The sequence below is a fragment of the Notolepis coatsorum genome (assembly GCF_963971535.1).
Source record: "Notolepis coatsorum genome assembly, chromosome: 14".
NCBI lineage: Eukaryota > Metazoa > Chordata > Actinopteri > Aulopiformes > Paralepididae > Notolepis > Notolepis coatsorum.
Genome location: NC_140178.1, coordinates 85,825,626 through 85,897,714, shown reverse-complemented (window position 1 = coordinate 85,897,714; position 72,089 = coordinate 85,825,626). Strand labels below are relative to the sequence as shown.

Below are 72,089 nucleotides of genomic sequence, written 5' to 3'. Positions count from 1 at the left end.
CCACGGCCGACTTGTTGGGCACCACTGGTCTAATAGAAATAAATGCATTCGAACAATGTTATAGACATAGCAATGGCAAACAAAATGTATGACGTTATGTCAGCACCAGGCGCCACGCCCGTGAAAAGGTACAAGCTCGCAAAGCCACACCCCCCGTTCTCCCGGGACCGACCCCGAGACCACCTCTGCCAGCTGGTCCCGTTCAGCGGGGGGTGAAACGATTCAGCGCCGACTCGCACCCCAAAAGTGGTGAGTGAGAACACTGCCCCCCGTGCTCCGGGACGGTGATTCGATACAAAAGGCTGAGTGTGAAAGCCCCCTTAGTCATGTACCAGCCCACTCTCAGTCATGTACCAGCCAGCCCCCTCTCAGTCATGTACCAGCCAGCCCCCTCTCACCCTTCTTAAAAATATTCAATTTTAAAAACAATCTTAAATTGTATTTAACACTGTATTTTGTATTTTGTTTTGTTTTTTGTTTTCTGTTTCTTTGCTTGCATGTAATTTTAGCCATCTTAATTGTTAGTTTCATTGTGTATTGTATGTTGAGTACTGGCTTTTAATAATTAGTAACATTGATGAGCATTCTAAAAGCAATTCTAAAAAATACTCAATTTTAAAAACAATCTTAAATTGTATTCAACACTGTATTTTGTATTTTGTGTTGTTTTGTTTTTTTTGTTTTCTGTTTCTTTGCTTGCATGTAATTTTAGCCATCTTAATTGTTAGTTTTATTGTGTATTGTATGTTGAGTACTGGCTTTTGATAATTCTGTTTTGCAATAATTGTTTTGTATGTTTTTTTGTGTGGACCCCAGGAAGATTAGCTGGTTGCCATGGCACCAGCTAATGGGGATCCGTAATAAAATCAAAATTGTCTCAGTCATGTACCAGCCCACTCTCAGTCATGTACCAGCCCACTCTCAGTCATGTACCAGCCAGCCCTCTCTCAGTCATGTACCAGCCCCCTCTCAGTCATGTACCACAGCCCCATCTGTCATGTACCAGCCCCCCTCTCAGTCATGTACCACAGCCCCCTCTCAGTCATGTACTACAGCCCCATCTCAGTCATGTACCAGCCCCCCTCTCTCAGTCATGTACCACACGACTGGCGGGGGGGGGGGGGGGGGGGGGGCTTAGTGAGAGATGTGATTGGGCCAGCCCAGTGTCAGTCAGTACCAATGGGCCATATGTCCCAGCATAGTAGTGGGCCGGTCGTTGACCAAACTCAGTCCTGTATACCAGCCCCCTCTCAGTCATGTATACCAGCCCCCTCTCAGTCATGTACCAGCCCCCTCTCAGTCCTGTATACCAGCCCCCTCTCAGTCATGTATACCAGCCCCCTCTCAGTCATGTACCAGCCCCCTCTCAGTCATGTAACCACAGCCCCCTCTCAGTCATGTATACCAGTCCCCTCTCAGTCATGTACCAGCTAGGGATGGGTATCATTAGGATTTTATCGATACTACTACTCTTATCGATACTGCTTAGCGGTTCTGTACTTTATCGATACTCTTATCGGTTATTTTTCATTATTTTGCAAGAAAAAAATACAATTAATTAAGAACATAATCAACATTGCTTTATTATTCTTTTATATAACTATATAAATATAAATAAATATTATTTCTTCAGCAGCAAGTAACAGCAGCAGCAATGTTTTAAATGTGTCTGAATTATAGACTTTTATAATTAACAACAAATAAGATAAAATAAATACAGTTTTTCACTGTTTTACAGCAAAAGTTCAAACAAACAGTTGCATGGCAACAAATAAAATAATGATAATAAAATGAATAAATAAAATATTAAATAAATAAATAGGCTACACGTCTCTCTTTTTGTGTTACAAATTGTGCTCACTGATATGAACATAGGCCTCTTTACTTACTTAAAAAAAGGAAATATCAAGAAATATGTTTATGGTATTCCACCATGCCATGTGTTTTATTCTATGATGCTGAAGTCGGTGTCATACAATACTATTTTAATTGACAGTCGATTCTGCCAATTACGTCACACCGCTTGCACCCACCTCTGCTGTTCTTACTACCAATCGGAAGCTCTTATTCGTTTTTTTACTTCCGGAATTTCGGCCATTACTCTACTCGAGAGACTCAACTACCGGAGCTCAGGCTAATAACGTTAGCTCCCCGACGGCCACATTGACGGTACTGGCAAATGTCTTGTTGCACTTGTGGCAACAAGCGTTATCAGCATCGACTTTAGTAAAATAGACCCAGACTTTTGAACGTTTCGTTCTGTCTGCCATGATGAGAGCAGAGCTGTCTATTAGGGGTGGGGGGAAATCGATCGCGATACTTTGCGTGGCGATACTGTATCGATACAGGGACGCCAAGTATCGATATTTAATTATTAATTCGAAAAATTTAAACATTTAAAAAAAAATTATAAGGAAGTTGCATTGTTCATTTCAATACCTGTAATAGTACAGTAGTCCACACACACACATGTGCATTCAGTTAAGTTGGAATATGACTGTAATACAAACAGTTCAGTTTGTCAGGTACATGCAACACAGATTACAGTGTTTACATCTGTCTGCTTGAGAAAATACCATGTTCTGCAATAAAAATGATTGAAGTGAGATGAACAGACTTGCAGTTGAAAAAGGTAATAAATTATAAAAAAAAAAAAATGCAATATTAATATCGCAATACTCAGCGTATCGCGATATATTTAGTATCGCGATGCTATCGTATCGTGACGCAAGTATCGCGATATTATCGTATCGTGAGGTCTCTGGCGATTCCCACCCCTACTGTATATAGCCTACAACTTGAGAAATGTTCTGAAGCACCCGAGTGTGTGTGTGTGTGTGTGTGTGTGTGTGTGTGTGTGTGTGAGTGAGTGAGTGAGTGAGTGAGTGAGTGAGTGAGTGAGTGAGTGAGTGAGTGAGTGAGTGAGTGTGTGTAAGAGCACAGCACAGCCCACAGCAGAGAGAGACCGAGGGAGGAGAGATATAGAAAACGGCCAACAAGATTAGTTTGCGATGTTTAAATTCCTCGGAAAACCGATAACGTCGGAGCTTATCAATACTCAGTTTTTTTTCTAATTTAGTACCGGTTCCCGTTTAGAACCGGGTTTCGGGGGGGGGCATCCCTAGTACCAGCCCCCTCTCAGTCATGTATACCAGTCCTCTCTCAGTCATGTACCAGCCCCCTGTCAGTCATGTACCACAGCCCCCTCTCAGTCATGTATACCAGCCCCCCTCTCAGTCATGTACCAGCCCCCCTCTCAGTCACGTACCAGCCCCATCTCAGTCATGTACCAGCCCCATCTCAGTCATGTACCAGCCCGCCTCTCAGTCACGTACCAGCCCCATCTCAGTCATGTACCAGCCCCCCTCTCAGTCATGTACCACACGACTGGCGGGGGGGGGGGGGGGCTTAGTAAGAGATGTGATTGGGCCAGCCCAGTGTCAGTCAGTACCAATGGGCCGCTCTCCCAGCATAGTAGTGGGCCGGTCATTGACCAAACATTAAAAAAATATATAATAATAAATAATAAAATAATAAATATATATATTTTTTTTTAATCAAACAGCCCAAATATGTATCGGGCCACCGGGAAAATGCCCGGTATGCCAGATGGCCAGTCCAGGCCTGCCTATAAACACATGAAGGGTGCCATGACTGAAAAAAAGGTTGAGAAACGCTGGTATGGTGTGGCTCTTTGTGGTACCACAGTAATTTTTGTGGCTCTTAGTCTCTGACTGGTTGGCCATCCCTGATGTAGATTGTGAAGAGGAGTGGACCAAGAACGGAACCCTGTGGCACACCTTGTTTGAGTGGGGCATGGGTGGAGGTGGAGTTGCAGATGGAGATGGACTGTTTTCGGTCAGTGAGGTAGGACTCGAACCAGATGAGAGCGGTCCCAGTGACACCCAGATGGTCAGAGAGGCGGTTGAGGATAATGGAGTGGGAGACCGTGTCAAAGGCAGCAGATAGATCCAGGAGGATGAGGAAGCTGATGTGACCGGAATCGGTGGCAATGAGGTAGTGTTGTCACGATACTGGAATTTCGACTTCGATACGATACCTTGAAAAGTATCGATACTTCGATACCATTTCGATACCAATTTTTTTTTTTTTTTTTTTTTTTTTTTTTTTTTAAACAAATTTAGCTTTTGTTGCTGGTTGATTCTCCTCAGCTTCGAGTCTGGTACTAAGAGAAGATACATATAACACTTTTAAAACCCTTTGTTTATCTTTAGATCACACATTTAAAAATAACTGTTCATCTCACTTCAATTATTTTTATTGCAAATGCAGAACATGGTATTTTCTCAAGCAGACAGATGTAAACACTGTAATCTGTGTTGCATGTACCTCACAAACTGAACAGTTAGTAACAGTTTTTATTTAAAGATAACGAGAGCAAGCGAGAGAGAGAGAGAGGTATCGGTAGATAGAGAGAGAGAGAGAGAGGTAGCGGTAGATAGAGAGAGAGAGAGAGAGAGAGAGAGCGAGAGAGAGAGAGAGGTAGCGGTAGATAGAGAGAGAGAGAGAGAGAGAGCGAGAGAGGTAGCGGTAGATAGAGAGAGAGAGAGAGAGAGCGAGAGCGAGAGCGAGAGGTAGCGATAGATGGAGAGAGACAGAGAGAGAGGCTATGCTCGGAGAATTTTAGTAATGTTACATTTTCAACAAGATTGCTGCTATTTAAACACTTGGTGGAAACGGGGTAACGTTAACCTTATGTCGACTGTAGTATTGTATGACCTCGACATAACGTTTACACGTTAACGTTACTCCGTTTCCAAGCAGTATTTATAACGGTGGCAAGCTAAGCTAAGGGGGCTAACTTTAGCTGGTAGCTGTAACGTTACAACGAAGCAGCTGTTGATATTATGCGCCATCAGTAGACAACGTATCATGTATTAAACTAGAGTTAATGGTTTAATGCTTCAGTCACAGTGACGTTGAAAGAGCAGCTGTCACGAACCTCTTTCATTTCTTTATGGAGATCGGCGCTGGCACTGCTATTAACACCGCTTGCAAATAGCATTGGGGCATTTGTAGCTTGTCCTTCGTTGTTTACTTGAAACCCGAAGTACCTCCAAACCAGGCCTGTACATTGCGACATATATGTCGCACGTGCGACACTGACGTCAGTCTGTGCGATGAATGAATTGACTTCAGTAGCACTGGTGCGATGGCCCGTGGAGCAAGCAAAAAAAAATAAAGTGTGACGGTAAATTGAATGGACCACAGCGCCACGCTATCCACTTGGTACTTGTAGTCTCGTGCGATTAAAAACAATGTCCCGTCTCGCGTAGAGTCCATAATCAAACACCAAATCCCATAATCCCTAGCGAACAATATCCCCGCGACTAAGTTGCGAGCTCAATGTACACTGACTGGGTGACTTCGACAAGATGAAGCGCTTTTTTAAGGTATTAAATCCAACAAAAGAAGTACAAGATCAAAACCCCAAACGAGCCCGAGAGGGACCACCGTTAATAGAAACGAGACAAAAGGAGAAGATTAACAAGATGTACAGATATAACGCAGAGTGGGAAAATGATTTTCCGTGGATATTTTTTAATGAGGAAGCACAGCTATTATTATTCTGTCACTGGTGCCGGGAGACTCCGGAAAAGATCCGATCAGAGAATCCCTTGACTCGCGGGTAACAATATCCTAAAAAGGGATAACATTAATAAACACAATACGTCCCATCGACACATTCTTGCCCGGGATGCCTTCAACGCTAAACAAACTCCTGAGCGCGGGCCGGTGTTCTGCAAAATCCTACTCCCGCACCCTCTTGCACTCGCTGAGTAAACAGACGACCAGAGCGGATGATGCTGATCTCCGTGAGGTAAAGTTTAAGATGAATGTGGCATATTGCATCGCCAAGGAAGAAATGCTGTTCACTAAATTTAAGCCGCTAATTTTACTCTGTAAAAAGAACTCCATCGTATGGCTACTTAAATTCCCCTCCGGGATCAATAAAGTATTAATTATCTATCAATCAATCTATCTATCTATCTAATAACGAGACAATATGCAAATAAGGTAATAATAATAATAATTCATTTTATTTATAAAGCCCTTTTCATTCATGCAGAGTTCCTTGTACTTAGTTCTGATTAATGCAATAGTGTGTGTGTGTGTGTGTGTGTGTGTGTGTGTGTGTGTGTGTGTGTGTGTGTGTGTGTGTGTGTGGATCTGAAAAAGTGGCCAGCAGACATGATGCTGGAACTGTGACACGTGTGCAGTGCACACACACACACACACACGCACGCACACACACACACACGAATAATTATAATAATAATAATAATAATAATAATAATAATAATAATAATACATTTATTTATTTGGTTCCACAAATATGTACAGGTGTTTGTATGCATTATATCTATTTGTTATGTTGGTTTCTAGGTGTTTCTAGGTTGGTTTCTAGCTTTCCCTGTAATCTGAGTCCACACCAGCGCTGCCTGGTCTCGGACTGCTTCATATCGGTTATATGGTTATGTCCTTGTTCTTTTTGTTTTACATTATGGGCAAATAAAGAAAGAATTTGTCTAAAAGCATTTCTTGTTAAAGTTTGGATTTTGTGTGCCCTGTATGCAAGATTCATGTCCCTTGCCAGTCACATACCTATTTAAGTAATGAACTGCACTACTTGTGGTTGTTTTTAGAGATTTTAGAGACGTTTTATACTCGTGCTACAAGATTTTGGCCTGTGCTACAAAACTATCAACCTCTGTAGCACCAGTGCTATGTGCAAAAAAAGTTAACGTACAGCCCTGCTCCAAACAGCACTTCTGCTGCTTTCTTTATCCACAAGCACAAGTTGCGGAGGCTCTGCATTTACCATCTTCAGCTAAAATGTTTGTTTACTAACTGAAGAAGACGGCTCTCTGTGACTCTGTGAGGGGGAGGGCTGGACTCGGAGGAGCCGGGGGGCAAGCGCGCTGAGCGCTCTGAACAGCGCGTCAACAACTTGCGGTAGAACACTCGCCAGCAGTGGTACCGATACTGCAGAAAGTATCGGTACTTCGGGAAATGAGTATCGAAGCCTTTTTAAATATTCAGTATCGATATGTATCGATACTTCGATATTTTTGACAACACTACAATGAGGAGGTCGTTGGTAACCTTGGTGAGGGCAGTCTCGGTGCTGTGGTGTTTCCTGAAGCCAGATTGAAAGGGTTCATAGAGCTCATGGTTGGACAGAAGTTGGTTCAGTAGGGCGGCCACTGCTCTTTTGCTCTTTCCAGGATCTTGCTTAGGAAAGGAAGGTTGGAGATCGGCCGGTAATTCCCAAGGTCATCTGGGTCCAGACCAGGCTTATTCAGGATGGGCGTGACTGATGCTGTCTTGAAGCTAGAGGGTACCCTGCCTGATTCCAGGGAGGAATTAATTATTCCCACGATGGTAGGGCACACGGCAGGTAGGCTGGCTTTGACCAGGACTGTGGGTAAGGGGTCAAGGGAGCAGGTGGAGGCCTTGGCCTTGGTGACCAGCTTAGCCACCTGGAGATCGTCGACAGGTGCAAAGGAGGCACTCATACAGAGTGCCTTACTATAGAATAACTTTAAATTCATGTCTGTCATGGACATTGCACATCAGCTTCACGTACTACTGTATAGGTCTGTCGGTTGTTCCTGAGAATACAATTTGAATATGAATATAGGCTGAAATTAGGCACATTCAAATGAAATATTAATATTAATCATGTACACATTATTACCACATTGAATCAAGAGTAAAATGCTTACAATTAACAAGTCTGTTGTATTTGATATTATGGGTAGTACTAATAATAGACATGCATTTTCAGTCCACCTCATAAATACTTTTTTTTCTATTTATTTATTTATTTATTTACATTCGACTGGCAGTTTGGTATTCAAATTCATATTTTTTTTTAAATTGAAATAACATTTTAACATTGAAATTCAATTAGACAGCCATACTATACTACTGTACATAAAGACTGAATCAATTAAATATCCTCTCTCTATGAAATATGAGCTCCGGCAGTATGTACTAGGACAGGTAATGTTGTTCATAATGAACGTCGTGAATACAGCCCTCTCTCTACACTGAGAGAGATAGTCAAACTGCTACTTTTCATACCTGCTTTACTTCCTGTTTAACAGGAGGCACCTGGGGATTTCCATCCCACTGTAGGGACAAAAGAAGAAGGGAGCGGAGTGGACACTACAGAAGATTACAGGAGGAATGGGGAGAGATAAATATATATAGAGATAGAGAGAGTGCGATGAGATAGATAAAGAGATATAGAGAGGTGAGAGAAAGAGAGAGATGGAAAGAGGCCGAGATAGAGAGAGAAAGAGGCCGAGAGATGGAAAGAGACCGATAGAGAGAGAGATGGAAAGAGACCCGTCTCTGGGAAACACTGCATATAGACAGCAGGCCTCACATTAAGGGCTGCTGCCAAAATAAAGGTCACAGATCCAATAGGGAATTGAGGAAGATGAATTCAGACAGTCTGGCGGTCAGAACGTGTTTTTTCTTGGTTATTATTATACAAGACATCCACTTTCTACTGCAGGCTTTATTAATGCTTTATTATGGAAAGGGAGAGTTGATTGATTGATTGATTGATTGATTGATTGATTGATTGATTGAAAATGTTATTAACAGATTGCAGAATGGGTACAATACAGTACGGCTCAATACACACAATTGTTAAGGGGATGCAGACCAGAGAAAGACTTTCGTCTTGTTTACATCAGGGTCCCCCATTTTCAATTTATCTTATATGACATACAGACAGTACTGCTACATCTAGACATTTATGACATACCAGATTTACAAATACAGTACTGTTTGTGATACAAAAATAGTCTAAAAAAGAGAGTATATACATTTGACGAAGAAACTGTACATTGGAGAAGGTGGGGTAAGTGGGGGTAGGCTGGGGGGGACTGTACATTGGAGGTGGGGGGGGGGGGGCTATATGGAGTGCTCTCAGTCTCCATATAGCTCCATCTGCCACTTTCGCACAAACACCAGCCCTCCTTATAATGTAATATCTATTACATAAACAAATCCATGGACAGCTCTACTTCCAGAACTTAGATGGAAGTTGGTGTCAGGACACACCTCCTCCCGAGTCCGCACACAGACAGACACAATCTGTCGAAAGCGACATAAAACACAAACACAGACTGACACACGCACACCCCAAAGACAACCAATATTTCTGAGCAGAATGTCTGTACAACTACGTCTACGTCACATAAGACCAGTCACAGTCTCTGAATATGAAACCACTACAGCGTGGTGCGCCGCGCGCGCAGTACAGTAGTAGCTGTCAAAACTTGGCACTGCGCAGTGGCGCACTGCACATTATGGAGCCGAACCTAACGTTACAACCAGGTGTGGTGTGGGAGAGTGTAATGCACGGCTACTTTACTTACCTTGGTCTCTTAACTCGATGGATTTGAGGTGTCCGAAGCATTGTCCATGACTAGATAACGTTACTCTGAAAAGTCAAGTGAGGGTATGAGCTTGTATAGCTAAGCTAAGTGACAGCTCTAGCAGCCTGGCTCCCCGACACTACAGACAGCGCGGTCACGCCTCCTCCTCGTCCACAAAGGTTACGGAGACAGAAGAATGCACTCACTGAACTTGCCTTGCAAGCTGCAAGCGGATTGGCAGAGAAGCTTAATTTAAAAAAAGAATAAAGTTATTTCAAGTCTTCAATTAGCTAAATAGTCAATACTTTTTCAACCGCGGTTAAAGTTGGCAGGCTGCAGGCGGCACGTCACGCTGTCGGCACGTCTCCGTGTTGTTGCTGATGCTGCTTGAAGTCTGCCTCCAGAGGTGCGCGGCTTTTACTTCACGGGATGTCCCGGCGTGGCGGCGCTTAGGCGTGGAGACCGAGATGCTTCCAGCTGCAGCGGGGACGGTTCGACTAGCAACGTCTCCGACCGTTTGGTAGAATCCGACAGGCAAAACGTGTCAGACCATCAACAGGCGACCATGACGCTCTAATGATAGACAGCGCTGCTCGCTTGAGATGATGATGGGAACAGTGTTGATTGATTGATTGATTGAAAAGTTTATTAACAGATTGCAGAATGGGTACAGTACAGTACAGCTCAATACATACAATTGTTAAGGGGATGCAGACCAGAGAAAGACTTTCGTCTTGTTTACATCAGTGTCCCCCATTTTCAATTCATCATAACATATATGACATACATGACATACAGATAGACAGTACTGCTACATCTATACATTTATGACATATCAGATTTGCAAATACAGTACTGTTTGTGATACAAAAGTGTCCAGCAAAGGAGTGTATATACATTTGGCATAGAAACTGTACATTGGAGGAGGTTGGTTGGGTGGGTTGGGTGAGGGCTGTACATTAGAGGTGGGGGGGGGGGGGGGGGGGGTTGGGAAGGGGACACACACACATTTTACACTGTACATTGGAATATTGACAAAGCCTTACTTGGTCATTTACTGTACAACTAGGTTAGGACATTTGTAGGGGCCAGTTTCGAATTGCAGTCTCACGTAGGTGTTTTTTGAGAGTGTTTTTGAAGGTGGGTAGTGATTCACATTCCTTTACAGCTTTAGGCAGGGCGTTCCACATTGATGTGGCATAATTGCGAAACGTGTTTAGTCCCTTGTTTGAGCCGAATCTGGGTTTTACATGATTTGTGGAGCTCCCTCTGGTGTTGTGATCGTGGTATTCACTGACCTTTGGGAAGTATTTTGACATGTACATGGGTACCTTGGTCGCGTAGTGTATCTTGTAGACCAGGCCCATTGCAAGTTGCTGTACTCTGTCGTCTACTCTAAGCCATCCTAGGTTGTCAAAGTGGGCAGGGGTGAGGTGGGTTCTAGGAGTCAGGTCAAGTAGTAGTCTGACTAGCTTGTTTTGAGATGTTTGTAATTTGTTTTTTAGTGCCTTTGAGGTGCTTTGGTACCATGAGGTGCAAGCATAGTCGTAGTACCCTTGAATGAGTGCTCCTGCTAGAGTCTTCATGGTATTCTTGTTTACCAGAGAGGAGATCAGTACAGTTACTGGTACTGTAACTGTACAGTTACAGTTACTGGTACAGTTACTACAGTAGCTTGCACTGCAGGCCTCTACAAATACCATCACATGAATTTCATCTCTGGAACTGGAATGGACTTGGTAGTTGCCTTTTGATGTTTCACATTCTTTTTTCTTTTTAGTCATACATGTACACTACCGACCTCTTCTCATTTCGAAGATATATTATTTTGGATGTTTGGGTTTAACCTAATAGTCAGCTACAATAGCATTAAAGGTGCACTGTGTAGTTTTGTGATAGTCAGTGAATCATTAAAGGTATATGTTCACAACCGAATAAACAAACTGTCCTCAGAGGATATCCCTGGAACAGTGTTTGAAGATATTAAAGCTACCTAAAAAGTTACTATTTAATTGCTGTTATTTTGCACAATCAATGCGGACATGACCACCCGCATTTCACTGTATGCCCTGGTATGTGTATGTGACAAATAAACCTCTTGATTCTACAAAGTCAGGACCCACAATTATAGTCTAAGCTTAAACACAGTGCCTAAAATATATATACCTTTTTTAATAACACAAGAATGACAGAAAATGTCTTTTGCAGGCTCTGCAAACAAATCCCCCTCCTACAAAACTGCATAGTGCAGCTTTAATTATAATTCATAATTAGCAGACAAGGCAAGACCAGCCATAGGCTACATTTGAATGACCCTGTGTCCTAGGGAAAGAGACTGAATTTCTCATTTGGCCTATGGCAGAAAAAAAAAACACTATCCACGAAGACCCTTCGTGTGGGTTGACAGCTAAAATATGCTACATTTCAGAGACGGAATGCGTCCATACAGGGCAAGGAGTGTGTGCGAGTGCTACGCCATCTGCTGGTCAAAAGGACAAACACATAGTCAAGTGAGGAGAAGTGGAGTATCAGTATTTTCGTTTTTATTACATCCTCATTTTTGAGGAATCTTGTGTTTGGACAGTTGGACATTTATATCATCTCATAAATTGCACCCCTCATGACGTCTTTACAAGCTCCAGACAGGAGAAAAGCAGACTTGAGGGTATGAACGCCAACAGCAGGAATGGGCAGTCCATCATTGTAATAGGCTATTCCTGTGACACACCGTTGGTTTGAGAGCTGTCCGAAATTGGACTGTACAGCACGGGAGACCAGACTCAATGTCATAAACTGAAACAAGATACAGTTCTGTGGAATACAGTGAAAAAAAAAATTGTATTACACTTTTCTCCTCTTTTTCTCCCATCCCAATTCCACTGTGCCAATTATCCCCTCCTCTGTCTTGAACGTTGCTCGCATATGCCCCCCACTGGCCGGTTGTAGGGAGGATAGACGCCTTGCATCACGTGTCCCCTCCGATACACGAGGAGGCAGCCTGTCACACCTTTTCACCTGCCAGCGCGGACTCTCATTGGCGAGGTGTAACGTGTGGGAGGCTCACACTACCCCCGCCATTTCCTGTCTCTGCTGTGCAGGCGTCCCCAACCGACCTGTAGGAGTCGCTGTCCACAACGTCCAGATTACCACCCATCGACTTCCACCCGCTGACTCTGCCAATTGAGTTAGTATGATGGCTGGCCCAAGCCGGAGGCAACGCCGACAGCCGGAGTCGAATTCTATGTCAACATACCTTCTGAAAAGATTGAAAAACACGATTTCCATTGTACTAAATGTTTAAACACAGAATACATTCCAAGTCATCCTCATTGTACTGAATGTTTAACACTAGAACAGCCATGGAGAAAATGTCACTGATTCCCGCCGGAACGGGTCAGATGACCCGACAGCTTATGAGAAATATGAGAGAAATAAACAGTGTAAACTATATAATTACCTCTTAATATAAAAATATGAGGTTTACCACAGGTTTGAGTGACAAACATTTATATAAAAAAAAAAGTATAATTTTATTTTTATTGGATGGAAGAGCCACATGCGGCTCGCGAGCCACGGGTTGGCCACCCCTGCGCTAGACGCTCGGAAAGTGCCGTGACTTATATGTGGAATAACGTTCTAATTACATTTTCCTGAAGTCATTTGGAAATTTCAGAAACCGTGCCAGATAAAACTGGTACTTTTAGGAAATGACAGAGCTGGAGCTCGACCGAGTGACAAGGATACATTTATTGAAAATGCCTAGGGAATATTCGTCTTCATTGTACTGAATGTTTAAACACAGAATACATTCCAAGTCATCCTCATTGTACTGAATGTTTAAACACAGAATACATTCGTCTTGTACTGCAAAACGAGCATTCTGTGCAGCAGCAAGTTGACCTTGTACAGGGTTCCAAAAATCTGAACTATACCTTTAAATAGAGTGCATCTTTTTGATGGGTATCTTTCCCCATTTTAAGAGGAGATGATGGTGGTAAACTAAAATTATATATGCAAAATAAATACATTAAGAAACACATTCTAAGAGGCCACTTCCTGTATTGACCCAAGGAAATTATAAAAGAAGGAATAGTCATTAAGCCAGAACACCAGTGTTCTATGCTCTGCTTGGTGCCAGTTCTAGTATTGAAACCTATGGGAGATGCATGGAGAAGCAAAATATACAAGTATATACGGTACATCAAAATCTAAAATCAAATGTTAGCTAGTTACGGTAACAATGCAACAAATTGCAGATGATTCTGACATCCGAGGTGAAAACCTGTTTAAATAAACGAGGAGATGGCGATACCATTCAACTCAATGTCGGTAGAACTGAACACTTTCACACTTCACGTGCTACACAGTGATGTAATGACCCTTCCTTCTTTTATAGTTTCCTTGTATTGACCATATTCACATGGTGGCCATTTTGCTCTTATGTCACGCTTAGGTTGGGATTCCTTTCCACCCTGTTCAGGTTCAAGATAAGAGCAAAATGGCCACCATATGAATAGGTCAATGGCAGGGCTAAGGACCCCCCTTGGGACATGCATCGTTACCAGTGTATGCCGGTTACAGCTAATCACATTACTTTATCCTATAACAAAGTAATGTAAAGGCATTAGAGTTCCAGTTTCAGTCATCACATTACAGTCACTGATCTAACTTACATTACATGTTATCATTCTCTCTGCATTGTTGTAGATTCACAAAAATATTGTCATATGCGATTAAAGGGCGAATCACGTCAATCACATTAACACTTTCAGTGCCGGCCATTAACATGGGAAACATGGTTAAATGCCAGGACCCACTTCAATGATAGCGTTGTGAATGCATAATCTCTGTCTTAAATTATGGCTATGTGTCTAATCTGCCTGTCGCTTATCAATGACTTGTTAACACTTTGGCTGCCATGGGTTAAATTAATGATATACCATAGATTGCCAGCGCTATTTGTCTATGGAGAACGTCCCCTTCTTTGCAGGGCTATAACTTTTTAAATTCTATTGCTACATTGCCATTATTAGGGCCCATTCAAAGTCCTATATGTATTGTTCATTGTGTAGCAACGTTAAACTTTTTCATTCACATATTCATAGTAAAGTATGGTCTAATGTATAAGTATGTTTTCATCTCTTTCTGCAACTTTCTCCAGAACGTGATATATAGCCCCAAATGCATTATATTGATGATGAAATACAGTTTGATGGCAATCAGCGCGATATAAAAAATTCCAACTAGACGTACTTCTAGAAGTTACTACACGTCATCTGATGTTGACCGGATGGGCGAGGGGGCGTTTATAATTCCGTGGGCAGCGTTATACCAATCATCTAATGTGGGTCAAATGTTGATAAAAGCAGTTAGTATCGAAGATGGTAACGTTACACGCTGAAACTCACCCCAGTCTCCGCGCGCCGTTGGGCGATCATCGTCGAGTAGAAATTTTATCATTATGGGATATATTATTACCCGGTCCATCTCCAGCTTGTATAATGGTATATACGTCCAAATCATGTTGTTTATCGAGTTATTGGCAATCGATCGCTATGTAGAGTGACGAGCTAGAGTGCCGGAACCTATCCCGAGTGGCCGGAAGCAATAGGGCCGACCAGCAAAACCTCTACTGCGCTTCCTGTTAAGCAGTTGCGCCGATCGGCCACCAGATGGCGCTCCTGAACCGCCAGAGAGCTCAGTGGGTCCTGCTGGTGAATCTCAGGCCAGCGGAGGGGGAATATGAATCCGATTCCAGATTTTTGAAATATTGATATAAGGACGCTGTACAGCGTCCCCCGGCAACTTTAGCATCGCCAGCAAAGACGTTGTAAATCGTTTTTAGGCAGTCAAAGTGTTAACAGTCAACATTGTCGAAACAGATTTTTTATTTATTTTTTTTATAAATCGGTTCATTTTCGTTTTATAGAATTTTGAAAAGCCCTCGTTTTTCAGGAAAATATATAGATTCCGTGATAAAAGGCATTTACTGGAATATTATAGCATAGACAAAAACGTCATTTTTCGGCCTATTTATGAATAGTTTTCAAATAAACGCTAGATTATCAATAGTATATGTGTACTTATGCACGCCATAGAGGCGGGCTGAAAAATCGATTCTCTCATTTCCTCATCAGCGATCACAGCCACACACACATATAGGGCAAACGCTTATATCTCTGTGAAAACAGCTCTGATTATCCTAAGACTGGTAAAATAAATTCCTTACCTGAGATCAGATGTTATCCAAAAAGATTATTCCAATTCCCGATCGCCATTCCAAATATCGATCACGCTTATTGATTACAGTGTTGGGTCCTGTAAATACATAATCCACGCGTTTTCCGGGCCGGCGAGCACAATCGATCCTTCAGTTGGCTTGAGGGAAAAGTAAAATGAGCAAACTGGCCACCCCCCCTTCAGCAGTGTAAAGTAATGGGGTGCAGTTACACAGGGAGACGATTGATTGATTGAAAACTTTATTAACAGATTGCAGAATGGGTACAGTACAGTACAGCTCAATACATACAATTGTTAAGGGGATGCAGACCAGAGAAAGACTTTCGTCTTGTTTACATCAGGGTCCCCCATTTTCAATTCATCATAATGAACGATAGGGGGCGGTATCTTCACAATTGAGCTCAGAGAGACTCTGCAGCACTAACCCGAAGATCGATTTATGAAATATGAATTCAAATAGCCAATAGATAAAAAAAAAAAAAAAAAGACAAACAAACGCTATATAGCGTCGGGGGCACTCAAAGGTCGGCATGAACTAACGACAAAACGTGTCCGTGGCACTCAATGTGATAATGGGCGAATAAAAAATAATTACAGAAGCTCACAGCTTATTTCCATCCCGCTGCCCGGTTCCCAAGGTGATGTCGCTGAGATTTAAAGTGCAATGGCCCACATGGTGAAAACATGGAAAACAACGGGCCGCGCAAATGACCTCCGCCATCTAGAACACTGAACAAATTGAAGATATGTTAAAGGAACATGCGAACATTATGGCAGACAAGAAGACAGAAGTCAGACAAGAAGATAGATACAGATTTCCTCTGTGTGTTCAGTGGAAAGCTATCCAGCTGCTATTGCAGAGAGGAAATCGGTATCTATCTTCTCCTCTGACTCTGGAGACGATGGTAAATGCATTTCCCATAACGTCGGCGTGCTCCTTTAGGATGTAGCGCAAAAGTAATGTAACAAGTGGCGTAACAAATTACTTTCCACGAGGAGTAGTAAGTAATTTGTTACTGTCAAGACGATTAACGAGGAATTTGTAATTGAACAGGAACATGAATGAACATTTAACATCTAATCTTTCATTATATTTATTTATAAAAACGATTGTATTGTATCTACTTGTCTAGTTTAATATACTCTTGTTTGTGTTTTTTGATTAAGCACTTAGTGTATCCGTAATTGAAATTGCCCCAAGAGGGTTAATAAAGTGTCATCATATTATACCATATGACTTTTTCTGAGTAAAAAAACCCACCACTGTTAATGACATGATGCTGTAGCATAATAAAGAGTCCACGGTGTTCAACGTCAGTGTGGCTGCTAGCTTAGCGTCTTCTGGACAAAGGCTTGGTCAGACCCATGACTCTGAAGGTGCTGCTGGTGATCTTCTCATACAACAGGAACATGAGGGCAGCGGTCAGGACCGTCTGCAGAAGTTTGGCCTCCAGACCCTTAAACAACCCCAGCACACCATACTTCCTACAGTTTGGCACAAGGGTCAAAAACACATACACGCAAGAAGAAGAAAAAGCTGTTAATGATTTTAAGGCGAGACAGTACCCCAGAAATCACCCTTTTCCTTTTGTTCGACATTTCTTCCCATCCCATATCCTGCTTCTAATTACAGAAGGGTTTGTTGATATATCATTCATAGCCGGGTTTATAGTACATTTTAGGACTGACCCCTATTAAGTCGATTAGTCGACGAATCGGTCGAAAGGAGCCGTAGTCGACTGCCAACCTCTTATTCGAATACAAAAAAATATAAAGCATGGCTAACGCTAATGGCACGCATACCAGAGGCTAACTGCCTAAGAAAACAGGCACAGAGGCACTGAAAGAGGATTTCACCCATCTAATGAACACACTAGACTAGACAAATATCAAGATGTATCCATCAGTGGACCAATTGCATGCTTTTGCAGAGGACAAGAAGCCTTCAGTCGACTCCTTCAGACATTAAGCACCCCCACAGCCCAAATGGAATGATAAAATTATACTTTTCTAACGGAAAATTTTGGCCAATCATAGTCGACTATCCAAATCCTTAGTCGGGGACAGCCCTAGTACATTTTATACCAAAACTAGGCGAACATCTATTTAATTCTGTGACAGTAGACAGTATTTCCTGATGTATGGGCTGATAAGAGGACATAGCCACAATCCCTTCTGGAAAAAGTTTAGTTTTGAATGTATCAACAAAATTAAACCAAGTTTTTGAATCTGGCATCGATTGCCTCATTTGCAATTTGCAACAATAATAAACAAGCCACAATTTTCTTTAAAAAAAACAGGAGCAGGGAACCAGGGTCTGCCCACTAGCAGTGCGTTTATCCAATCAGGTGCATTCCATGTGGGAAAATGGGAAGTGGATACATACACGCAACGTTCACATAACGTGCATCCGCCCAAAGGTTGATGCCCAAAAACAGAGCACAGCAAAAAGACGTCATAAAGACACCACCACACACTTCTAGTGGCTCATAAAGACACCACCACACACTTCTAGTGGCTCATAAAGACACCACCACACACTTCTAGTGGCTCATAAAGACACCACCACACACTTCTAGTGGCTCATAAAGACACCACCGGCACACACCCTGCTCATCGGCTCCAAATCCACCCTCACCAAATCACAAAACACCCCAGTTCAAAAAATCACCATCGTCGGCTTCCCTGTACCCTTCTCCCCCCCAAGTTAAAAGCCTCTGTCATCCTAGACGGTTCCCTCTCCTTTGCACCACACATCAAAAACATCACCCGGTCTGCCTTCTTTCACCTCCGTAATATCTCCAGACTCCGCCCATCCCTGTCCCAATCAAATACGGAAACCCTGGTCCACTCATTTGTCACATCCCGGATCGACTACTGCAACGCTCTCCTCACCGGCCTTTCCACCAAATTCCTCAACAGACTCCAAATCATCCAAAACTCTGCTGCCAGGATCATCACCCGCAAAAACTCATCCGACCACATCACCCCCGTCCTCATTCAACTACACTGGCTCCCTGTGCACTACCGGATCGATTTAAAAAACCTCCTACTCACCTTCAAAGCCCTCCACAATCTAGCCCCCATCTACATCACTGACCTCCTCCAGGAATACACCCCCTCCCGCACCCTCCGCTCATCATCTACTGGACTCCTCTCCATCCCCAGCTCATGCCACAGCACCATGGGTGCCAGAGCGTTCAGCTGCTCGGCTCCCAGACTCTGGAACTCCCTGCCCCCACATATCCGACAGTCTGACTCACTATCATCATTCAAATCATAACTGAAAACTAGGGATGCCCCGATCACGTTTTTTGCCACGATACCGATCACCGATCGTCATGAGTCATATCGGCCGATACCGATAGTTTTTGGTTTAAAAAAATATATATTATATATATATATATATATATATATATATCATTTTTTTTTATAAAATATATATATTATATAATTATACTTGTAGTTGTAGTTGTATTATCTGCGAGACATCGCCACCACGCAACAAGTCAAAATGCTCGCTATCTGCAAACAGCTCCACTGTCTGTGTGTATACTCTGCTTTGGTCAAATCACATTCAGCATGCCCTCAGCAGGGTATATCTGCGGCTCTGCAGATATACCATACTCCCTCAGCTAGCCCCTTTCGATACTATTGGACTGCAATGCAAGCCAGGGGCTCGAATACGCATCGAATCAATGTTATAAGACATTGATATCAGGAGCTATCTGTAGCTACTGCTAGCCGGCTAGATAACGTTAAGACAACGCCTCAGTGAACTATTTAGTTTACTGGGACATTCCGTGTAAACAGGGAGCTAACGTGAGCTAACGTGAGCTAACGGAGGTATCATGCACTACTAGACTATTGCTGGAGCATTTGTTGATATCAGGAGCTATCAGTAGCTCGCCAGCTAGATACCGTTAGACAATGCCTCATGTATTAAACTAAAAGTGAATAGTTGACTGGGTTGTTTTGTTTAAACAGTAACGATAGCTAGGTAGCTAACGTTAGCTCACGGTCGCATACACCAGAGTAGAGCAGATTGCCGAAGGCATTAGGAGCCTCTTGTTGACACACGGGTGCGGGAGGGGCAGGAGGAGGAGGAGGAGGAGGGGCCGTGCGCTGCAGCAGCTGTGTGCTTGAGAGAGAAGTCAGTGAGTGAGATCTCCGCTAAGAAATGGATCATGTTTTTCGATCGGTTTTCACGATCGGCGAAAATAAAGCATTATCGGAATTTACCGATCTCATATTTATACTGAATATCGGCCGATACCGATCGCTGGCCAATCGATCGGGGCATCCCTACTGAAAACCCATCTGTTCAAACTTGCATATTCACTATAACCTTCACTGTCCTATACCCCCTGCCGTTTGTTTGTTTGTTATTTTAACTTCACTGTTTTTTATACTTCCTGTTTGTTTTATTTTTTAACCTCGACTTTTAACTGCCTTGCTGTGTTTTTTTTTCTATCCGTAAGGTGACCTTGGGTGTCGTGAAAGGCGCCACCAAATATAATGTATTATTATTATTACTTCTAGTGGCTCATAAAGACACCACCACACACTTCTAGTGGCTCATAAAGACACCAACACACACTTCTAATGGTGTGTGTGTGTGTGTGTGTGTGTGTGTGTGTGTGTGTGTGTGTCCACCTTATTCTGTTGAGTAACAGGCATTTGATAGTCCTCAGACTGCTTAGTAGCCGTGATTTGTCTGTTGACGCTTTAAGTTGACCAAACTGAGGAGGCGGAGGGGGGACACAAAAAACAAGCTTGAGGTATTACTTCGAAATATAGAAACAATCACAGACGACCACCACTCTGTAGACACAGCTTAATGGATTTATCTGAAATCACACATACTAAAGACTTGTTTGATATATTTAGTTATATCAATCAAATACATTATGGGCTAGATCCACAAAGAATGGATTGCACGGAGCAAGTTGCACCCTTACTTACAATTCATTATGAATTGAAAATGGGGGACCCCGATGTAAACAAGACGAAAGTCTTTCTCCGGTCTGCATCCCTTAACAATTGTGTGTATTGAGCCGTACTGTATTGTACCCATTCTGCAATCTGTTAATAAAACGTTCATTCAATCAATCAATCTGCATGGTGATTGATTGAATGAACATTTTATTAACAGATTGCAGAATGGGTACAATACAGTACGGCTCAATACACACAATTGTTAAGGGGATGCAGACCAGGGAAAGACTTTTGTCTTGTTTTTTTTTATCCACTTTTTCTCCCATTTTTCCATATTTTCTCCCATCCCAATTTCGTATCATCCAATTCAACCCTCTCCTGTCACGAACGCTGTTTCTTGCCTCCCACAAGCCGGCTGCAATGTGGACTAAGTCATACATAGCACAAGTCCCCTCCGGTACTTGAGGTAACAGCAGTCGCATCTTTTCACCTGCGCAGCTCGATCTCTCAGTGTCGAGGAGTAACGCGTGGGAGGCTCACGCTGCCCCCGACACTTCCTGATTCTACTGCGCAGGCGCACCAACCGACTTGTAGGAGTCGCTTGTTCACAACGTTCGATCCCCACCCTTCAGTTTTCCCTCCCCGTAATACGGCCAATGTGTATTACTGCGGACGACCAGCCAAACTGAAAAACAATGTGGAGAGCTGGATTCGAACACGCGAATCCTAGCGTCTCGACACTGGTGGCGAGTGCCTTGCCCACTACACCACCTAGCCGCCTGACTTTTGTCTTGTTTACATCAGGGTCCCCCATTTTCAATTCATAATGAATTGTAAGTAAGGGTGCAACTTGCTCCATGCAATCCATTCTTTGTGGATCTAGCCCATTGTGTACACAGACAGGAGACATGAACATTGTGAATGCATTGAGATATTCAGAAACCTTTCAGTTACATATGCGCTTGATTGACAGGTTGATGTATACAGCACAATTAGGTAGACAGACACACACGCGCGCACACACACACACACACACACACACTCGGCCTACCCTGAGGATGGACTGTATGGTCTGGAGTGGGTATGTGACAGTAGTGGCCACTGCTTTAGCTATGGCACCGGTCAGGAAGGCCTCTACAGATGACAGCTTGAAAAACAAAGAAGCAAAAAATAAATATTCTGTCAAGGCAATAAGTACGCACAAAAATGCGTTCACAACTTTCACTCGACTCGTCGTCCGTATTTAAGTTTAAGCACAAATTTAAGCATAACAAAAAACGAGAAGTGCAAAACCAAAATACAAGCCCTGTACCAATTGGTGGGCGTTTGCTTGAGCTGTGGAACCAAATGGTCCCGACTGGAAGGATGAGACATTTCGTTGTGCTTCAGAAGGAAACTGTCCTTCTGTAAACTGCAAGTTACATTGTTCATTTAGTTTGTATTCACTTTTCTAGTTTAAGTTAATTCAATTAAAGAAATTGTAACTACAATATTGTATCTACAGTTACATTTAAAACATTGTTGTTTTTCAACCATATCTGTTGACAATATAATTTCTTTATATATTGAAGGCTACATCCTGCTACCTTTTTCAGCTTCTCTATTTCAAGGCAATATTTACCTAAACTAAACTAAAACTAGTAATTTCCTATACAAACATGTTTCCTACTATTTATGCATAATCATTATCTGTTATGTGCGCACGCGAGGGAACATGTATGCGCGGGAGCATGCGTGCACGTGGCGTCATTTAAATAGCGTACAGGCACTTCTGATATTACGACTGCACCCCAGGTGGCAGCCATTGAGCCCACGGCGTAGCCCTTGGTTGGGGTGCTGCACATTGGTGGTGGAGGCAGCAATTTAGCTTTTGAGTGTCTAGAAATTCACTATATAAATGCAAAGATTAATTAATTAATTAATTAATTCATTCATGAGGAGATGGGTCCCCGACAGAAAATCAGACGAGGGACAGAGTACCGCCGTAGGGTTGGACTAGTTTTAAGTTCGTTTGTTTGTTTATTATTTGTCACAACAAAAGACAGAATAGTTTATAGACTAGCAGAGCAACGATGAGCAACAAGTCTCTAAGGCAAACAAACATGTGAAATGAACAAGTCATTAGAATAATATAAGCCTACTGTTCATTCATTATGCATGTAGGCTATACAGTGTGCGCGCACTGAGGCTGGTGGCTGCAAGTTCTTCCATCACCACGCGGTCCTCTCCTGGCTGTCCAGCGCTGCCCCCTGTCCACCAACGGTGCCCCTCAGCAACACGGTGCAGGCGAGAGAGAGCGAGAGGGGGGGGGGACTCAGCCCGCCTTCCCTCACTATTGGATGCCTCTGAGCGTTCCCAGGGGTAGCTTAGTTAGCGTTAGCTAAGCTATTACTCGCACAGTGTACTCTTAAATAATTTTTCCAGTTCGCACATATCTATTTTTAGGGGCAAATGCAAATTAAATAGTTGCACTGTAGAGCCTTGTGTGTGCGTGCGCGCTGCGGCATGTGGCCAGGAGCGTGCAACAAGACGGTATAAATATGGAATATAGTCTATTCCACTATAGCTATAGTGTGCATATGATGACAATACATTGATCCATCGCAAAGCGCTTCCACGTTACCTGTTGAATACAGGGATCAGCACATGCAATGCTGACCCTTGTTTTGTACACGGCCCTCGCATTATAATGAGCTGGAGGGGCGTGTCTGTATGAAAATCGGGTCGTACGCTCCCAGGGGTTCGCAGCTGTGATCATTTGGCAAGTTAAGACAACCTCTCCACATGTTGGTGAATCCTGGGGTAATTGTTGTCGGCTTTCTCTTACGACCTTCCAAGGAGGAGACTCCTCTCCTCCTCTCCTCCTCCCCCCCCCCCCCACCCACCCCATTGCATTATAGTTGATTCCTAATTTTTTAAAGCACACCCAAATCATGTGGATAGGCTTACCAAGTCTCTACATAGTGGATACCTACTCATCCAGATGATAGGATGATCTGACCAAATAATCCCCTTCCACTACCTCTGTTGACAACTTTCCCCTCTCTTCCGCTCGCCTCCCTACCTCCCTCCCTCCCTCCCTCCCTCCCTCCCTGCCTGCGTGTTGCTTTCTAACAGCGGAGGAGTGCAAGAATGTGACAATTTGACCATGTGACCGCGGCAACGCGGGAGAGCGGCAGTGCGGAAATAGGCTGTCTATTGCCATTCTCTAAGACAAACGCTAACCTTAACCAGCTCCTTAACAGCGCCTAAACTTAACCGTTCTAACCTTAACCAACTCCGAAACAATGCCTAACCTTAACCTTAACCTTAACCATGCCTAACCTTAACCTTAACCATAGAAAGAATATTGCCATTCTCTAAGACAAACTCTAACCTTAACCAGCTCCTTAACAGCGCCTAAACTTAACCGTTCTAACCTTAACCAACTCCGAAACAATGCCTAACCTTAACCTTAACCTTAACCATGCCTAACCTTAACCGGCGAAAGAATACACGTTAAAAAAAAAATTTGATGGGATTCGAACTTGTCAACAACGGACCGCAGGACCGCTGCGTTGCCAGGTGAGCTGAGCTTCGAATGAAAATCATGGCGGATTAGGGCGGTTACATAATGCCGCAAGCTCTGCCGCTCCGCTCCGCGGTTGCCGCGCCTGCCGCGGGGCGTGTCGCAGCCAATCAGGGAAAACGTGGAAGCAACGGCAGCACTGCTCCGCTGTTATTAAGCAATAGGCTGCCTGCCTGCCTGCCTGCCTGCCTCCCTCCCTCCATCCCTCTCTCCCTCCCTCACCTCTTGGTGGACTCCTCTCCTCAGCTGTCTCTTCAGGCCTTCGTAGATCATGAACTGGATAGCAGGGTTGAGGACCAGCAGCAGGGAGGGGAAGGTCCCGTTCCACAGAGCCTCCGTCCCCTCGTCATGGACGATCTGCACAAAGGCATCTGGGGGACAGGAAGAAGAGATGAGATTACAGAAAGGTGAAGGTGAAAGAGAGAGATAAAGAGATTACAGAAAGGTGGAAGAGAGTAGAGATGTTCCGATACCATTTTTTCCTTTCCGATCCGATTCCGATACCTAAGCTTTGGGTATCGGCCGATACCGATACTTATCCGATACCAGTGCATACATATATAAAAAAAAAAAAAAAAAAAACGATATTATATAAATTTTGTAAATATAATTTTTTTTTTTTTTTTTTTTTTACAAATACTGTTTTATATATACTGTTTTTTAGTAATAACTAGAGAGTAATGGTATTTATTCAACAACAGGTGATTGTATAGATTTGTATTAGTATCATTAATCAATGAGTATGGGGCTTCAGCACTGCAGATATACCCTACTCCAATGATCCACACGGACATTATACGTTGCTGCACTCGCTACCCACTGGCTCTGCAGATATACCCTACTCAGTCTGTCTACAAGGCTCCGTTTCAGTAGCAGTCGGATCTGTTGTGATTTTTGCACAATAAATATTCAACATTCTCTTTTGAGACTCCGCCTCAGACTCTTATCATTTGGCACTAAAAGCTAAACATTGTCACCGATATGGCTGTCCGCAACATGTCATTAATTGTGTACGCGAGGTGGTCTCAATGACGACGTCAACGTGAGCTAAGTTAGCATAGCATGAGCTGCCGGTATATGAAAAGACTGTAACGTTACTGGTGACATTGTGATTTAACGAATACTCCTTTGCCAACTTGCTGTACTTTGCTTGCAGGTCTGCAGCCATTATTGCTGGATTATATGAATAGCCCCAACTTTAGCCAAGGTAATGTTAAAGCTAGCTTTCGGTTAGCTGTTCAATGCTAATAACACCAGCCACCAAGCGAACCCATGAGCTCCCCGTCAACACCGCTCTGTCGGGACGATGACATTTAAGAAAGTATCTGCTGTTAAAATGACAAATGGCATTGACACTTTAATCGATTAAGCACCCGTTTGTTTTATAATGCTTACTCAACAGACCACAGTGTTGTTGATAAATTACGTCATATGGTATCGGAGCGCAGCATTAGAGGGTACTCGCCGATACCGATACCAGCATTTTAGCCAGTATCGGCGGCTTTTCCGATACTGGTATCGGTATCGGAACAACTCTAGAAGAGAGACAAGATATTACAGAAAGGTGGAAGAGAGATAAAGAGATTACAGAAAGGTGGAAGAGATAGATAAGAGATTACAGAAAGGTGGAAGAGAGAGATAAAGAAATTACAGAAAGGTGGAAGAGATAGATAAGAGATTACAGAAAGGTGGAAGAGGGAGATAAAGAGATTACAGAAAGGTGGAAGAGAGAGATAAGAGATTACAGAAAGGTGGAAGATGGAGATAAAGAGATTACAGAAAGGTGGAAGAGGGAGATAAAGAGATTACAGAAAGGTGGAAGAGAGAGATAAAGAGAGAGATAAAGAGATTACAGAAAGGTGGAAGAGGGACAGTGAAATGGAGTGTGTGTGTGTGTGTGTGTGTGTGTATCTCTAATGCATGTACACGACAGTTAACTCTCAACTCAGATAAAGACTACTTACCCAGAATGCCTGAGTAGTTAGTAGGACGGATGTCTGCATTGCGGAAGTTTGCACCCTGCAGCTTCAGCCTGGTGTTGACCACCCATAACGGAGTGGTAACTAGCACATTCACAATACCTAGAGAGAGAGAGAGAGAGAGATCACAAGATCAAATACTGCTGTTTGACTAATGCAAATTGACATGTAATAGGCTATAGAACATGACATTTAATAGGCCATAGCACATGACATGTGATAGAACATGACATGTAATAGGCCATAGAATTATCTATGGCGTGTTCCCACCCAACCCGAGCATGAAAGAAGAGAAAAATGGGCGCTGTGTGAATATGATCGATGCAGACTTGAGATATATATAGTTTATGTCTAGAAAAGACAGTGTCCTTTTATTGTTTTCTAATTGTCAACATACATAGCATGTGAAAAGACCAACACCTACACAATGCATCTATTCTACTCTCAATACTCTACTCCTACTCTGTAATCTGTATCTGCTATCTACACTGGGATTCTAGAGCCAGATGAAAACGGGGCGTCTCACCGGTGTTTCTTGTCTTGACACACTTACAAAGACAGAATTTGGATGCATCTGTTATCTGCATTGGGATTGTCATTCCAGGTGGCTGTCAGACGCTGGCCATCTCACCTGCGGCAATGCCTATGATCAAGTCACTGCCGGGGGTGGACTTCTGTCCCCTCAGCCAGCTGGCCTTCAGGCTGTGGAAGCAGTAGAAGTAGACAAAGTTGGAGCAGCACAGGCTGCAGATGACTGGGAACCAACCTCTGTAAGGAGCTAGTCTGCAGGGAGGGAGATGGGAAACAGAGGAAGGTATGATCATAGCGCCGTCTTAAGAGCCACATCAGCAGAGGTAGCCGTACTGGGAACACAACCCTGTATGTGCTTGGTTGTAAGTTGGTCATGGCAACTTCCAAGAACTTAAAGGAACACGCCAAATTTTGGGGAGATTTGCTTATTTGCCATCTACCCTGGAGTTAGACAAGCAGATACATACCCTTTTCTTCTCTGTGCATGCATTAGGCTTAGGGAACAGCCACACTGTTAGCATAGCTTAGCGTCATTCACTGGAAGTAGGTGTGCCAAAAAGTGTTTTTTGAAAAACAGGGCTTTTGAGGTGATGAAATCACAGCGGCCAGGTTTACCGGCTGTGCAAAAAATAGTTCAGAGTATATTAGAAAACGAAAACGTCCAAAAAAAATTCTCCATGTGGTAAATATACATGTTTACAGAACAGTTTTGGAGTTGTATTTGGAGTGTATTTTGTGACTGTTGGGAACTAGGCGACACTGGCACACCTACTTCCAGTGAATGACACTAAGCTAGTAATGGTGCGGCTGTTCCCTAAGCCTAATGCATGCACAGAGAAGAAAATGGTATGCATCTGCTTGTCTAACTCCAGGGTAGATGGCAAATAAGCTAATTTCCCAAAAAGTTGGCGTGTTCCTTTAATCTATTCCAATTGTTTTCAGTCCATAATGAATGGACACCTGCCCCCGACACCTGGCAAAACGGTCGCTCTCTGCCCTCGCTGAACCACCCACGCAACCAGGTTGTTGGGAAGGATGTCGTTGAAGTGCGCATGCTCCAGGTTGAGTCACGAAAACACTGAGCTGGTCAACAAACAATGATGACTCAAAATGCTACTATTTTTTTGGGGGGGGGGGGGGGGGGCGAGTTTTGGGGTAAAACTGTAATAGATGAATTGCTTGCAGTCATGTCTTGAAGTTCAAGTGCCACGGATGATTGCCAACCAACCGCCTCATGACTCTAGTCTGTACAGTCCCACTGTGTGTTCACATAACGACAGTGGATACAGTGAGGAAACCTCGTACACTAAGTGGCTGGGCAAGGCTCTCACCACTAACGCAGGAGATGCTGGGTTCGAGCCCAGCTCTCGGCGTTGCTTCCGGCTTGGCTGGTCGTTCATACTAATACAATTGGCAGTATTAGGGGGTGGGAAAGCCGGTGGGTGGGGATCGGACGTTGTGGACAGCGACTCCTACATGTCGGTTGGTGCGCCTGTACAGCAGAATCAGGAAGCACTCCTCGCCGCTGAGAGATTGCGCTGTACAGGTGAAAAGATGCGACGGCTGCCTCCTCGTGTACCGGAGGGGACACGTGATGCAAGGCTTCGTCCACATTGCAGCCGACCAGTGGGAGGCATGGTCTAACAACGTTCGAGACAGGGGAAGGTAGAATTGGACAATACGAAATTGGGATGGCAGAAAAATAGAAAATGGGGAGAAAAAGTAGATAAAAAAAGGAAACCTCGTACTGCTAGCTTGTGTACTCCAGATCAGAAACCATTTTATGGAGTCTTTGGAACTTGATGAGATCACTGGGGCGTAGGGAGCGCTTTATCACAGTGGGACAGAGACTGCTCAGCGATGGTATAGATGTAGTATATTTACAGCCAAGCCTATAGGCGTTGTTCATACTTGCAGCCGGTAATGCTCTTCGACTCCCTGCCCAGGTGACAATCTGGTAGTGTCTCAATTCCAGAGCCGGGAAAGACGTTTGTACATTTGTAATTTTTAGGTTGTGGACATTGTTAGGATAGGTTTATAAAAAAAATTATGTTTTCTGTGAAAATCATGGCCACTAGGCCAAAAAGTGACGATTCCCATGACAAAATCCTTCCAGGCTATGGGATCAAATCTGATCTGTTGATGTCAACTAACTACTTACAGTCCTTCCTCCTTGATAATCTCAGCCAGAATGGCTGGAGTTGATGTGGAATTCCTCGTGTCATCAACTAAACAGAGCAGGAAGGGGAGAGGCCAACAAACACGGTTAGACCTGATCCCCCTGTTTGGGATTTCTGACAGGTGTACATCACATCAACGTTGTTATTATTATTATTATTATTATTATTATTATTATTATTATTATTATTATTATTATTGTTATCATCATTAATGTTATGATCATTGTATTGCTGTTGGGCCACATTGGTGCAATAGTGGTGGTAGCAGTAGCAGTCGTTTATGTTTACCTTGAAGTCTAAGTCTCGCAGTGTCAAGGGGGAAGAACACAGTCATTGCAGTAACACTTCCCTGAAATACAGTAGTGAATGTTTTTCATTCAACCATGTCATCCCACTGATATTTCCTAACGTACACAATAAAAAAAAACAGCTGGAGTCGGAAAACGATGAAAAATAATCGCCCACCACTGTTTACAAATAGGTATAGTCTTTAGTATTGTATGTCTACAATAATAAAGACACAACCATATCAAAGCCATTTTACTCGAGACTAAAACAAAGTTGAACGTACCACTGCACCAGCAACCGCATGCACCAAGCTTTCGTACGAGAACACCTCGGTGAATCGGAAATGTTCAGAAGTCATTTTGATCTGGCTACCAATTGTATTCGTCCTTATAGATATCTATGCCGACAGCGACCCTAGTTTTAATTTAAATCAGTGTATCGCAACGTCCCTTCCTGTTTGCGTGCAACCGTGCGTCATTCTCCTTAGCTGCAGGCCTGAAGAATCCTCTCGCTTCTTCTTCTTCTTCTTCTTCTTCTTCTTCTTCTTCTTCTTCTTCTTCTTCTTCTTCTTCTTCTTCTTCTTCTTCTTCTTCTTCTTCTTCTTCTTCTTCTTATGTTTATTGGCGGTTGGCACTAACGTGTTGGTGCATTACCGCCACCTACTGAAATTGATTTTAGAGCTAGATGGATTATGCACATGCCAATCCCTATTCTACACTACTCTATATATCCTACCACTCAAACCTGTACTATTTAGAAAATTTAAAATTGCCCCATATACCCCACATTCCCTGAACTCAGTCGCAACACTTCTCTTACCTCCAGCTTGATGTGGTCTCTCTCTAACCTTTCTTTTAGGATCTGTCTCTCTTCCCTATACTTACTACACTCCACTAACACATGCTCCACTGTTTCCTGCCTACCGCAATACTCACACCTACCCGTCTCATGCTTGCCCATTAACCTAATTGTACTATTTAGCCCTGTGTGCCCTAATCTCATTCTTGATACAATCACTTCTTCCCTCGTACTCCTACCCCCACTTCTCATCTTCCCTACTGCCCTCTGGATATTATAAAACTGCCTACCTTTACTTCCTCTATCCCACTCCTCCTGCCACTTCTTTTTCATTTCATACTTAACTACACTCTTAACTTCTGCCTTGCTGTACCTCACTTCCCTACTTACTTCTACTCTACTAAGAATCCTCTCACTGGCAAGCTTGTGGCAGCCCTATGTCCAAAGAGGAAGTCAACTGACCGGTGCTATTATTATTTAATAAATAATATTATATTATATATTATTATAACTTTTTATATTATAACTTTTTTCCAAATAATTTACGGTGAGTTTATAAAAGAGACTAAACGTATGGTTATAGGCTACTATAAACTGAACTCACAGATTTTTTTTTGGAAAAAAGTTATAATAAATTATGTATTAAATATATGTTAAGGCCAGGGAACATAATACCAGTAGCCTATAGGTAGTAAGTAAGTAGAACATAGACATATTATTTAACCTAAACATAAAATCCGGACCACTTACTGTATTTGTCAAACAATCATGTTGTTGTTGAAATGGTCCAATTTGTCAAAACTTCAACAAGCGATTCTGTCTGCTCTCTGGATGCTGTAAACTTGATTTAGCTGTAACTTTTTTAAATTTTCACTCAGTCGTATTCGATTAAAAATGGCAGCGTCCAGAAAGCAGAAAAATTGTGTTTTGTTTTGGTAATATAGAATGTGTCTGAATAAGTCAAATTAAATGACATGACATACCATCGTCCAAGAGTAAATTCATTTGAATGTAGCCACCAGTGATGTCAACGGGGACCCCCCCCCCCCCCCAGCTCAATCGCCATAGATCTCGTGGACGTGTGTATTATGTGCAGAATAAATCAGGAGTCTTTAGGTGAAGTGCCCCTTTAAGTTCATCTCACTATATGTTAATTTGCCTGACTGTGATATGGCACAGTGTAGTGATACATAACAAACACCTGCATCAGCAGGTTAAAACAGACTGGATAGCCAATTATCACTTGGCTAATAGTAGTTACAACTGAATAAATGTCAGAGTGAGGACCATTTAGACTCAATCATTCAATTGCATGCTTATTCCTGTAATTGTTGATTTTGCGGACACATTGTCCGCAAAAGCTTTTTTTTTTTTTTCTCCTTTTTTTCCTCCGATTTTCTCCCATCCCAATGTTAGTCGTTATGCCAATTCCCAATCCCCTTCCTGGTCGCTGCGCACTTACCCCCCACAGTCGGTCTGGGAGAGTGGAGGCTACCACGTGCTTCCTCCGACACACGTCCAGCCAAACAACCGCTTCTTTTCACCTGGCAGCGCGGATTCTCACTGAGAGGGCGTAGCGTGTGGAAGGATCACACTATCCCACTTAGATCCTATCCGCGCTTAGCAGGCGCCCCGACCGAACTGTAGGAGTCGCTGTTTACAACGACCCGGACCCACCCCGCCAGCTTCTTCCACCCTCTAATACTGCCAATTGTATTAGTGTGAACGGCCAGCCAAGCTGGTGACAACCCCGGAGCTGTGAGCTGGATTCGAACAGGCGAATCCAGCCACTCCGGGGTTGGCGACGAACGCAATCTCCGTTACGCCACCTGACCGCCCTCGCAAAAGCTGTTTTATTGTATTTGTATTATTTATTTCTATATTTATAAGTAAAATCACATGCACTAAGAGTTTTGATCATTTGTAATGAGGACCATGTACTCTCAATCTCAAAGTACAATTACGTAGAGTAATCTTACACCACAGTGCATCTTCAAGGTAGGCCATCGCATTCAAAGCTCATGCGTGCATATCAATCAAAGCCAATTTACTGAATACATTTTATGATTTTATGTTTTACACTTTTTATGCATGCATGTGGAATGTATCAGGCTATATGTGTGTGTGTGTGTGTGATGGACAATGCAGATAGTGCTGATAGTACTGAACCATGAAGCACTGAAGAGTATAGGTAAAATGTGGAATGAACATAAGGACAACATTCTCTACTTTAATATAAAAAAAACACTTGTTTTATTTTTAGATGTGATATGATCTCATAGACAGACAATCTCAGTAACTCATTCATTTCCAGATGTGGTCAGTATAAATGGTGCACACTCAAATGGTGCAGCACAGATGATATATAAACAGGTGGTAATTTACAGAGTAGGGCTTTATAAATATACAGATACCAATGATTACTGCGCCTGTCAACCAGAGGAGCCCAACCATCATATATAATACAGTGGTGAGTGCTGTAGCCAGTGGAGGCTGGTCCATAGAGGGCGCTAGGGCGCCTCCACCCCCCTGGTAGAAAGTGGTTTTGGATTGTTCCAATATAGTAGATTTCGACCGGTAAAAATATAATAAACATTTTTTTTATTATCCCCCCCCCCCTTTTTCCGATTTTTCTCCCATCCCACTGTTAGTCGTTATGCCAATTCCCAACCCGCTTCCTGGTTGTTGCGCACTCCCCCCTACTGTATGTCCGGGAGGCCGGGGAGACTGTCACATGCTTTCCTCCGACGCATGTGCAGCCATCCGGCAGCCAGCCTGGCAGCGCAGATTCTCACCGGGAGAGTGTAACGTGTGGAAGGTCACACTACCTCCCTCCAGATCCTACCCTCGCTGTGCAGGCGCCCCGACTGTAGGGGTCGCTGTCCACAACGCCCAGGACCCACCCATCAGCTTTCCCACCCCTAACACTGCCAATCGTGTTAGTGTGAATGACCAGCCAAGCTGATAGCAACGCCGAGAGCTGGATTCGAACCCAGCGTCTCCAGCGTTGATGGCGAGCGCCTTGCCCACTACACCACCTAGCCGCCCAATAAACATTTAAAAAATAAGCTGCGGCTGGGTGGCGCAGCGGACTAAGCGCTCGTCACCAACGCGAGAGACACTGGTATCGAATCCGGCTGTCAGCATTGCCTCCGGCTTGGCCGGCCGTCATACTGGCTCAATTGGCAAGAGTCAGCGGGAGGGAAGCCGTGGGTGGTATTCTGGTCATTGTAATAGTGTAGTTAGTGTGACCTCCCACATGTTACACCTCACCAATGAGAGTCCGTGCTGGCAGGTGAAAAGATGCTGCTGGCTTTCTCCTATGTCTCGGAGGAAACATCTGATAGATGTCCTAACCCAGTTGTACAATAAAGACCAAGCATGGCTTTGTCAGTATTCCAATGTACAGCCCCACCCAACCCCACCCCACCTACCCAACCTCCTCCAATGTACAGTTTCCATGTCAAATGTATGTCAGTATTCCAATGTACAGTGTCGTCCCCCCCCACCTCCAATGTACAGCCCCACCCCACCTACCCAACCTCCCCCAATGCACAGTTTCTATGTCAAATGTATATGCTCTTCTTCTGGATTTTTTTTTTAGTATCACAAACAGTACTGTATTTGAAAATCTGGTATGTCATAAATGTATAGATGTAGCAGTACTGTCTATCTGTATGTCATGTGTGTCATATGATGAATTGAAAATGGGGGACCCTGATGGAAACAAGACGAAAGTCTTTCTCAGGTCTGCATCCTCTTAACAATTGTATGTATTGAGCTGTACTGTACTGTACCCATTCTGCAATCTGTTAATAAACTTTTCAATCAATCAATCAATAGACTTCAGGGCTCCCTAGACCGACCAGTGGGGGGGCACATGCGAGCAACGACCAGGAAGGGGAGGGGGGAATTGGCATAACGACTAAATTGGTGTGGGTCGCCACTTGGGTGCCCCTAACTGATCCGATCTGTTTATTCACCCACTTGCTCACTCACCCACCCTATAGATGTTCATTTCGCTCAGCCAGCCTCTGCAGCAGTTCTATAACCGTGTCTTGCTTGGAACAGAGCTTCTCCAGAGCACTGAAGATCTTGCTCTGGGTGCCAGAGATCCTTCTCAGGGTGTCGACCACAGCCGCCTCCCTCCTCTCGCGCTTCCTCTCCCGGGCCTCGGCTCTGCTGCGTCGGCCCCGGCTGGGGTTCCCCTTTCCGGTGAAACCGTTGTTCTTCTGTTCGGGGCTACGGGGCAGAGGAGGAGAGCAGCGGAGGGATGTAGAGGGCGTAGCGTTCGGGGTCGAGGAGGAGGGGGGGTGCGGTACGCGTGGTGGCACAGCGGGGCGCCGAGCCGACGGATTCTCCTCTGCGTGTCCACGGTTGACAGGCGGGATGTCGTCCTCGGATTCGTCAAGGACAAGGAGAACGTTGTCACTGCTGAGAGGACCGTCTTCACCGCTGAGAGGACCGTCTTCACCGCTGAGAGGACCATCTTCACCGCTGAGAGGACCGTCTTCACCGCTGAGAGGACCGTATTCACCGCTGAGAGGACCGTCTTCACCGCTGAGAGGACCGTCTTCACCGCTGAGAGGACCGTCTTCACCGCTGAGAGGACCGTCTTCACTGCTGAGCGGACCGTCTTCACCACTGAGAGGACAGTCTTCACAGCGAGCGCCACACGCTTCAGAGGCTCCTCCCTCTGCTTCACGCCACTCCTCTCCTTTCTTGCCGCGTGCGCTCTCAGCGTCTCTGCGGTCCGTCTCCCCAACGTCTTCGCCGCCATCCGGTTTGACCCCGTCATCTTGGTGTTCCACGGATCTCGCTGAAAATAAAGACACGTTGATGTCAATTGAAACACAATAAAATTCCTCTTAATTTTTGTGATTATTAAATAACCAGTCTCTCAAATCAAAGTACATAAAAGCGGTATTTTTGAGTCATTATGAATATATAAACCTTTGTGTGCGTTTCTAGGCAACACAGAACTTGCATCCTCAGGCCAGTTGAGTGACAGAAGGGGAGAGGGAGTATGGCCCGGCTGCCGACTGCAGATTGATCCTGTGTGGAGGATGGGCATGATATCTGGTGAGTCTGTGGTTTGCGCTGAAGCGGTAGGCATGGACAGCAGCATTTCACCAACAACACCTCCGTTGGAGACGAGGACGGGCAGATCTGGGGTTGATGAGTTGCTGGCATCAGTAGACGAGGTCTCTTCTGCCCCGTCCTCGCCTCCTCTCTCGTCCTCACTACGTGGAACGGCCCGCATTCCATCCGCTTCCTCCTTGTCCACTGGCTTACGCCGTTTCTCTGCTATTAAACCGACACCAAGGTACACGTTTAGGAGAACAGAAAACAAACAAACAAATACAAAACGTTACTGTACCATATTATTTTCACATGCAATGACATCTAAATCAATTCATGTGTTTTGCCATTTAGACCTGAAACGCCTGCTAATAATGCATTATATAGCCTGCATATACACACAGATGTGTTTCCCGGTTTCAATGGGTTAATTAATAACCATTGGGATAATCAGGGGTCATAATATTGTACAAACCTTTTTCTGGACAATCTGGATGGTTGGATGGGAATAGTTTTCTCCTGGCCTGAGATGAAAGAACAGATTTGACTTTCAACACAAAGCAAGCTAAAGGAAGAAAACATGAACATTGTAAAAAGACAGGATATTAAAAAAGAATCCCCCATCCCATATTTCACACAGCTCATGAACCACAACCTTTAACCATTTCACTACCACAATACAGAAGGTTAACCCTTTCACTACCACACTACAGAAGGTTAACCATTTCACTACCACACTACAGAAGGTTAACCTTTCACTACCACACTACATGTTAACCTTTCACTACCACTACAGAAGGTTAACCCCTTCACTACCACACTACAGACGGTTAACCGGTTAGCATTATGGGAAATAATAGCTGCTTACCGTCTTCTCCAGAGTCAGACAAGAATATGGATATTCATTTCCTCTCTGTACGTTCGGTAGAAAGCTATCTGGCTGCAAGCTAGCCTAGCTTAGCATAAATGAGTGGAAGTGGATATGGACCACTAGCCTAGCTTAAAACCTGGGGAAAGGTGTTTTTGGCCAACAGCTACCCTAGCTGGTCCGTATCCGCTTCCATTAATTTGTGCTAAGCTAGGGTAGCTTGCAACCGGATAGCTTTCTACTGAACGCATAGAGGAAATCGATATCCATCTTCCTGTCTGACTCAGGAGAAGACGGTAAGTGCATTTCACATAATGTTGCTGTGTTCCTTTAATCCGTGAACAATGGTGAGTCAGTGAGTCAGCCAGTCATGGATATTTGATATTGTAGGCTTTTTTTTTTTTTTTTTTTAATATATATATTTATATTTTTATATCATGTAATATATTATATTACATGTTTCATTATTATATCAACATTTTTATATTAAAAATAAATCCCCAAATATATAATGCAAAAAATGAATCCTCACATCAAACTCACTGTAATCGTTGCTTCTCCAGCTTACCTCTGACGATCTCTCGATGGGGATTTTCAAGAGTCTCGTCTGTAGTTTAGCTCCACTTTTCTCCCCAAGCTCTTTATAACCTTGGATTACAAACCAGTCTGTGTCCTTTCCTGAAACTGAGAAAACTCACAGCCCCACAAGTTTGAAAGAAACATTTAAAGACTTGATTAACCATCAAAGTCATTCAAAATACAAGGGTCGTATAGAATTTAGACTCCCCTTCTATTCATTCAAGTGGTAACAGAAGTGCTCCAAAACATGTCATGACATCATCATTCTAAACCAAAAAACACTGTATACACTGTACTGTACGCTCTTCCTTCCATATATGAACTACTGTGCGGAGGTGTGGGGTAATACATACAAAAGCACTCTACAGCCAATATGCACCATGCAAAAAAAGCAATAAGAATAGTCAACAATGTAGGATATTAAGAACACACAAATAACTTATTTATAAAGCTACAAACATTGAAATGTATGGACCTAGTTGATTTCAAAACTGCTCTCATTGTATACAAAGCCAGATATAAATGAATCCCAGGCAACATTCAAAGATGGTTCAGAGACAGGGAAGGAGAATATAACTTAAGAGGGAGAGGGAATCTTAAACAACCAATGGTACACACTACGCTGAAAAACATGTGCATATCCGTTTGTGGAGTGAAGTTGTGGAATGACTTACCTGAATACATCAACATGAGTAAACATATTGCACAATTTAAAAAGCAGCTTAAAAAATACACATTAGAGAAATATAGAAATGAGTAATGCGGATAAACAAAGTTATGTTATATTGTGTTATGTAGTGTTGTATTGTATTTACTGCTGTCAAGCGACTCAAGATTTTTCTTTTTGTACTATAAGTAAAAGTATATTATATAATGTATTATACTAAATTATGTTATATCAAGTAAAATGTAATGGAAGAAAAAAAAATTATGTAAGGGGGTAGGGATCAATAAGCTTAGCTTCCCTCTACTCCTTTTTTGAACATGTCAACTAACTAACCACATTGCTCTTGACTTTTTGTTTATACATTTCTTTTTCATTATGATTGTTTTGGTTGACGGAGCTTGATATTGTGATTTGTTTGGAGGAATATGGAGAATACATGTTCAAAAATAAACTCTCATTCATTCATTCATTCATTCATTCATTCATTCATTCATTCATCATCATCAACCCCATCATTCTCACCTTCCTCTTTTTCCCTTTTTGCATTATCTTCCTCTTCGTTCCCACTCTCATCTCCTGAATTTTCCTTCTCCCCTCCATCTTGCTCTGCTCCAGTTTCTTCTTCTTGCTCCTCTGTTTCCAATGATTCCTCTGCTGCACGTCTGCCAAATGCACTACAGTCTTCATCTTTCTCATTGTCTTCTTTCACGTCTGCCTCTGACATATATATGGGGGGGATTAATCCATGGATCAATCAATCAATCAAATTAAATTAAATCTCTGGAAATCCTTGAGGGTGGAATCCCTCAAAATGCTGTTGAGATTACAGGCATATCAAAACAGGTAAAAAAGATAGATAATTAGACAGACATTGAATAAATAAGACAAACAGATGAAGAAAAAAATACCAAAATGTAAAACTGAAGTAGATATTTATATTTACATTTCACATTTAGTCATTTAGCTGACACTTTTAGCGATTTAGAAGTTCTGTAAAACAAGTACAACACGATAATCATGTTTTTAAGTTGTCCATAAGACAGTGGGGTATTCATTGTTAGCATGAGTTGAAGATCACAAAACATCAATGGCTTTCACCGTACACTGTATGGTTAGTCTAATGACAAATGCACAAATGAAACAGATTAGTACAAGATTAATTTCTGCATTAAGTTACAAACCTTCAGAGGAGCTCTCCGATTCATTGTTTAGGGTATTCCTTTTCTAGGAGAAAGAAATATAAAAGATCATTATAATTGTTAATAATAATAACTAGAAGGGCACTCAGAGAGATGCCTCCCCATCTGGTTACTGCTAGTGATGGTGTGTGCGGAGACGTTTCTTTTACCCAGATAATACATTATAGTAATCTAAAGTAAGACAATATTATAGTAATCTAAAGTAAGACAATAGTATAGTAATCTAAAGTAAGACAATAGTATAGTAATCTAAAGTAAGACAACATTATAATAATCTAAAGTAAGACAATGTTATAGTAATCTAAGACGAACGTTATAGTAATCTAAAGTAAGAAAACATAGTAATCTAAAGTAAGACAATATTATAGTAATCTAAAGTAAGACAACATTATAGTAATCTAAAGTAAGACAACATTATAATAATCTAAAGTAAGACAATGTTATAGTAATCTAAAGTAAGACGAACGTTATAGTTATCTAAAGTAAGACAATATTATAGTAATCTAAAGTAAGACAACATTATAGTAATCTAAAGTAAGACAACATTGTAATTATCTAAAGTAAGACAACGTTATAGTAATCTAAAGTAAGACAACATAGTAATCTAAAGTAAGACAATATTATAGTAATCTAAAGTAAGACAATATTATAGTAATCTAAAGTAAGACAATATTATAGTAATCTAAAGACAATATTATAGTAATCTAAAGTAAGACAACATAGTAATCTAAAGTAAAACAATAGTATAGTAATCTAAAGTAAGACAACATAGTAATCTAAAGTAAGACATTATAGCAATCTAAAGTAAGACATTATAGTAATCTAAAGTAAGACAACATTATAGTAATCTAAAGTAAGGCGTTATAGTAATCTAAAGTAAGACAACATTATAGTAATCTAAAGTAAGACGTTATAGTAATCTAAAGTAAGACATTATAGTAATCTAAAGTAAGACAACATTATAGTAATCTAAAGTAAGGCGTTATAGTAATCTAAAGTAAAACGTTATAGTAATCTAAAGTGAGACGTTATAGTTATCTAAAGTAAGATGTTATAGTAATCTAAAGTGAGACGTTATAGTAATCTAAAGTGAGATGTTATAGTAATCTAAAGCGAGACGTTATAGTAATCTAAAGTAAAACATTATAGTAATCTAAAGTGAGACGTTATAGTTATCTAAAGTAAGATGTTATAGTAATCTAAAGTGAGATGTTATAGTAATCTAAAGTGAGATGTTATAGTAATCTAAAGTGAGACGTTATAGTAATCTAAAGTAAGACAACATTATAGTAATCTAAAGTAAGACGTTATAGTAATCTAAAGTAAAACGTTATAGTAATCTAAAGTGAGACGTTATAGTTATCTAAAGTAAGATGTTATAGTAATCTAAAGTGAGATGTTATAGTTATCTAAAGTAAGATGTTATAGTAATCTAAAGTGAGATGTTATAGTAATCTAAAGTAAGATGTTATAGTAATCTAAAGTGAGATGTTATAGTAATCTAAAGTAAGACAACATTATAGTAATCTAAAGTAAGACAACATTATAGTAATCTAAAGTAAGGCGTTATAGTAATCTAAAGTAAGACAACATTATAGTAATCTAAAGTGAGATGTTATTGTAATCTAAAGTAAAACGTTATAGTAATCTAAAGTGAGACGTTATAGTAATCTAAAGTGAGATGTTATAGTAATCTAAAGTGAGACGTTATAGTAATCTAAAGTGAGATGTTATAGTAATCTAAAGTGAGACACATCCCCCACCTTTGTCCTCGATGACTTTCTCTTTTGAAACCCACGACTGCTCAAATAGCCCTGCTGCAATAGATGGAAAAAAACAGATTGTGAGAAAGTGAAGGGAGAGGGACATAATACAGACTCAAGAGGTGAACATACAGTATAACGAAGCATGGTGCACTAAACAGTATAATACCGTGTGAGCCAGCCCCCTGAATTAGCCCATTTCTGTCACTTTTTCAAATGACGATGATGATCGTGTACAGTAGATTAGATTAAAATGTATTGTTATTAAACAGCACAAGTACAATGAAAATAAGTTTGGCATCCAACCAGAGTGTAAAATGCAATAGTAATATACAATGTACAGGTGATTAAACTGAATATAAAATATATAAATGAGTACTACCGAGTAATAGATAGAGCTAATCAGTTGTACGTATTTACAGAGTTGTAGTATTTATATGTACAGTGATACAGGTTTAAAGACACTATGCTAGTAAACAGTGGCGTGTCTATAATGTAAAATGTTGGTGGGGCAATGATTTTTTCTGGTGGGGGGTGAAAGCGGACGTTTTTAGTGTAAAAAAACACTATTTATTACATTCTGGTGATTTTATTTTGCACTTTGATGGATTAAATTAACTGCTTTTATAGAGATCAACACCACTGAAGGCCACACAGACAACCTTTAGGGATTCTATGACAACCACATTATGACAACAACCTTGTCTTTAACACTTTCAGCGCCAGCCGTTTTATCCATCCTTGTAGTAAATGGGCCACGCTTTAAAAGATTTTCACTGTGCGTCACGATGTTTGTAGGGTGTAATGACATAAATATTAAACAGCAATGTACAAACTCATCTGAATACATTGACCTTTTGACATGAAACTGTACGACCCGACACCTTTGCATGAAACATCCTGACTCTGTACTAATTCATCGCAACACTTTGACCTACTTAAACTGTTCATGGAAACATAGAACATCTTGTCTGTACCCTGAGCCCTGAGTTGAAAACCACACACCTATTCTATTCTCAAGAAAGCGAGGCGCCCCAGTCGCAAACCTCAGGAAACTGGCTACATCCGGCTTCTGTTTGCAACAGCTCTCTCGACTCAGCAGTTTCATCAGCTCGGGACTCTGCATATAAGCCCTGATGTTCAATGCTCTCGTGGCACATCTCTTTCAGCAGATCACCTGTTCTGTCAGACTGTGTTCAGCTGTTTTGCTCCAGCTGCTAAAATAAAACCAACAACGGAACGTCCATTTGTTTCCTTTTAATCTGTATTTCATCAGCTCTATCGAATCTCTCATCATAGAAATATTTCCATTACACCTTGGCGTCAACAATGGAATGAACAGTGGAATGAACTACCCACCCCAGTTAGGACAGCCGAAACACGTCCAATCTTTCGCCGTCGACTAAAGACGCACTTCTTCAACCATTATCTGAATTAAAAAAAGAAAAAGAAATATCTAACCCTAACTAACCGTACTGTCATGCACTTGTCCTAATAAACTAACCTACACTGTAGCACTCAACACTTTGATGAACATTGTTGCTCAGCTGATAGAGTTGTGCCCTTCCTGATGGCTTGTCGTACAGAACTTGTAAGTCGCTTTGGATAAAAGCGTCAGCTAAATGACTAAATGTAAATGTAAACAAACAGGGTACTTTATCAATCCTCGGACGGCCCGCAACGGGACGGCGTGCAAGCAGGCCTGCATTTCTTTCATTCCCCACCTCAACCCGAAGACGTCAGAGACGAGAGGAAAACACACCGGCCGAACCCGGACCGTCTGACGACGCACTCGTACCCCGAACAGGGAACATCTTTACCCTCGCAACGTGAGCTGTTGAAATTCTGATTCACTAATTATTAAAAATATTTTCGATTTGTTTTCCCTCTTCATCACTCGCACTATCGTCTGTGGCCATCTTCTGTAGCTTGTCACTCTGACTGTCTATTCTTCTGATAGCAGGTGTTTAATCAAAGATCCACGGTTTCTAGTCTTGCACAAGGACCAATCAGCATGGGTATGGACGGGTTAATTTTCCATTGATGGGGATTTGATTGGCTGTTTTTAAATAAAGTGCCGCCGCAGGATTAATAACGTTAACGTTTGTTCGGCCAGAGAAACAAATATACTAATTAAAATTGTTGTACCTGCGAGATTTGTACTTTGTAGGTCTGCATTTTAAATGTAAGGAATAAAAAGTATGTTTTTTCCCCTGAAATGTAATCGAGTAAAAGCACAAGTATACAAACCTAATAATACTCGAGTAAAGTACAAATCCCCAAAAACAGTACTTAAGTATTGTAACAAAGTACAATTACTCAAGTACTTTACACCCCTGGTAGTTAGAGACCATTGACGGGAGCCGTTCCCTTCACTGCGCGATATAGCAGGTCGAGGACCTTGAAGCGAATTTGTGCGGCGATGGGGAGCCAGTGCAGGTCCCCAAGAAACGGGGTAACATGGGCTGACTTTGGTAGGTTGGAGATCAGACAGACGGGCAGCTGCGTTCTGGATGAATTGAAGGGGCTTGGTGGCGGTGGTCGGTAGACATACGCGGTATATACAGCATTATTACATGGCGTTTTCACATTCGCCGAAATGCTTGATTGTGATTGGTCAATAGAGCTCGGCAGAGGTCCGTTATGTAAGGGATAATGTATAGCTACGAGGTCATTGTCGCAAAATAATTGACCGACAGAGTTTAAAATACCGAGCCGCCTCGGCGAGGTGTTTTAAACGTCAGTGAAGGTCAATTATTTTGCGACAATGATCGAGTATAGCTATACATTATCCCGCTTATTACATGGCTAACTTACTAACAATATACCTAATTCATTTTACATCGACTCGCAACACTGGTTCTGGCTGCGTTCTGGCTCCGCCCCCTGTCATCGCCGGCAGCAGAACACCGGCAGTGTCTAATTGCACTGAAACAGTGTGTGTCAGTGGGCTTGATTGCGAACAGCTGCGCACAGCGGTCATTATTGTCCCACAGCGGTCATTATTGTCTGATAATGACCGCTGTCGGGGGGCTATTGACCAATCACAAGCAAGCATTTCGGCGAATGTGAAAACGCCATGTAATAATACTCGATAACGGACCTCTGCCGAGCAATAATGACCGCTGTTCGCAGCTGCAGCAATCAAGCCCACTGACACACACTGCAATCAGACACACCTGCCGGCGATAATAATGACAGCGGAGCCACACAACAACTGCGTCTGCATTTGATCTCGTCTTGTCGATGGTGTAAAATGAATTAGGTATATTGTTAGTAAGTTAGCCATGTAATAAGCGGGATAATGTATAGCCTATACTCGGTCATTGTCACAAAATAATTGACCTTCACTGCGTTTAGAACACCTCGGCGAGGCGCCTCGGTGTTCTAAACTCTGTGTCGGTCAATTATTTAGCGACAATGACCTCGTAGCTAATCTATACATTATCCCTTACTTATTAATGTACATGAGTTGTATGGCTTATATGCAGGTGTATAAGTAGGTATATAGAAGGATATTTAAGCAGTAAATATAAATATGGGGTATATAGCATTATTGTACATGCTATCATACAGAGTTATATGGGTAGACTATTAGTATGAGATAGGTGTGATAGTTGTGATTATTATGATGATTACTATGATTACAGTGTAGGCCAGTTGTAGGTATAAATTGAGTGAGTTCAAAGTTCGTACAGTATGGGTAACAGAGCCTATTATACTGTATACATTTAGAAAAAGGGCAGAAAAGGGCTGTTTGGAGAGCTGGATCCTGGCTACAGTATGTGAAATGCAGTACAAATATACAGGTACACTAGGTCCTTGGTTGGTCACACAGGCACAATACATTCACCTATATTTTCCTGCTTTCTGTAGTGTAATTGTGCTGGTAGTATTTATATTCTGGCCTTTCCAACTATTAGCTAAGAAAATATGTGTCCCTTGCCCAAACGTAGGCTAGTTGCAAAACCGCTGCTATAGTGTCTGCCGCTCAGGTGGGTATTTGGCTACTCCAAGAATAGAAAATTCAATAAAAAAGGTATTCACAAATAAATGATATTATGAAGCATAAAATTGATGTTTTACTTCAAACAACACCAGCAGGGGCTTGTCGTCATAGAGGATGGTGTGTTTCCATTTTTTACTGGCGCGTCTCCCTCCAAAGTCTTCAAAGGCAGGAGGCGCGAACCAGCAGCCCGCTGACTCAATGCAGGCCTCGCCTACACATGTTGCAACAGGTGAGGAGGGACCAGGGTTAGAAATAAAAAAAAAAAATTCAAGGGCTTTTTTTGCCCCCCTTAATTGATTTTTGGGGGCTTTTTATTTTATTTCAGGGGCACTGAATTTTTATGATGAAAATGGTTATTAAACATCCTTACATCCACATTTTTTTACAGTCTTCGTCCCGCGGACAAAAAGATCCACACAAGCTCCTCGAACACTAGCCGTGTTTGCAGCCGGAGTCTCACAACAAGCTTTGCAATAAATGATATGTTGACCGGTAGCATCCTCCTCAACCCCTACCCAGTCTAATCCCCACGACTCCATCGTACTCCGCTTTAAAAAAATTTATTTGAGGACCTGGGGAATCTGCTTCTCAGACTCTTTTTCCTTCGTGTTTTTATAGTTTGATAAAAAACGCTCCATCTTGTCTGTCTTCAAAATGCCATCAAATGCTGGTGAGCTGCTCACCTGCTAATGTGAGAGGGTGGGGAGAGTGACGTTGACATCGGCGTCTGATCAAAACAGATTTAACCTGTTCCACCCCAGGTGAAAATCTGCATAAAATGTATACCTAGGTAAATGGAATATTGCTCCACTTCTACAAGGGCTATTTGCATATTCTTGGTATCTAGGTACATCTATGGACCTCAGGGAATGTATTCACAGTGTCAGAAATATTGTGTCTATTACTAGGCTTGCTTAAATTGTGATGAAACAAAGGAGAATATGAATTATGATTTTTCTTTGCATCTTTGACAGTGAATAACACCATGATAATAATGACCAAACTTAAGAAACTGCCACTGACCTCGTTCAGTACCCTCTTGAGATCATGTGTACAAAGAATCGAAGGAAATTAATAAAGGGAAGATGATAAAACCAAAGGTTCTGTAGATACAGTACTGAATTCTCCCATCCGGACCAATGCAATTTGAAATATTATTATAGAATATAGAATAGATGCTTATACATTACTTTATTATAGCCAATTCGCACATTTATATATATATAATATACATATAGTATCTTTCAAATGCCTGAGTTCAATTTGGATTTAGTATCACCAGGCGTGCATAATAACAGATAATGATATCTACTGTAATCGACTGTACTTTTTTATTTCCCCCACAGTGCAACCGTTTTGAAACTAATTTCAGATCTAATTGTTCCTACATGCTAACAATAGGGAGGAGAAACTAACTGCGTTTCAATATTTGTCAAAAACGTTACCTTTTGTGGCTTATTATCGCGAATAATACCAGTTATTGACATATTCATAATTCAACTCTGAACTTTGAACCCCCATAGAACTTGAAGGGAAATGTAGTTCGGAAAAATTCCAACGCTGATCCGTATAGACCACCGCAACACTTCCGGGATTCTGAAATCGGGGAGGAGATAGCGGGGGGAGCATATGAATGAATGTGGATGAGAGCCGTAATGTAAGTGGTTGCAGATACGGCTGTGGGGGTGCTAGAGACATGATCGAATAGACGTTTATGCGCCTCAATCTCCTGAACACGGCGTGACCCATTCCTAATCGATCAGAACTAAATCGGCAGAGAAAAAGCCCATTTTAAAGCACCCATTCCGCATGCACATGCGCACAGTGCCCATGGAGTCTGGACGACGCGAGATGACGCACGAATGAATGTGGACTGTTCCATCAGAGGGGGGAGCTTCGGTGGCCAGTGTCCTTTCAGCCGAACAGGATAATGAAAAAATTATCCCACCAGTAAACTGTCGGGGGCATTTTGTGCCCCCCTTAAATGATTTTCGAGGGCATTTTGTCCATTTTCACAGGCATTTTGCCCCGAGCCCCCGTTAATTTCGCACCCTGGGAGGGACTTAAAGAAGGAGGTCAGAATGTTTGGAACCCTAGCCCCCGTCTCCTATACTTGCCAATAGGGGTGTAACGGTACACAAAAACCACGGTACGGTACGTATCCACTCAGGGGTGATGTAGTGTGCAGTAACTAATTGTACTTGTAGGGCTGTCAACGAATATTCTATATTGAAATTAATAATCGACTTGTAAAAAAACTAAAAAAAAATAATAATTATATTAGATTGCGGTCGTTAGTGGTTAACATACCATTGTATTAGTTTGGTACACTACACTACACAGCCGTTCGGTACGGTACGGTACACACTGAAACGGTTCGTTTCGGTACGGATACGTGTACCTTTACACCCCTACTTGCCAATGATGTTGTGGATCTAGAGTAGTGATGGGTTTCAGGGCTTGTACAGACTGCATTATAGCCTTGAAAATCTCACATTTACCAACTTGATGTGGGAATGTGCGACAGGAAACATGCAAGGATCCTTAAATGTCCTCCCATGCACGTGTCCATGGCATGGCGAGTGACTATTTACAATCGTTTTTGATGAATAATTTAAACAGATTCGGATATCAACCACCAAATGTTTTCTGTATTTCAGCAAATTACATCTATTTTAGACATCAAAATCAAATAAAACCCCAAGGCACTTTTAGGAATCTTTGGTGGTGTGGCCTAGAGAGGGTGTGGGTATATAAAAGCTCCAGCAGATGGCGACATTTTGGCCCAAACTATTCACCAACCAATTAAAGAGCAACATAGTAAATACAAACAAGGCATCAGTTTGTTTTTAAAGGTTTAATATGACCGTGCCACGATAATAAAGGTATTTTAATTGTTAAAAATTTGTGTCTTGGAGTTTTCTTTTGATTTTGATACATATCCCACCCAAAGAGCAGCCTGATCAAACTCAATGAGTCCAGGAAGCACTCTACCCAAACATGTTCTATTTAGGCGTGACACCTCCAGTGAAGTTAAGATTTTAAGGTAAGGGTTTGGTGTATAAACAAATGCGTGTTAAAAAAGATGTGGAGGATCATTTAATCAGATTAGGATATAAACCATCACTGTTCACTGTATTATATATAGCCTTATTAACAGATTATTGGCCTCGAAAATCTCACATTTACCAACTTGACGGGGAAATGCGCATATCCTGGGAAACACATCCAAGTCCACATCTGGGACAATTTGGTTGAAAATGAACCAATAATAGATAGGAACCTCTCCATATCAGCAGGGCTGTACGCTAAGCTTTTTCACTAGGGGCATATTTTTAAATAAAAATTTTACCATTATAGTGCAAACAAATATGTTCCTCCTGCCTCATTACTGTGGTCCTTTTATTTAACATTTAAGTGCGTTTGTTTTCAGGTTTGTATCTTTTATAATGAACCAACTGAGAAAGTGTGTAAATCACTAATAGAACAAAAACAACAAACTGTGTGTGTGTGTGCGCACGCTTGTAGTGCTCCTTGAATGAGATCACCACAACACACACACACACACACACACCATTGCATTAATCAGGAGGACAATAAACTCTGCATACCTTTGTTTCACAATGAAAAGTGCTTTATAAATAAAATGAATTATTATTGTTGTAAATAACCCCATGAAAGGTTTATTATTTTTATGGGTAATTACCCGCTTCATATTTGTGATGTTACTGGTTTCAGTGTGTGCCTAAAGTGATCAATGTGTTGGGCCGTTTATAGAGATCTATGCCAATTAATGTTTATGTATATCCGGGACTTTTCTTTAATAAGAATTGAGAGGCCTACTACGGTATGTGTATATGTGACCTTTATTTTGAAAAACGTGTTGCGACGCAACCTTGTTTAAGTTTGCGCTTTTGACAGTGAAATGTTCAGTTCAACTTAGCTCGAAGGAAAGACTAATCAAAAAGGTTTAATGGACCTGTATGAGGCCATAGCTCTTACGGTGGGACTTTATAGAAGAGGAATGTAATACTATGCAAAACGAGAAATAAACAGTGATTTTACCAGCAGTAAGTTGCAAGCCACTTTCATATACGGGGAACCGTGACAATTATTAGTATTATCTTATTTGTATATTGTCTCATTATTAGATAGATAGGTTGATACTTTATTGATCCCCGGAGGGAAATTTAAGTAGACAGTATTTAAGTATTGAAAAACGTCCTAATAGTGGGCGACTCACCTAATGCATGGCTGAACGTTAGAAGTGTGTCCCCGTCAATCATCACTGCCAGATCCGACTTAATTTAATCGGCTATGGTCTCTTATCATCTCTCCACATCGGACGTGGTTGTCATAAAATGGACTGATATCCGCTCCGTTCTTCTTGCAGAGAAAAATTAGCAGCTTAAATTTATTGAAAGGAAGTTATTTTCTTTGGCGATGCAACATTCAGTTTCGATTAGATTGTTTGCTAGGAATTATGGGATTTGGTGTTGGGTGAATGGACTCTACCAGACGGGGACATGGTATTTAATCGCACGATAGACTACAACTACCAAGTTGCGTGGCCCAGATTCACGTCACACCCAAATATTTTGTTCACACAGGCTATCGCAGTAAGTTCATTCATTGCGGACAGATTTTTTCATAGCACCGCGACATTATGTCGCACTGTACAGCCCTGGTTGTAGGCTAATGTTTTAAAAAAAAATGTATCCAATTTGTATGGATTCATTTAGGAGTGAAATGCGAATGAAGGGTTGAAATCACTACTCGCAAGGTTGCCCCCAAATATTATTTTCCACACGCACGGGCCAAATTAAGGGTCAATTTGCGATAATCTCGTCGCAGTGTACAGCCCTAATCAGGTGTTTAGGAATCATAGAACAAAATGGCTTTTTTTCCCCACTTGATTTTATTAATGTTAAAGGAACACAGCAACATTATGGGACTGTCTTCTCCAGAGTCAGATAGAAAGATAGAAAGCTATCCATTTGTGCTAAGCTAGGCTAGCTTGCAACTGGATAGCTTTCCAATGAATGAATGCACAAAGAGGAAATTGGTATCCATCTTCTTGTCCGACTCTGGAGAAGGCGGTAAGTGCATTTCCCATAATGTTGCCGTGTTCCTCTAATGAATGTGGATAAAATGTTTACATTCTCTCTCACCTCTGGCAAGCTTGTCTATGTCCAGCTCTCCTTTCTTGTCACCACAGGTGACGGGAAGTGTGTCGACGTCTGGACAGTCCAACAGGGTTTTCTCTACACAGTGACACAGAGATGCCCTCAACTCATTCATCATGGTGGACAGTGCACAGTGGATTATTTGCCTTAGGCACATGTAACACTACATGAGTTCTGTACCTTCAAGTAGGGCTGGGCAATTAATCGAAAAAAAATCACGATCTCGATTCATAGACCTATGCAATCTAATTTCTAAGTTATGACGATTTATTTTTTTAAGTTATTAAATATCCTCTTTTTTTTTTAAACTTTACTTTTTAAATGATTTTATTGAAATCGTGAGAGAATCGTGATCTCAATTCCTAGAGAGAAAAATCGTGATTCACATTTTAGCAAGAATCGCCCAGCCCTACCTTCAAGTATCACAAATTATCCCTTTTTTTCTGATCTAGAACGTGATCAAAGTTGGCAGATTCACACACACACACAGACAGACACACAACTTAAAATGTATTGTGTGTTGTTTACACATAATTGATGACTGTTAATGAGCATTTTCTGTTTCAATTAAGATTTGGGTCGTGATCAGGACTCACTGATGTCCGATGTGTTGCAGACGTGGGTTTGCAGAGTAGATGGACCCGGCTGCTCATCTTCATCATCATCCTCATCCTCTTTATATCTCACACGCCTTCTTTTCCTTTGGCTTAATCGCCTCTCCACCTCCTCCTCCTCCTCCTCCTCCTCCTCCTCCTCCTCCTCATCTGTATTCCATACCAAACAATAGGCTGAGGATAAGAGATCTTAGAGTTAATTTTTTTTTTTTTAAGTAGCCTAATTTGACCAGAAAGTTTGAAAGATGACTACTGGCTTTGCAAATACTTATAGCCTACTTCACAATCATTACCAGAAACACTATTTGGCAAAAACAATACAAGGAATGTACAGGTATGAGGCATTTGTCTTGATGACAATGGTACAACATTCAAAAACCTACAAGGGAAAACAGAATTACATAGTGATACGTGGTACAGGTTAACTATATTATACACACTCCCCACAGAGCTGCCTCTACACCTGTACGTCACAGCCTGCACAACAACGTTGACAGTGGAACGTCGTCCAACTTTCTGCGTAGGAGTGTGTATATTACAGACATGCGGTTTCACTGGAATTCTGTTGCTAGGGAACAGTTTGGGCCTAAATGTATTTCCTGTAAACTATTGCATTAGTTAACATTGCAACACGGAAACTATAAAAGGAGGAAGGGTCATCATGTCAGAACACCAGCTTGGTGCCAGTTCTATTGAAGCCTATGGGAGATGCATGGAGAAGCAAAATATACCAGCTATGTGAGGAAATAAGATAAGATATTCCTTTATTGATCCCCTTGGGGAAATTCAGGCATCATAGCAGCATGGGGGATGGGGAGGGGAGGTACAGGTAGTAAAAACAAGCAGTGTAAACAATATAACAAATCAATATAATTAACTAACTAACTAACTAACTAACTGAATTACATAGTATTCACATAAGGTGCAGTATGCATAAGGTAGTATTATTGTCCTTTTAGGTTCCTAGTAGTTGTAGTTGGATGTCTGGCAGCAGTCCCTGCCCACTGTTGTGGAGCCTGATGGCCGCTGGTATGAAGGACTGGCCGAGGCGGTTAGTTGAGTGTCGGGGGTATGCGTCTGTGACTGAACATGCTTCTCATTTTGACTACCTCATCGTAAAGGGGGTGGGAGGGATTATCCAGGATAGCAGCCAGCTTCCTTCTCATCCCCCTCTCTGCCACCACCTCTAGTCTGACCAGCCCGACTCCCACCACGGAGCTAGCCTTCCTCACCAGCTTGTTCAGTTTGTTGGTGTCCCTCGAGTTGATGTAGCCCCCCCAGCATGCCACAGCATAGAAGAGGACACTGGCCACTACAGACTGGTAGAATGACTGCAGCAGTCTATTGCAAACATTGAAGGACCTGAGTCTCCTCAGGAAGAACAGCCTGTTCTGTCCCTTCCTGTAGAGGGCCTCTGTGTTGTCAGACCAGTCCAGTTTATTGTTCAGGTGTACCCCAAGGAACTTATATGACTCCACCACCTCATCAAATGTTAGCTAGTTAACAATGCAACAAATTGCAGATGATTCTGATATCCGAGGAAATTGCTGATACTGTGGGAGATAAACCAAATCCCCTCTTTGATGATAAAACCAAAAGGCCTCTACCAAATCCCCTCTTTGATGGAACTACATGCAATTTGTTGCAATGCTTTAGTTGTTCTCTTTCTTGCAGCATGGCTGCCTGTAACCATTGGTAACTAAGGTTATCCTCTAACCCTAGTTATATGACTACTGGCAAACCTTACCCCTATCAAGGCCACCGTAACAAACAAATAGTTGACTGGTAGCCCTGAGGTCCTCGTGTGTGCTTAAGATACATCTCCAGCGCACAAATGAGACCCAGTAGGTGAAGAGCGGCTCTCTTCCACCTCACTTGCGTGAGGGGGAGGGTGGAAAGCCCTTACCACCCCCGGAGCGATAAGAGCTCCGGACAATCTGCGGCACAAAGGCTGGGTCGGGACCACAGAGTAACACTGCTATCATACCCCTGTATAGACAGGTACTCTGGTCAACCCGAACGGGCATACCATCATCCCCTTTAGCAGGCGGGTCGAAACCGTCTCCCACCTCGTTGCATGCGGTAGGTGGTCTGACGGTCCATATTCTGAATGGTTCTCCGCAATCGACTGATTGGGAGATATGCCCAGTATGGACAGCAGTAACCGGGGGTAAACCCTTTCATTACGTCCCATTGCTGGGACTGAAAATGACCTGCTTTGCCAACAGAGACTCGATTCAATCGACTTTTGTTTGGCCAGGGCTGCCGTTGCCGCGGTCTCTGATAACAGAGTGGGGTTCAAACCCGTAAACGGAGGGTGGGGGTGTGTGAATTACAATACGAGCCCCAGTCCCAATGTTCTCTATACCCAGTTCACCATACTGCAGTAAGGGTCGCAAAGCAGTCGTGCAGCCAACCAGCGCTGACCCGCTAAAAACTGTAGGTAAGAGGTCCCGGTCCCTTCCGCCATGCACTATGCCAGCTGCACCCATGGGGGACCCCGACAGAAAGGGAGGGGTTTTGAACCAGGGGAACACCAGACGTCATCTCCGTCTCAGAGAGGGTGACGCTGTTCCCCAGCTGAGCTAGGTCCCGTCTTCGTGACACACTGGGGATCGCTAGCTCTGTGGCCTGACATACGTACAGTATAATCTTTTTACTCCGATTACTTTTAAACTGTAACCCTGTGATATTACTATCATCCAAATTACGAGTGCTCCAAACACCGCTGCCTCTGTTAGGACACGTAGTCTGGACGGGGGAAGCACAAACGTAATACCTGGCGAGGACGGGGCTGGGTGGACCCACGCGCGCCACAAGCTCATGTTGAAGGGCACGAGAAACCCCCCTGCGACAAGCGATGGTAGGTGATATTCGCTCTGTCATGTCTGACATGAGTTCATTTTGACAGGGCGGGACCCACATGTGCAAACGACATCGCATTGAAGTGTACAGGGATTCCCCCCCCTGTGACGAGCGAAACCTGGGGAGGTTCGCTTGTCACCATATCCGACGTCAGGTCTGTCTTGACATGAAAAAACCCTGCGTTTTAGAAGGATTTCTTAGCCTGACCGCCTCTTGTAAAACGTACACATACGAGGCTCTTTGGGACCCCGAGAAGTAATGTGAAAAGAAGCACAGGGATTCCCCACATACATTATCACGTAGACTTCACAGGTCGTCAGGGTCTCTGGGCTACGTCTGATCAGACAAGCCACACGCGCCTCAACTCACGAGGGAGGGGTCACAGATATCTCCCCGTTGTCGTGCGTTCCTAGTCAATCTGTCACATGACAAATTCCTGACCCGTTGAGGACCGACCGAAAGCACCATCAGCCCCGGTCCATGTGAGGACCTGGGTGGCCAGCTGACGTTACACCGGAGAGAAGACCGGGCCATTCGCTATCTTTTGACATTAGTAGCGCGGTCAGATGGTCTCAAGGGAAAAACAGAGCCCCTAGCGACGCTAGGCGATGAAATGGCGAGTAGACACAGCAGAATGACGACGCAATCCTCATGGGGACACGCACATCATGTTTACACAAGCACACACCTGGGGTCTGTCGGTATATCGGGCACACTCTCAATTAAGTGTAAGAATACAAGTATTCTTGGGTGGCCGCTGGCCGGGTAGCGCAGCGGACTAAGCGTCTGTCTACCACCACAGAGCCAGTGGGATCGAATCCGGCTGTGGTGCCTCCGGCTTGGCCGACCGTCCATACTAACACGATTGGCAGTGTTAGCGGGTGGGAAGCCGGCGTGGGTGGGTCCTGGTCGTTGTAAACAGCGACTCCTCCAGTTCGATCGGGGCGCCTGCACAGCAAGGGAAGGATCTGGGAGAGGTAGTGTGACCTTCCACACGTTACACTCTCCCAGTGAGAGTCCACGCTGCCAGGTGAAAAGAAGAGGTGGGCTGGCTACACATGTGTCGGAGGAAGCATGCGATAGTCTCCGCCCTCCCAGACCGACGGTAGGGGGTAGAGTGCGCAACGACCAGGAAGGGAATTGGCATAACGACTAACATTGGGGATGGGAGAAAAACGGAAAAAGAAGGGGGGAAAAAAGATTTTAAAAAATAAAATAAAAAGAATAACAGTATTCTTATTTTAACACTTTAATCGCCGGGGTTAAATTCATAATTTACCATCCCTCGCCAGCCCTATTTAACATGGAGAAGTTCCCCTTCTTTGCAGGGCTATAACTTTTTAAATTCTATTGCTAAATTGCCATTATTATGGCCCATTCAATGTCCTATATGTATTGTTCAGGGTGTAGCAACGTTAAACTTTTTCATTCACATATTCATACTAAAATATGGTCTAAAGTATAAGTATGTTTTTATCGTTTTCTGCAGCTTTCTTCAGAACGTGATTTATAGCCCTAAATGCATTATATTGATGATCAAATACAGTTTGGTAGGAATCTGTGCGAGATAAAAAATTTCAAATGGACGTGCTTCTAGAAGTTTCTACGTATCATCTGATGATGACCGGATGGGCGGGGGATCGTTTATAATTCCGTGGGCAGCGTTAGATGATTCATCCAGAGTGGGTCATATGTTCATCAGAGCAGTTAGTAAAGAACACGTTAGAATATAACGCTGAATCTTACCGTGGCTTCCTCGCACCGCTGGCAGATGAGCGTGGAACAGAATTTTTTCTATTATGGGATGTAGAAATGCCCAATCCATTTCCAGGTTGTATAATAGTATATATGTCCAAATAATGTTTTTTCGAGTTATTTGCACCGATCGATGTTCACTGTATCAAGACGGAGTCTCTCTAACGATAGCGAGTGGCCGGACCACATATGGATGAGCACTACCGGTTCAAAGGTTAATATCCGGTTGGCGATCTGCCGATCGGCCACCAGATGGCGCTCTTGAAACGCTAGAGAGTTGAGAGGAGATCAGCAGTGTGTCTCAGGGCTCCGGAAAGGAAATATGATTTCGATGACAGATTTTTGAAATATTGACATCAAAGACGAGTTACGGCGTCTTCGGCAGAATGAGCATGGCTAGGAAAGACGAGTTCCGGCGTTTTCTGCGATTAAAGTGTTAATGAATGGCCGCACGGAACTATAATGCCAAATATTATTTCATATTTAGTCAAAAAGGAAACATTACTCACATTCGTATCGCCCGATTGCCCAGGTGTGCCGAGCGGAGCTCTTGCTGGCCACTCTTTCCCTTGGGTGGGGCGGTAAAGATTGCTGGAAGCCTGGAGGCGCATCCAACGCTTTGTTGGATACCAGTCGCCACTACCTCCTCTATGGATAAGGCAACAATGCCATCCTAAGAGGGGGGGCTTTGAGGAGAGGAAACCCCATCTCACCTCCTCCAGGGATGACTGCTCCAGCCACAGATGGGAAACATCGTGCTAGGGTCATCGGCTTCCCCGCGGCTACATGTTACACTAAGTGCAGTATAGCCCCGGAGGCCCGGGCAAGGGTCCCGGTATCACAGGGATCCAAGACCGCATTGCCTACCACCACCTTTGTACGGTGTATCACTGGACGCACCCCTTCTCTCCGATAAATACGTCCAATGACACACGCGTGCAGCGGCGGTGTCTGGCTTTATCCGCTGACGCGCCACTTTACCTATAGGTAAAAGCTTATCAAAGCGCGCCCATTGGTTTAAAGCCCTCAGACCCAGCCTCACACCTGTGCCGTTTCAAGGACAGGTAGGGCTCTCTTCACACAATCTCATGGTGACGTAAAGGTCAAATGCACAGTAGCGCCTGACCAGGGCACGCATTCTCCCTAGGGAGCTCAATATCATAGGCTGCGGCCGCAACAACCCCAGGGGAGAGCCGCATTAATAATTTAGTGCACCCCCCGCCAGGGATACATGCTGTGCTGTCGGGGTGGTCAACGCCACACAGAACGCATGTTCCGGCGTCCTTCCTCTATTTATTCGATATCATCAGAGGATGACACCTCAGGGAACTAGGGCGATTAGCCCTGACACGCCACACAGGCGGTAGGGTAAAATTCAGGGTCCTCCGTCTGAATAGAACGGTCGGTGACACACCATGGAAGACATGCAGGTCTACCCACCTGGGCTGGTCCGGGAGCGGGTCTCCCCGTGGGGCCGGGGTGAGTAGCAGCGGCGCGCCAAACGGGGGTAAAATTCCATCTCCACAAACTGCCCGCCGCTCACACTTCCCGATTGCTCGGAGCGCTGAGCGCAGGGTTTGACGCCGATCAACCTATAGTCAGGTTCAGGGGCGACAGTGGCTCGAGAGGTAGAGCAGTCGTCTGGCAATCCGGAGGTTCCCGGTTCGACTCCCGCTCAGCGTGTCGATGTGTCCTTGAGCAAGACACTTAACCCCTAATTGCTCCCGATGAGCAGGTTGGCACCTTGCATGGTTGCCTCCACTGTCGATGTGTGTGAGTGAATGGGTAAAATAATGTGAGTAACAAATTGTAAAGCGCTTTGGATAATATTATAAAGTGATTTAAACCTTCGTTGGACTTTTTGGGGGATTAGCAAAACTATACATTGTCATACATACAACGGAGTCTGGACGACGCAAGACGACGCACAAATGAATGTGGACTGTTCCATCAGAGGGGGGAGCTTCGGTGGTAGTGTGAGTGGCTACAGACCATTGCACTTAAATATAAACATTAGTCTACCTGGAGACTCAATGAGGTAATTGTAGATGTCGCCATAAGACGCGTCTGGCCATTTAGTGGGATAATTTTTTCATTATCCTGTTCGGCTGAAAGGACACTGGCCACCGAAGCTCCCCCGTCTGATGGAACAGTCCACATTCATTTGTGCGTCATCTCACGTCGTCCAGACTCCGTTGACAATCTGCGCATGTGTATGGGGAGTAGGTGCTGGAAAAGGGACTTTATCTCGGCCGATTTTGTTCTGATCTATTAGGAATGGGTCGCGCCGTGTTCAGGAAACTCAGGCGCATAAAAGTCTATTCGATCATGTCTCTAGCACCCCCACAGCCGTAGCTGCAACCACTTACATCACGGCTCTCATCCACATTCATTAATTTGCTCCCCCCGCTATCTCCTCCCCGATTTCAATGTAACGCGGAAGTGGTCTATATACAACTGGAAACACCGGAACAGGAACCAGCAATGGAACAGGAGCGTGATTTTTTTCCGTAGCCTGTTTGCGAAGACGCTCTCTGATTGGCTAGCCGCGTACAGCGAAGACCCTCTCTGATTGGTTTAGCGCCGAAGGGTCTCTTCCGCCTTGTACATATATATTCTCTGCTTCAAAGTGGTTATGCTTTGGCCCTCTTTCGAAGTGGGTAATGGGTTATGTTTAGAGTTAGGGTTAAGGTTAGGGTTAGGGAACAACATATCAATTGTTGTTGAATATGCGGAAGAGACCCTTCGGCGCTAAACCAATCAGAGAGGGTCTTCGCTGTACGCGGCTAGCCAATCAGAGAGCGTCTTCGCAAACATAGGCTACGGAAAAGAATCACGCGGAACAGGCATCTATTTAGATCGTTTGATGCATGTCCTCAGATAGCTGGTATATTTTTTTATTTTAAGACCGGATTCAATAGAACTGGCACCATGCAGAGCATAGAATATTCTGACGTGTGGTGACCCTACCTTCTTTTATTGTTTCCTTGTAGCAAACAAGTAACAAAGAAATACACTTCCACTTTCATATTCACTGCCATTACCTGAGGAACGGATTGCGATAAATTCCGAGCCCATTGTGGTGGTAGGGTAGGCTGCCGTAGGAAAAGCACACCTGGCATTAAAGCGCAAAAAGAAAACGCAAATTAAAATATATGACGTGGCAGCATCTTACCTCGCAATCGAATTTTACCTTTGTGTTGTACCGACACCATGTATGAAACCGTGGTAATGCTCGTTTAATATTCGGACATTCGCGGCTATGATTACCGTCAATAACTCAATCTGTCGGGTGTGTTGGGCATAGATATCTATGGTGTTGGGGACTACGTGGGTGAGCAAGGCCTTCAGTAGATTTTCTGATCTGCACGGTTTCAGCCAGCTAATCACCCAACCCACAAGGGTGTGTGAATCAACCCAGACTACCATTGACCTCATCCTGACCTCCGACAAGTCCATGATCTCCAATAAAGGGGTGATAGCATGCGGGTTAAGTGATCATTATATGATATTCTGTTCCCGCAAAAAGCCAAAGCAAAAGGCTGGCTGTACGTACTCTAGCGAGGCCTTTAACCTTGAACTGAAGAGCCTGGACTGGTCAGATGAACTCAATGGTACACTGGTTGAAGAAACCTGGCTTGGCTTCAAAACCAAATTCTCAACAATACTAAACAACATGGCCCCCCTAAGAACCACCAGGGTAAAAAATCGCGCTGAGCCGTGGATGCACACTGAAATACTGACCGCTATGAAAGCCAGAGACAAAAAATGCTCTGAATTTCATAAAAGTCAGCTTACCAAAAGCACGAGCAGTGAACTCCAAGCCCACGTGACTGAACTCAAACTAGAAAGAAACAGACTAAGAAATGACGTAAACTCCATGATACAAAAAAATTTCATCAATGACAAAACTGAGGAAAACAAAAATAAACCATGTGAACTTTGGAAATTACTCAATAATCAACTAGGCTGCAGTAAAAAACTTAAAACCAGGTTCTCAAACATAAACATAAAGACGGACAACACGCTCATCACAGACAAACTGGATGTAGCCAATTACTTAAACACTTTCTTCACAAACATAGCCACAACACTGGTAAACAAACTACCCTCCCACTCAGGGCAGTATGGGGTAGAACACATAGTAGCATACTACAAGAACCTAGGCGTCCACAAAGACGATTTCAAACTGGAAATGGTAACTACAGATGAGGTACTCAATAAAATGAGCGCCCTCCAACCGAACAAGGCCACTGGCCATGACAACATCCCCTCCAAATTCCTCAGAGACTCAGCAGCCGCCATCACCCCAGTCATCACACACATAATAAACCTCTCCATAAAACAGGGACTCGTCCCCAAGGACTTCAAAATAGCGAGACTAACACCCCTGTACAAAAAGGGCAGCAAATTAGACCCAGGCAACTACCGCCCTGTTTCTATCCTTACATCCATCTCGAAAGTCATGGAAAAAATAGTATACGAACAGGTCGAAAAGTACCTTACGGATAAAAATCTAATCTACGAATTCCAATCTGGCTTCAGAACATCCCACTCCACTGACACATGCCTTCTCTATTTGAACGACCACATCAAGCAAGAGGTGGACGCGGGCAAATACTGCGGCATGGTCATGCTAGACCTACAAAAGGCCTTCGACACTGTCAATCACACCATTCTGATTGACAAGCTAAAAGCAATTGGTTTTGATAGTTTATCAGTGAACTGGATACAATCCTACCTGGAGGGGAGAGAACAGATGGTGGAGGTAAACGGTACCCTATCCCCCCCCCTCACAGTGAACTGTGGTGTTCCACAAGGAAGCATACTAGGACCACTACTGTTCCTAATTTATGCAAATGACATGTCGTCAGCTTGTGACTGCAACTTGTTCCTGTTTGCGGACGACTCAGCCCTGCTGGTCTCTGACAAGAACAAGTTACAGGTTGAAAAAACCCTCAGCTCGGAACTAGGCAAAATCTGCATATGGCTCGCCGACAACAGACTATCATTACACATGGGCAAAACAGAGTCCATTCTCTTCGGTTCAAATAACAAACTCAGCAAAACAGACGGCTTCTCAGTTACAGTGGGTGACAATATTGTCACAAGGAAAGATGAAATTACCTACCTGGGTTCCATCATAGAGGCTAATCTTTCCTGTGACAAAATGGCATCCAATGTAATACAAAAAGTCAATCAACGAACTCGATTCTTGTACCGGATCTCCTCCCTGGTAAACAAGAATACCCTGAAGACTCTGGCAGGAGCACTCATTCAAGGGTACTACGACTATGCTTGCACCTCATGGTACCAAAGCACCTCAAACGCACTAAAAACCAAATTACAAACATCTCAAAACAAACTAGTCAGACTACTGCTTGACCTGACTCCTAGAACCCACCTCACCCCTGCACACTTTGCCAACCTAGGATGGCTTAGAGTAGACAACAGAGTACAGCAACTTGCAATGGGCCTGGTCTACAAGATACACTACACGACCAAGGTACCCATGTACATGTCAAAATACTTCCCAAAGGTCAGTGAATACCACGATCACAACACCAGAGGGAGCTCCACAAATCATGTAAAACCCAGATTCGGCTCAAACAAGGGACTAAACACGTTTCGCAATTATGCCACAACAATGTGGAACGCCCTACCCAAAGCTGTAAAGGAATGTAAATCACTACCCACCTTCAAAAACACTCAAAGAACACCTACGGGAGACTGCAATTCAAAACTGGCCCCTACAAATGTCCTAACCCAGTTGTACAATAAAGAACAAGCATGGCTTTGTCAGTATTCCAATGTACAGCCCCACCCAACCCCACCCCACCTACCCAACCTCCTCCAATGTAGTTTCCATGTCAAATGTATGTCAGTATTCCAATGTACAGTGCCCCCCCCCCCCCCCCCCCCCACACCTCCAATGTACAGCCCCACCCCACCTACCCAGCCTCCCCCAATGCACAGTTTCTATGTCAAATGTATATACTCTTCTTCTGGATTTTTTTAGTATCACAAACAGTACTGTATTTAAAAATCTGGTATGTCATAAATGTATAGATGTAGCAGTACTGTCTATCTGTATGTCATGTGTGTCATATGATGAATTGAAAATGGGGGACCCTGATGGAAACAAGACGAAAGTCTCTCAGGTCTGCATCCTCTTAACAATTGTATGTATTGAGCTGTACTGTACTGTACCCATTCTGCAATCTGTTAATAAACTTTTCAATCAATTCAATCAATCAATCAGAGCGGAAAGCAGCGGATGTTGATCCGTCACTCCTACCAGCGTGATATTTTTCCGTAGCCGCATTTCTGGCAGACGCTCTCTGATTGGCCGACGCCAGTTTCTACACTGGTTAAGTTTAGGCAATCTTCGAAGTTGGTTAAGGTGGCGGTCCTGAGAGTGTCTTGGGAGGAGCATCGTATATGGGTTCTGCGGTCCTGCAGCTGGATGCATCTCCATCTACTAAAAAAAACCTAAAACCTAACCTTACCTGAAAGAAAGAGTGGTGGGTGGTTGCGACCCGCCATTAACCCCATAGAAGAAGAAGACGCTTCACAGACGTGGACGAGAGCAGCAGCGCGGACACGGGGAGGTGACGCTGGTGGTGTGACGCACACACACGAAACAGGAAGAAAGTTATGCGGAGATGTGGAGGCGGCACCGGCGTGGAGGGTGGGATCCCGTTGTCGTGCTGTGTTTTCGGGGGACGGCAAGAGGCTATGGCAAGAGGTACCCGGGGGTTGTTTCCTGGATCGAATGAAAAAAGTGCCGGGTCAAGTTTGATGACTATAACGGTTACGAGGAGGTGGATGTGGCCGCCTTGTTGATCTGTGATGAACTGCTTTCGACGTCGGGAGCTGGGGAGGGTAGTGAGAGCGAGGGAGGAGTCGATAGGGACGGGGACGCATGTTGCTTTTTAACAGCGGAGCAGTGCAAGAATGTGACAATTTGACCATGTGACCGCGGCAACGCGGGAGAGCGGCAGTGCGGAAATAGGCTGTCTCTAACGCCCCGAGCACACTGCTCACGAATGAACACGGACGGACGGGCGGCTGCCTCTTCACTTCCGCTCCCATGTTAACGGACGATAGTAGGCACACTGGCCGCGAGCGGGAGCGCGCCTCCCGAGTGGCTGGCGAGCGGCAAGCTATTTTTTCGCCTCGATCCTATTTGACGGCCCGAACTCACTGCTCACGAACGAACACGGACGGACGGACGGGCGGCTGCCTCTTCACTTCCGCTCCCATGTTAACGGACGATAGTAGGCACACTGGCCGCGAGCGGGAGCGCGCCTCCCGAGTGGCTCGCGAGCGGCAAGCTATTTTTTCGCCTCGATCCTATTTGAGGCGGCGCGCCACGCGCATTGTCACAGAAATACAATTGAATATCTGCATTATTACCACAGATATAGATGTTGTTCAACCAGCTGTGTCTGTATCTGCAAATAAACGCCTTGAATGTTTGTCTGTATGTTTGTTTATACCTATAACTATTACAATGTTGCATAATAATAATAATAATAATAATAATAATAATAATAATAATAATAATAAGCTCTTGCTGCTCATAGGCGGAGTTTGAACTTGACGCCAGGGGGTGCGACTGCTTGGTGAACAATATTGCCGTTAACCCTTTCACTGCCACACTACAGAAGGTTCGCCTTATAATGTGACATGATTACTACTATAAAATGAATGTATTGTAAAACAAAACATAATAGAATTCGGATTTGTTTCTCACAATTATTATAATTTTATTAAAATAAAAATAATCTTGATTAAAAAAAAATAAAAAAAAAAAAGGCAATTTCACCCCCGGCCACCAGGGGGTGCAATGCACCCCCTGCACCCCCATAAACTCCGCCCATGTTGCTGCTGCTGGGTCTACACGCTGCTCTTTCAGGAGTACAGTCACACTGATCATCATTCTAAAATGACTGACTTCGCATATAGACTAGGCATTTACAGCTGTCCCAATGTAAATATGCCTTCCTCGGTGCGCTTCCGCACGCTCAAGTCGTAGGTCCAGTGTGCCAGGCCGGGCGCGCGATCCCGCGAGGGAGCCGCACGTGAAATTCGTTCGTGAGCAGTGAGTTCGGGGCGTGAGGCGGCGCGCCACGCGCATTGTCACAGAAATACAATTGAATATCTGCATTATTACCACAGATATAGATGTTGTTCAACCAGCTGTGTCTGTATCTGCAAATAAACGCCTTGAATGTTTGTCTGTATGTTTGTTTATACCTATAACTATTACAATGTTGCATAATAATAATAATAATAATAAGCTCTTGCTGCTGCTGGGGCTACACGCTGCTCTTTCAGGAGTACAGTCACACTGATCATCATTCTAAAATGACTGACTTCGCATATAGACTAGGCATTTACAGCTGTCCCAATGTAAATATGCCTTCCTCGGTGCGCTTCCGCACGCTCAAGTCGTAGGTCCAGTGTGCCTGACCAGGCGCGCAATCTCACGAGGGAGCCGCACGTGAAATTTATTCGTGAACAGTGAGTTCGGGGCGTCAGACAAACTCTAACCTTAACCAGCTCCTTAACAGCGCCTAAACTTAACCGTTCTAACCTTAACCAACTCCGAAACAATGCCTAACCTTAACCTTAACCATGCCTAACCTTAACCTTAACCATAGAAAGAATATTGCCATTCTCTAAGACAAACTCTAACCTTAACCAGCTCCTTAACAGCGCCTAAACTTAATTGTTCTAACCTTAACCAACTCCGAAACAATGCCTAACCTTAACCATAACCATGCCTAACCTTAACCGGCGAAAGAATACACGTTAAAAAAAAAATCACGTTAAAAAAAAAAATTGATGGGATTCGAACTTGTCAACAACGGACCGCTGCGTTGCCAGGTGAGCTGAGCGCCGAATGAAAATCATGGCGGATTAGGGCGGTTACATAATGCCGCAAGCTCTGCCGCTACGCTCTGCGGTTGCCGCGCAGCCAATCAGGGAAAACGCGGAAGCAACGGCAGCACTGCTCCGCTGTTATTAAGCAATAAGCGACGGGGACGGCCTATTGCTTAATAACAGCGGAGCAGTGCTGCCGTTGCTTCCGCGTTTTCCCTGATTGGCTGCAACACGCCCCGCGGCAGGTGCGGCAAAGCTTGCAGCATTATGTAACCGCCCTAATCTGCCATGATTTTCATTCGAAGCTCAGCTCACCTGGCAGCGCAGCGGTCCTGCGGTCCGTTGTTGACAAGTTCGAATCCCATCAAATAAAAAGGGGAAGGGTAGGGGAGATAGCTCGAGTGGGTCAGAAGGTGCGGAAATGTTAGTGCAGAAGTGATTCATAAGGTTAGGTTTGAGGGGGAGTGAGGAAATGAGGGATGTTCGAGTTGCCCAAACTTGTTGTTGAGCAATTAGGTGAGGTAAAGTATGCGAGAGTTTTTGGGGATGGGAATCTGGCCGTAGGGTGTGGTAGTGTAGGGCAGGTGGAGATGGCTAGGAAGATGAGGAGCATTGGTGGAGTGGGTATAAGTGAGGTAGTGAGAGTAGGGGAGAAGAGGGAGGGGGGATGTAAGGGGGTGATAGCTGGGGTGCCTATTGCTTATTAACAGCGGAGGAGTGCGCCGAATGCTTCCGCGTTTTCCCTGATTGGCTGCGACACGCCCCGCGGCAGGCGCGGCAGAGCTTGCGGCATTATGTAGCCCTAAACCGTGATGATTTTCATTCGAAGCTTAGCTCACCTGGCAGCGCGGCGGTTGGTTTCAAATTCGAATCCCATCATTTTTTTTTTTTTTTTTTTTTACACGTGTATTCTTTCGCCGGTTAAGGTTAGGCATGGTTAAGGTTAGGCATTGTTTCGGAGTTGGTTACGGTTAGAAAGGTTAAGTTTAGGCGCTGTTAAGGAGCTGGTTAAGGTTAGAGTTTGTCTTAGAGAATGGCAATATTCTTTCTATGGTTAAGGTTAAGGTTAGGCATGGTTAAGGTTAAGGTTAGGCATTGTTTCGGAGTTGGTTAAGGTTAGAAAGGTTAAGTTTAGGCGCTGTTAAGGAGCTGGTTAAGGTTAGCGTTTGTCTTAGAGAATGGCAATAGACAGCCTATTTCCGCACTGCCGCTCTCTCGCGCTGCCGCGGTCACATGGTCACATTGTCACATTCTTGCACTCCTCCGCTGTTAAAAAGCAACACGCAGCTGGGGTACCGGTCGAGGTTAGCGTAGAGCAGCTGGTGGAAGAATTAGGGAGGGACGGGCGTAATGGCATAGTTAAGAGTGCAGAAAGGATGAAGAGGGGAGCAGATAGGATAGAGACGGAGACGGTAGTGATTAAGTTTGAGGGTAAGGTTGTTCCTAGTGTGGTGTTTGTAGGGTATAGGATGTTTAGGGTTAGGGAATTTGTTCAGAGTCCTCTTAGGTGTTATAGGTGTCAGGAGTTTGGCCATGTAGCTTTTTCATGTAAGAAGGGACAGAGGTGTGCTAGGTGTGGCGGGGAGCATGACTATGGGAAGTGTGGAGAGGGAGTGAAGCTGAAGTGTTGTAGTTGTGGGGGGGAGCATAGTGTAGCGTTTAGGGGGTGTGAGGTGATGAAGAGGGAGGTAGTGGTTCAGAGTGTTAGAAGAGAGGGTAAGTTATCGTATGCGGAGGCGGCTAGGAGGGTAGGACAGGGAAGTCAAGATAGGGTGCAGGGGTGTGGAGAAGGGCGTGTGGCAGAAAGGGTAGGGCAGGAGGATAGAGAGAGGGTGTGGGAGGAGAAATTGAGTATTGTGGCCTTCGTGGCAGGGGTGGTTAATGTTGCGGCAGAGATTGAGGGTAGAAATGATAGAGTAAGGATGATTGTTAGGATAGCGGTTCAACATCTGGGTATGGTAGGTCTGACATGGGAGGAGGTGGATAGGGAATTGAAGTTGGGGGCTGAGGGTGACCAAGGACTCCACAGTCAGCCAGAAGGGGGCAAGGAGTGTCTCGCAGAGGGGGGCTCAATTAGGTAGTAGCAGCATTAGCTGCACTCCATGGAGGTGAGGGTTGGGAGTTAGTTAGAAGTTGAATTATACGTGATTCAGAGAGTGGGGTATATAGTATGATGTAGATGGACAGGGATGGTGAACGGTGTGGTTGTAGGTAATTGTTTTGTAGGTTAGGTAGTTAGAGTAGGGGTTAGAGAAGGGAGAATGGAAGACTGGCCCGATTTCCGGGTCGGTAGGTGGCGGTAAATGCCCCAATTATGGTGGCCGTCCGCCGTAAAACACCAAAAAGAAGAAGAAGAAGTTGGTTAAGGTTAGGCAAGTTCTTTCGACGGTTGAGCTAAAGGCACTCTTTCGAAGTTGGTTAAGGTTAGAGTTTGTCTTAGAGCATGGCGATAGAACGCCAGGTAGTTTGCAGGCTGTTTGACGTGGAAATGGGCAAAGACACAGCTCGTCACGCTATTGGGCGCACATGTCACATGACCAGAAACGTCTGCCAGAAATGCGGCTACGGAAAGTATAGACGCCTCCTACCAAGCCGGGAGGGACCGTCGTAAAAGTGTAACATGGAACATTTCAATCTTCAGAATCAGAATCAGAAAGGTCTTTATTGCCGTGTACGTTTGCGTCATACAACAATTAATTCGTTTTCGTCGTTTGGTGCAACATTAACAGACAATTAGGTAGAATAAAATAAAATTGAATATATAAACTAAATTAAAATAAAAGTACAATATAAGACATGGCTGTACAATTGTGCAGGATGTAGTAAGTACACTACATTCGAATACAAATACAGTGGAATAGAATACCTTTTTAGTTTTTCATATTTTAAATCTCAAACCAATCGTCACACTAGTTAGTTTGACAAAACACCCCTTAGTAAGTCCCTTAAAATAAGCACCAGTGATCTAATGCCTTATTTATATGCATGCCATGCTTTAAATTGCAATAGCTCATTTTAAAATATATCGTCATCAAGTTCAAGTTTCTTTATTAGTTGTCATACAGAAGTACAGAATACTTTTATACAAAATGCTTCTTTCTGTTTCTCTCCAGAGAATGTGCTAGGCAAAATAGATAATAAAATAAGTATAGCAAGTATAAAATAGAAGTCAAGTACGTAGACAAAAATGTTCAGTATATACATATATACAATGCTCAATGTAGAGTAGAGTAACTGAGTTACCATACAATATACTATACTATACATCAAACCACAAAGGCATGAGCCACAGTCGAGTGCCATCAAAGCCATGTTATTAACTATAAAACACAACATTGAGTGTAATATTGCTTTCATATCATATATATCTGCATTCATTTTGTGGATAGAACACAGAGATGTGAAGTTTTTATGAAGTGTTAATTCAGCTCTGCGTTGCTAAGCAACTCTTCTTACTCATGATATTATAGCATAATAACACACAGCTCACAGAACCAACTGTTGTGCCAAGGTGCATAGATACAGCCAGGGCATGAAAAATAACTTGCCAACCACACAGTGGCTAATAGTGTATTCAGAACTTCACCAAAGTAGTTTTAGGAGAGAAGAGATTGACTGAACACAGGTTGGCTACCCAATGCCCACAAGGTGGCATTTTCTGTTACCGCCTTTGCCTCATAGATGTAACTCAGGTTTATGTAATGAGTATATCATTTGATTCGTATTGGTCTTGAGGGACGATATAAATGCAAACAGTGTTATTTATATTTTAGGGCAGTAGTGTATTTCAAATGAAGCAAGGGAAAATATGTATATAATTCTAAAACAAACAAACTAGAATGTCTTCCGTCTACCTACTTATCAACTTTATTAAGTAGGTTTGAAAACACTGTTAGTCTCAAAATGGACTCATAGGTTATTTTTAGTGCTGTCAATAGATTCAAAAATTTTTAACTAATTAATCTCACAATTTTCTGTAATTAATCTAGATTAAAATAGATTGGAGCTGTCAAAGCTGAAGGTGTTCACCAAGCTGTGGCAACACGATATGATATGATAGAAGATATGACAATAAAACTGATTCTGATTCTGAGTTCATGGTCCTGTATGGTGGTAAACAGATCATATCAGGACCAGAAACTCAGAATCAGAATACATTTTATTGTCGCATCTTCTATTCCTGTTAAAGGAATAGAGGAGTGAAATGATTTTGTTCTTACCCTGAAGTTGCTGAAATTGTCCAACGTATCAACATTTCAATGGTGAGTCTGTCTGTTGATGGGGGCTGACATACAATGCGTTATTCTCACTCCATGTCTCATTTGATTCAACATGCCAGCGCCCATATAACAGCTGTGGAAGTTGGGAGACGAGGTCATTGACTATGAGAAGTGCTTTGATGAAAGCATGAACTATACATTTTACTGTATATTTTAGAATGTTTGACTGTGTATTATTTCTGACTACCTAAATGTTTATTGTGAGCGACCAAGGTACCCATGTACATGTCAAAATACTTCCCAAAGGTCAGTGAATACCACGATCACAACACCAGAGGGAGCTCCACAAATCATGTTAAACCCAGATTCGGCTCAAACAAGGGACTAAACACGTTTCGCAAATTATGCCACATCAATGTGGAACGCCCTACCCACAGCTGTAAAGGAATGTGAATCACAACCCACTTTCAAAACCACTCTCAAAGAACACCTACGGGAGACTGCAATTCGAAACTGGCCCCTGTAAATGTCCTAGCCCAACCCCCTCCAATGTACAGTAAATGGCCAAGTATGGTTTTGTCAATATTCCAATGTACAGTTTTGCTTGTACAGTTGTACAGTGTCCCCCACCCACCCCTCCTACCCAACCCCCACCCAACCACCTCCAATGTACAGTCCCCCCCCCCACCCATGCACCCAACCCCACCCCACCTACCCAACCTCCTCCAATGTACAGTTTCTACGTCAAATGTATATACTCTCTTTTCTAGACTCTTTTTGTATCACAAACAGTACTGTATTTGCAAATCTGGTATGTCATAAATGTATAGATGTAGCAGTACTGTCTATCTGTATGTCGTGTGTGTCATATATGTTATGATGAATTGAAAATGGGGGACCCTGATGTAAACAAGACGAAAGTCTTTCTCTGGTCTGCACTCCCTTAACAATTGTATGTATTGAGCTGTACTGTACTGTACCCATTCTGCAATCTGTTAATAAAGTTTTCAATCAATCAATCAATCTGTGGTGCTGAATTTCCCTTGGGATTAATACAGTACTTCTATTCTATGAAATGCTAATGCTTATTTTAAGAGCGTTTTGTCACAACTAACTTGTGTGAAAGCTTCAAGTGGTGTCACTGTCCACCAAGGCAGTGGTTTGAGATTTCAAATTAGAAAAACTTAAAAGGTTATTGAAGTGATAGAAATGGTTTTGATAGTCTATCAGTGAGCTGGATGCAATCCTACCTGGAGGGGAGAGAGCAGATGGTGGAGGTAAACGGTACCCTATCCCCCCCCCCCCCCCCCCCTCACAGTAAGCTGTGGTGTTCCACAAGGAAGCATACTAGGTCCGCTACTGTTCCTAATTTATGCAAATGACATGTCGTCAGCTTGTGACTGCAACTTGTTCCTGTTTGCGGACGACTCAGCCCTGCTGGTCTCTGACAAGAACAAGTTACAGGTTGAAAAAACCCTCAGCTCAGAACTAGGCAAAATCTGCATATGGCTCGCTGATAACAAACTATCATTACACATGGGAAAAACAGAGTCCATTCTCTTCGGTTCAAATAACAAACTCAGCAAGACCGACGGCTTCTCAGTTACAGTGGGTGACAATATTGTCACAAGGAAAGAAGATATTACCTACCTGGGTTCCATCCTAGAGGCAAATCTTTCCTGTGACAAAATGGCATCCAATGTAATAAAAAAAGTCAACCAACGAACTCGATTCTTGTACCGGATCTCCTCACTGGTAAACAAGAATACCCTGAAGACTCTGGCAGGAGCACTCATTCAAGGGTACTACGACTATGCTTGCACCTCATGGTACCAAAGCACATCAAAGGCACTAAAAAACAAAATTACAAACATCTCAAAACAAACTGGTCAGACTACTGCTTGACCTTACTCCTAGAACCCACCTCACCCCTGCCCACTTTGACAACCTAGGATGGCTTAGAGTAGACGACAGAGTACAGCAACTTGCAATGGGCCTGGTCTACAAGATACACTACACGACCAAGGTACCCATGTACATGTCAAAATACTTCCCAAAGGTCAGTGAATACTGAATACCATGATCACAACACCAGAGGGAGCTCCACAAATCATGTTAAACCCAGATTCGGCTCAAACAAGGGACTAAACACGTTTTGCAATTATGCCACATCAATGTGGAACGCCCTACCCAAAGCTGTAAAGGAATGTGAATCACTACCCACTTTCAAAAACACTCTCAAGAAACACCTACGCGAGACTGCTATTCGAAAGTGGCCCCTGTAAATGTCCTAACACAACCCCTTCCAATGTACAGTAAATCACCAAGTATGGTCTTGTCAATATTCCAATGTACAGTTTTGCTTGTATAGTTGTACTCTGGTCTGCATCCCCTTAACAATTGTATGTATTGAGCTGTACTGTACTGTACCCATTCTGCAATCTGTTAATAAAGTTTTCAATCAATCAATCAATCCATGTTACACTTTTTATGACGGTCCCTAAGTATCGCGACTCGGTGCGTCGCGGCTCATGCGCATGCGCGCGCTCGGCCAATCAGAGAGAGGTCTGCAGAAATGGAGCTCAACCAATCAGAGAGGGGTCTGCAGAACTGGAGCTACTATTTGTAGAGACGCGCGCGTGATGGACCAACACACTTCAAACTGCGTTGCGCTTTCAACGGCATCTTAAGCTTTTTAGTTGTTAAGTCAATCAAAAGTAATGGAACGTCAGCCTAAAATGCAGCCCTCCAATATATCCGAAAATAGTTATTGACGGACACACGAATACCCGAATATAACAAACTGTACTTTTTTTAGAAAACGAAACTGAAAGTTAACCAGTGGAGATATTTCATTTCAAAAGGAATTTTATACTATATGACAAGAGCTGATCGCCAGTCGCAGCAATTCATTATTGAGTGAGTATTGATTGATTGATTGATTGAAAAGTTTATTAACAGATTGCAGAATGGGTACAGTACAGTACAGCTCAATACATACAATTGTTAAGAGGATGCAGACCTGAGAAAGACTTTCGTCTTGTTTCCATCAGGGTCCCCCATTTTCAATTCATCATATGACACACATGACATACAGATAGACAGTACTGCTACATCTATACATTTATGACATACCAGATTTTCAAATACAGTACTGTTTGTGATACTAAAAAAATCCAGAAGAAGAGTATATACATTTGACATAGAAACTGTGCATTGGGGGAGGTTGGGTAGGTGGGGTTGGGGCTGTACATTGGAGGTGGGTGGGGGGGGTTGGGTAGGGGGGGGGGGGGGGCACTGTACATTGGAATACTGACATACATTTGACATGGAAACTGTACATTGGAGGAGGTTGGGTAGGTGGGGTGGGGTTGGGTGGGGCTGTACATTGGAATACTGACAAAGCCATGCTTGGTCTTTATTGTACAACTGGGTTAGGACATTTGTAGGGGCCAGTTTTGAATTGCAGTCTCCCGTAGGTGTTTTTGAAGGTGGGTAGTGATTTACTTTCCTTTAGCTTTGGGTAGGGCGTTCCACATTGTTGTGGCATAATTGCGAAACGTGTTTAGTCCCTTGTTTGAGCCGAATCTGGGTTTTACATGATTTGTGGAGCTCCCTCTGGTGTTGTGATCGTGGTATTCACTGACCTTTGGGAAGTATTTTGACATGTACATGGGTACCTTGGTCGTGTAGTGTATCTTGTAGACCAGGCCCATTGCAAGTTGCTGTACTCTGTTGTCTACTCTAAGCCATCCTAGGTTGGCAAAGTGTGCAGGGGTGAGGTGGGTTCTAGGAGTCAGGTCAAGCAGTAGTCTGACTAGTTTGTTTTGAGATGTTTGTAATTTGGTTTTTAGTGCCTTTGAGGTGCTTTGGTACCATGAGGTGCAAGCATAGTCGTAGTACCCTTGAATGAGTGCTCCTGCCAGAGTCTTCAGGGTATTCTTGTTTACCAGGGAGGAGATCCAGTAAACACGAGCACAGAGTGCAAGCATTGTCTCGAAGGATTGTTGTCTTCTTTTAACATAACACTTGTAGCCATATTCTATGCTCTTCTGTTTATTATGCATACATAAAAAAATAGGACTGCAATATGTATTGTGGTACTCCACTCTGGATAAAACAACTAGGCCTACTATACTCTCTCCCTTCCATCATTATGTAATCTCGTATCTCTCTCCCACCTTTCTGTAATATATTATCTCTCTTCCACCTTTATGTAATCTCTTATTTCTCTCTTCCACCTTTCTGTAATATATTATCTCTCTTCCACCTTTATGTAATCTCTTATTTCTCTCTCCCACCTTTCTGTAATATATTATCTCTCGTCCACCTTTATGTAATCTCTTATTTCTCTCTTCCACCTTTCTGTAATATATTATCTCGTCCACCTTTATGTAATCTCTTATTTCTCTCTTCCACCTTTCTGTAATATATTATCTCTCGTCC

At 43.2% G+C, this 72,089-nt stretch overlaps 2 protein-coding genes across 2 annotated transcripts; both read right to left on the bottom strand.

Moving 5' to 3' along the window:
* Positions 1-14,987: 14,987 nt before the first annotated feature.
* slc25a17 (solute carrier family 25 member 17) lies at positions 14,988-29,656 on the bottom strand. Its single transcript, XM_084329391.1, has 9 exons — positions 29,430-29,656; positions 29,147-29,207; positions 28,840-28,906; positions 26,779-26,930; positions 26,133-26,249; positions 24,391-24,539; positions 21,652-21,747; positions 20,319-20,404; positions 14,988-17,147 (listed from the first exon to the last, which is right to left on the bottom strand). Exons 1-9 carry the CDS (start codon positions 29,502-29,504, stop codon positions 16,994-16,996), a joined length of 957 nt encoding a protein of 318 aa, XP_084185517.1. The 5' UTR covers positions 29,505-29,656; the 3' UTR covers positions 14,988-16,993.
* Positions 29,657-33,504: 3,848 nt separating this feature from the next.
* Positions 33,505-50,015, bottom strand: LOC311240935 (uncharacterized protein). The gene is made up of 10 exons (XM_084329557.1): positions 49,894-50,015; positions 49,283-49,375; positions 44,189-44,322; positions 40,103-40,156; positions 38,322-38,364; positions 37,663-37,857; positions 36,463-36,578; positions 35,502-35,550; positions 34,898-35,251; positions 33,505-34,763 (listed from the first exon to the last, which is right to left on the bottom strand). Exons 9-10 carry the CDS (start codon positions 35,205-35,207, stop codon positions 33,949-33,951), a joined length of 1,125 nt encoding a protein of 374 aa, XP_084185683.1. The 5' UTR covers positions 35,208-35,251; positions 35,502-35,550; positions 36,463-36,578; positions 37,663-37,857; positions 38,322-38,364; positions 40,103-40,156; positions 44,189-44,322; positions 49,283-49,375; positions 49,894-50,015; the 3' UTR covers positions 33,505-33,948.
* Between the last annotated feature and the right edge of the window lie 22,074 nt (positions 50,016-72,089).

Excerpts from the sequence above, each read along its gene's own strand:
- LOC311240935 (XM_084329557.1), bottom strand. The coding sequence starts at position 35,207 with ATGCGGGCCGTTCCACGTAGTGAGGACGAGAGAGGAGGCGAGGACGGG. Across the intron at positions 34,764-34,897 it reads GCCTAGAAACGCACACAAAG|CGAGATCCGTGGAACACCAA; the intron begins GTTTATATATTC and ends CTTTATTTTCAG.
- slc25a17 (XM_084329391.1), bottom strand. The coding sequence starts at position 29,504 with ATGACTTCTGAACATTTCCGATTCACCGAGGTGTTCTCGTACGAAAGC. Across the intron at positions 29,208-29,429 it reads ATGCGGTTGCTGGTGCAGTG|GGAAGTGTTACTGCAATGAC; the intron begins GTACGTTCAACT and ends ACTGTATTTCAG. Across the intron at positions 26,250-26,778 it reads GATCATAGGCATTGCCGCAG|GTATTGTGAATGTGCTAGTT; the intron begins GTGAGATGGCCA and ends CTCTCTCTCTAG.